The following is a 72,089-nucleotide window of genomic DNA, read 5'->3' on the forward strand; positions in this document are numbered from 1 at the left end:
CTCCTCTTTCCTCAGCGGAAAGGAGATCCGGTGGGTGAGTCCGTGCTTTCCCTCCAGGCTGAGAGCCATGGGAGTGTGGCTGACCCAGGCCTCCTGTCCTGTCCAGGCTGTTTGCCACTTTCTCATCAAGGACAGGAGGACCAAAGAAGGGTGTGGAGGACGTGCTGAGGGCATCTGGCTGCCCCAGGTGCCCACAGTGCTGAGCCCCAGGCGCCCACAGTGCTGAGCGCCTCTCTGCAGCTGGCCCTCTCATTGTTGTCCAGGGGGCACCAGAGTCCCTGCCTTGCAGGTTGGCCCTGGACCCTGACTTACCTTGTGGTGACCGGCAGTTCTCCGTGTCAGTGCTCAGCCTTCTGGCTGGGCCCTGATGCCAGCTGGGGGCAGAGAGGTGCAGCAGCGTGGTGGCCCCCACCTGACCCCACCAGAGCCAAAGCCACTGCTCTCCGGGAAGCGGGCACCTCTCATGGCCCCACCCAGGCTCCTCTGTGCCAGGAGGGGTGTGAGTGGCCTAAACCCACCCCAGCACCGGGGCGCCAGGGGACTGCTGCAGCCTTCCCCACAGGGCTGCCCTGCACCTGGTGGACACAGCCAGAGCACAGGGCTCATAGCAGCCCCTGGCATCAGGGCACAGAGGTCAGCAGCCCAGCCCACCCACACCCAGCTGGGCTCAGCCAGGGGAGCAGCCCTGGCCAGCCACTGAGGAACTGATAAACCATGCGAGGCCCACCTGCCCCTCAAAGCTAGCCATGGGAATTGGCCCAGGAGAGGGGCCGTGGCTCTTCTGGCCAAACCGGGGGCAACAGGGCAGATGCCAGTCCTGCTTCTCACCCACACCCCCAGTTCCTGTCCAGACGATCAGAGACACCTGGTCACCAGGATGCCCAAGTGAGAGGGAGGCAGAGGGGCCGTCCCCAGCAATCATGCCCAGCTGTCCATGACCTCTGTCCCTAGCCAGGACCTCCCACAGGCATGTGGGGAGGGAGGGACAGTGAGACTGCTCCTTCCTTTCCCGGCTAACCTCCCCTTTCCTGATGCCGTGAAGACTGCGGATGATGCCGATGATGCCACTGGATACAAGAGCTTCGTCTGCGCTGCCATGCAGACGGGCTTCTGAGACTGGAGCGCCCGCTACTTCGCACAGCCTGTCATGAAGGTGCGTCCCCAGCGCGGGCGGTTCCAGAGCCTGACCTCCACTCTTTCCCAGTGATCCTGGCAGACAAATCCCTGTCCTGCCCCTGGCCCCTGGCCCAGGGAGTCCCCTCTGCTGCCCCAGCCTCGCTGCTGGCCTCTGTGACTCCTTTGTGCCACATTGGTGGCCTTTGGAGGTGGTGCCCATTGCTGTCACGGTGGGTGCTTGAGCAGCAAGACAGAACAGCCCCAGGAGCAGGCTGTGCTCCCTCCTGTCCTCCCAGGGAGGAGCAGGCTGCCTTGCCACAGTCCCAGGCCACAGGTGTCACTCCATCCTCATTGGTAAGGCCACACAACTTCCAAGGGCCGTCCGTGCTTGGTGACACTCCACTCTGGGGATGCTGAGACCGCGCTAGCTGGACCAGTACCAGCACGTTCGGGCTTGTTCCTCAGGACCAGCTTTGGAGTCTGATTCAACTCCAGCCATAGCATAGATGTGTCCTGTGTTCACGGTGGCTCTGTGGCTGTTGCTTCAAGCCCCCTTCCCACGCAGGAGGAACAGGGTCTACCAACAGCATGACCTCCAGTGTGATGGTCCCCGTGAGCATAGAGCACATTCCTGGACTTCTCCCCTTCCTTCCTGTGGCCGCCTTGTTCTCTGGGCCCAGCTCCACACTGCTCCCCTCTCACCCCAGCGGACCTGACACAGGCCTAAAACACAGTCTCATGGGACTGGGTTGTGGCTTAGCAGTAGAGAGCTTGCCGAGCACACATGAGGCACCAGTTTCGATGCTCAGCACCACGTATAAAAGAAAACAAATAAATCAAAATAAAAAATATTTTTTAAAAATACAGCCTCACCATTAGCACCTGTGGTAGCAGCAAAGCCCCAGTCCCTGGAGCCCCTTGCTGAGGGAAGCAGGGTACACTATTCCATTTCTAAACGGAGAGTGTAAAATGGCCCAGTCGTTCCAAAAAGAAGCTCCACAGTCAGCATCGGAAGCCCCCGGCAGCCGTCCCCCTCAACCTGCGGCTGGTTTGCTTAGGTGCTACCTTACGAAAATAATCAGAGACGCAGAAGGTCCCTGTACCACTCAGGAATGGAACTGGGATCCACTTAATGTTCAGTAAGGTTGAATGGCTGAAAAGTACTTAATGTTTGGTGAGCTTTATAAGTAATGGCATAAGGAAATGCTCATGATAAAATTTGGGGGGAAAAAAGCAGGCTAAAACCTAGCCCTTATTGTGCGTGCGGCACCCGAGTGCGAGCTCCCAGAGGGCCGGTCGGCATGGCCTGGAGGCACTGAACTGGTTTCTGCCTCGCACATTCCTGCCTTCTGCAGTTTGTACTGAGCATGAAGCTGCCCTGTGTCCAGGGTGGTCCTAGAGAAACCCACCCTGACTGCAAGTGCAGCCTGTGCTGCAGTGACACACGGGCTGGGGCAGTCTGGCTCAGCGCCTTGGCCGTCAGCACGCGTATATGCAGCGGGGAAAGCAAGAGGCAGGACAGGAAGGAGAAAGCAGGCACTGGAACTTACAGAGTGAATATCCAAGCAAGTCTTAAGCAAGCAGGGTAGCCAGTTAGACCTGGCGTGGACAGAGAACCGTCCTTAGAGCCATGGTGGCGCTGTTCAGAAGCCAGCACGCTCACCTGTAGCAGAGGTTGGCTTCCTGAAACAGGCCTGGGGGGGTGGCGACTTCTGGAAGGTAGCTGAGGACCTGGAGGCCTGCCCTTATTACTGCATGGTGGTGGTGGCTGTGGTGGCCGTGGTGGCCGTGGTGGTGATTTCTGGAAGGCAGTGAGCAGCTCTTCAGGCAGTGCTTGGATGCTGCCTCTTCTCCATCATCGACGTAAGATGAAGGAAGAATGGTCTAGGTGCCCAGAGCATGTTTCTCTTGAACTTGGGATAAACTGACGTTTTCCGAAGGGTTGGCTTTTCTCCTGGGCACCGAGGAGTGGGAGCCGCCCCAGCATGCAGCAGCAGGACGGGCAGGTTCCCAGCAGTGAGGGCTGTAAAGCGACTGGTCCTGCCAGGAGTGCTTCCCTCAGCAGCGTTGAGCGCTGCTCCCGTGCACCTGAGGCCAGTGTCCACCCTGGGACTATCACTAGCTGCAGGAGTGTCTGAGTCCCCTCCCACGGGAGGTCGGAGGCTTGGACACTGCAGATGAGAGTAGCTGAGGGGCCCCTGCAGGATTCCTGCCCCACTCAGAGGCAGCAGGCAGTAGTTGTGGAATAAGTAAGCCGCTGTTTTCCGCTGACCCTGCCAGGTATGCGAGCACACGCTGTCAGTGGGTGCAGCTTGAAATGACCGCTGTCCAGTCCTGGTTGAGAGCACAGTCACCCTCATTGTCAGTGTGTCCATCACACCTTGGCAACCAAAGTCTTAGGGCTAGGGACCAATGTGGCTTTCCTTCACAGGGATTAGAAACCTTTCTGACTGCACAAGAGTGAGCGGGGCAGTTTTTATCTTGTGATTTTTTACAGGAACATTTTCTACTTTCTCTGAATAGCTGACTGTTAACTAGACAACTGGCTGCTCCTCCTCCTGCCTGTGATTTCCACAGCCCCATCCGAGTCCTCTTCCCAGCCCCTGTCTGTGTGGGGCCTCTCCTGGTTCTCTCAGTTCTGTCCCTGCCCTTCTCTCCTGCAGAGAACATCAAAATGAGCCCCTTCTCTCTGGACCTTGCTATTGAGACAAATTATAAGCAAGTAGAACCTCACTCCTCCCATAGCCAGTGTGTTTCTGGGTCGTCGGCTGCAGAATCTAGGTTCACAGGGAGACCTGCCTTCCAGAGCTCTCTGTCCTAGCCCATCTTTAATGTGGAGTCACAGCTGCCTGTCCTCGGGCCACAGGGCCTACAGGGTGTTGGAGGGATGTGCCAGGGAACCTTCTGGACTCACATCTTAGTGTTTTGTAAGAATTCTTACATTAAAAGTTCAAGATAAAGGGAAGATGAGTGAGAAAACTCAAGATGGTTGAGAAAACTCAACCTTGACCTCTGTAAAAGTTTTATATGGAGACTCAGTGTCCGATCTCCCCAGAGAAAACTAAACTAGACCACAGGGCTGGGGCAGGTGTCAGGGAAAGAGCAACACAACTACCGTCTCTGAAACCCTAAAGAAAGACCAGAGGCCCTCCTCTGTGTGGGGCCGGGGGTGTCCTCGCTACATTGTCCCAGTGGTTGGTTACACCCTCCCACGTACGTGAGAAGCTGTGCCACAGGACAGCAGTGGTCTCTGTGAAGACACAGGCAGAACCAGACCATCCTCCACACCCTGTCAGTCAGGGAGGGCCCCGTTCTGTTCCCAGGGTGGAGCGTGAGGCTGCCAGGGCGAGACTGTCCCACCACCTTGGCCCCGAGAGCAGTGCGATGGTCCAGCCTCGGCCTGTGAACGTTGACCTGAGCCTTTGGTCAGTGGTTACTATTCATTAACTGGAGCAACCAAGGAGGTATACAGAGCAGCAGCCCCAAGGCTGGGGCAGGTGGCCATGCAGAGGCACAAGCCAGAGGCAGAGCTCCCCAAGTCGCAGAGGTCAGTTCTGGGCTGGCCACAAAGCTGGGCGCCTAGCCACTGGCTGGCAGGCACCAAATCTACAGCTGTGCTCCAGGGCAGCGCAGGGCGAGGCTTGGCTCTCCACTACCAGGCCTGGGATGCGGGTGGCTGGTCTGACTTCCACGCTCTCTGCTCTGTCCTGCCTTGTCTCCCTGTTTTAAGGAAAGAATTAGCTCTTTGGTCAGGCTGTGTATCAGGACACACATCCAAGGCCTGTGTCCAGGATTCGTCAAGCAGGGATCGGACCTCTGCCTTCTGGGGAGTGCAGTGTCTCCCAGTCCAGTACTCAGGGTGAGCAGGGCACAAGCACACTTTGAACTGGCGCATGGTGCCCCCATGGCTCCTGCTCAGCGAGCTACACACACCTGGGCACAGCAGCCTCCCCTCCAGAATCCCTTCCTCTGCTCCACCAAGACCTCCACGCTGCAGGCTTGGCTGCCCAGGACCTAGGGCTTGCTTCCCTCTGTAGGGCAGATGGACAGACATCAGCACTGTCCTAGAGGACTTCCACATCTCTACTCAGCTGGGTCTCTCAAGTTGCAAACTGGCTGTCCAGGTGTACCTAGACGTGGGGCTCTGGCCTTGCACAAGGTGCCATCACGCCCACCTGCCCCCACCCCATGCTATGTGGTTGGTACCTTGTCACATGACTTCCACGTGGGGACAGGTATGCCCTCCCTCCAGGGACATCCAGGTCCCAGCAATGTTGTGGCTCTCCTACCTGTGTTCTCCTTTTCCACGGAGGCTATTTGAAGAAAAGAGGACAGTGGCCAGAGGGTGGGGCCCAGGCTGCACGAGGCTATGGTGCCTTGGTTGGAAGCAGGCGGTAGGAGCAGCTGGAAGGCCCAGGGCACAGGAGGATGAGGTGGTGGCACCACAGGACAGCCGGGACCCAGGCTGAGCTGCGTCCTGGGAGAAGTCTCTGGTCCAAAGAGGGTGACTCATGTGCTCTGGGTTCCTTGCTTCTCTCAGCATTCACCAGGTGCCAGTCCCCACAGACCCTCATCCTGGACCTTAGCCTGCCTGGTGCCCAGGCAGCCGACCACACCGGCCAGATTGCATGGACACTTCCTCTTCAGTTTCCCTCCCTTTTGTTATAAGGAGACCACAGCTGGAGAAAGTATGTGGTGCAGAGCACGTTGCCCCACAGCTCCCCTCCGGGGCTGCTTACTGCACGAGAGGACACACTTAGATGTGGCTTGAGATGTGGTTTCCACCAGGGAATAGCTAATATGACTGTCGGTGGAGTGCCTCACAGACGTCTGAATGGCAGCTGCCTCTCTGGACCGGGTCGGAAGACCCTCAGAGGGAAGAGCAAGTGCGGGAGGTCGGACTCCCGTGCAGCGCTGTGCTGCTCCGTTTGGAGGAGGCAGGTTTTGCAGCCCAGGGGCACGTGCACATGTGGCCACAGTGCAACTCCTGGGGCAGGCGCGCAGCTGGGCAGTCGGGTGCCACACACACGAGGCCCTGGGCCCCCCCAGCCCCACCCCCCAAAAAACAAACTGCTGGGGACTGTCAGATCTGGGTGGCGGGTTATAAGGGTTTGTTTCCACCGTGTTCCTTCGTGTATGCTCAAAACCTTTATAATTACACAGTTAAAGCCGTGTGGGGCTGGGGACGTCGGTCAGCAGTGGGGCACTCACCTGGCATGTGGAAGGCCCTGGATTCCATGCCCGGCACCACACACACAAAATATTTTTGTATTAAGTAGAAACTATGATGCGAGTGTATAACTCCCTGTCCAGTTCCAGACAGAAAAGGACACCCTCATTTCTTTCCTTCCTATTTTTAACCGGGGCCTCTCTGCGTTGCCCAGGCCAGTCTTGAACTTGGTGCTCCCACCTCAGCCTCCCAAGTGGCTGGGCCCCAGTACTCTTCCCTCTCGCAGATGCCTCAGTGTGGAGGGTTCCAGGGCAGGCTGCCACCACCGCAGCAGCCTGAGCTCGTTGCCCTGGGAGCCCCAGCCTGGGTTCAGGAGGAGGTGGGGACCTGCCCAATGGTGGGAGGGGTGGCAGTGCTCCTTGGAGCCGCTGACTGAGTGGCTGCCTGGAGTAGCCCCAGGGACTGACCCCGTGTCCCGCTTGCCTCCCCAGGAGCTGGGATGGTGGTGGACTGGGAGCAAGAAACTGGCCTCCTCATGAGCTCAGGGGATGTGCGGATTGTCCGGATCTGGGACACCGACCGTGAAATGAAGGTGCAGGTAACCATGGTGGGCCCCACAAGCACCTCTGGTCCCTGTGCAGCCCCTTCCCCCAGGCTCTCCGCTCCCCCTGCACAGAACAGACCCCTTGCTCAAATAACCCAGACCCAGATCTCCAGAGCAAGCTCGGTCTGTGCCCGTCTCAGCCTTCCAGGGAAGCAGATGGGCAAGATGGCGCCTGCTGCTGGCGAGAACAGACTCCCAGCCTCGGAGCTGATCACCACCTTGGCTGCACAGTAATCATGCACCTGACCCTGCGCTGCAGCATAATTAAGTCTAAGCTAATCCTGATCATTTTTAAATATTGTCTTATCTGGCAGATTAGGGAGTATCAGAAATCAGTGGGGTGAAATATTTTAAATTAGAAGATTAACTATTCGTGTGCTTTTCAAAGCTTTTTTTTTTTTTTTTGAGAGTGAACCCGGGGCTTCTCAAGTGCTGAGCATGCGCTCTGCCACCAAGCCACAGCCCCACCGCTTAAAGCATATTTTCTTTTTAGTTTTAATAAAGAAAGGGATCTGCACTGGTTTTGCCTAAGACACCTGTGAGAGGGCCATACAGGCCGCCTGCTAAAATCCAGCTGTGCCCACCGCTTTAGGAGCAGAGGCAAGACCACAGCTACCTCAGGGATGCACCTGAGGGCTCTAGCCCAGGACACCCTTCTCTAGAGTCCCTGGAGAGGCACAGGGCAGAGACCTCCCCACCCTCTCCTGTCCTCCCTACCGATGGAGAGACATTGGCCCCTTGGTGGCAAGAAGGCTGCTTGCTCCACATTGCTACAGAACTGAGCCAGGAAGGAGGAGTGACAGGAGCTGGACATGAGGCTGGACCTCACCACTGTTAGGCACTGTGGTGACGCCCGGGAGAGCTGCAGCCTGAGGTCACCTCCTCTCACAATTACTGTGCTCGGAGATCCCATGATGGCACCAAACAACTTTCGTTGTGCTCCTGCTGGGGAGCTTGACAGGTGCCCACTCCTCAAGGGCAAAGCATGGAGACCCTAATGCTCAGATCCGTCTCCCTGTGGAGTGTAAGGGCCTCCAGAGCCAGAGTGTCCCTGGCCACCCACCTCCTCCCCCACTCTCAGCTGCCTTCGCCCAGAGCTGTGGTCCTGGTGCCTTCCTGGGTATTTTGTTGCCTCAAGGTGCAGGGAGAAGTGGGGGGGCTCTTGCAAAGGCCTGCCCCTCACACAGAGTCCACATGTGCAGATTTCCCGCAGCGTCCCCACTGGGGTTGGAAAGCACGCGTCCCTCCCTGCCCCCACAGGCCCATCTGCTGCCTGCAGCTCCCCCTGCTGGCGTTCATCAGTCCTCCTGCTGTGTGCAGCCACCAGGGGAAGCAGGGTCCACGCTTCCGCTCTTCCCTCGACTGATCAGGAGTCCTCAGGGGTAGCTAATAGGAGTTCTCCTTGCCAAAGTGTACTTTGTCTCTCTTCAGGAAAGAGGGAGATGGTGTTGGGAAGTTTAATTGGCCAATAGCCAGGTGGCCCTGGGTGCCTCCAGGATGCTGCCGGAGCTCGGCCTGCCCTGGCCAGTGCGCAGGTGCAGGGCAGGTGTTCAGGCAGATCTGGCTGCACCGAGTCCCATGTGCCCCTGCCCTTCCCTCCCATCTGAGCTCCTCAGCCTGCGATGGCCTCTGGCAGGTGGAGGCAAAGGCCGCAGTCCCCAGGGAGGGAGGTGAGGCCCATGTGGGCTTGGGGTAGCGGTGCCCCATCTCAGCCCTCTCTGTCTGGGCCAGGACATCCCCACAGGCGCCGACAGCTGCGTGACAAGTCTGTCCTGCGACTCCCACCGCTCGCTCATTGTGGCTGGCCTTGGTGACGGTTCCATCCGTGTCTACGACAGGAGGATGGCGCTCAGCGAATGGTAACTCACCCCCACCCCGTTTTTGCAGCCCCTGCCCCTCCACACAGCAGCAGTCACCTCATTGCCCACCGAGGAGTCCCAGCTGCTCAGTGGGACATGATGCTTTCCCCAGGAGCCCACAGCAGGTTTCCAGCCAGGCATGTTCCACGCAGGCCAGTCCCCGTGGCCGTGGAAGTGGGTGGACGGCCTTGGGCATGCTGGAGGTTGTTCCTGGAGAGAACGGCAGTGGGGGGGTCCTGGAAAGGCCCCACCATCTCAGCCTCCATCTCACATGGGTTGTGGGCCGGGCGTCCCCGTGGTCCTGTTCCTGGTGTCTCTTGTACACCCACTGCTTTCTGGGAAGTAGGCTTGGTGCCAACAGGACAGTCCAGGAGTCACAGCAGTGGCCACCAGAGATGAAATATCCTCATGGCCAGGACAGTGGGACAGGATTGAGATGGGTGTTGACTCAGGCACCCAGGAGACACCAGCTCCTGGGGACAGGGGGAAGCCAGGGCACCACAGGCTCTCATGTTCCCTGGTGGGAGGTCCCTGCCAGAACGGGCAACCTGTCCCCAGAGGCACCACTGTAGGCAGCTGGTAGACTGCTCCCAGGGGTGCAGGTCAACAGCAGGAGTCCACTGGAGCCAGCTGAATCTTGCACTTCAGAGTGGATCTCATGGGACATCCATTGTCTCCAGACCTTTAGTTAAGCCATCTTTGTCCCCTCAAAAACACCCATCTGGGCAGGCAGGCATTGAACTTGGGAGTTGGCTCCACAGAGGGCCAGAGGATCCCAGGAAGCCCCCAGCCCCAGGCAGGGTCCCCCTCAGTACTCACCCAGCAAAAGGCAGCCTTGCTCCCATCAGGCCTGGTGATTGGGAGAGAAGTCAGCGCCTGTCTTCACCTCCCCCAATTCCCCGGGCATTGGCTGTGTCAGGCAGCTTCTGTGCCGACCTCGCCCTCAGAATACACCTAAGCTGGGTTCGTGGTGGTCCCTCCTCGCCCCAAGCCCAGCACCCTCTGCCCCTCAGCTGGGAGTGGGGACACAGGCTCTGGCCCTCCAGGTGTTGGCCCTACCAGTTCTGCCCTACCCAGTCCCCCAGCACCCTCCCTCCTCTCTCCCTTCCCTGCACCCGCCTCACAGCAGTGTCCCTTCCTGGCCTTACCCTGCAGCCCCTCCCGCCAGGCCCCTCGGCCCTCCCCAGGTATTTGAGAATGTTGCTATTTACATCTTGCATGGGGTCAGTCTCCCCCCAAGATGGGCAGTGGCTCCCAGGTGTAAGGATGGCTCAGAGAGCTCTCTAGACTGTGGCAGGAGGCAGCAGGAGAGCAGAGGCGTGCTACCACTTCCCAAGCTGCAGGGCAGCAGTGGGCAGCCCACAGGCCCTAGCCGCTGGTCCCCAAGCTCCAGCAGGCAGGGACACAGGGGTCTTGGAAAGCTGGGCTGAGTGGAGAACCCCAAGCAGGCCTGACCCTGCTGCTTCTGAGGCCTAGGGGTGGATTCTGAGAGTGAGTTGACATGCTTCCCCAATGGCACAAAGTCTCATGACGACCCAATGAATCAACAGACACTTGGGAAATATTAATAAACATTTTTTATGAACTATTACAACAAAGAACTTCAGCAAGAAGGAAAATGAAGTTTATGATCTTTGAGTAAACATTTTTAGCGTAACAGTCTCTGCGACCAGATATTGAAAGAGAAAAAAATCAAGCTTATAAAACACCATTTCACTGTTATCAACTGGAATACACTAAAAATAGGATAATGGAAATACATGTTCTTAAAGCATTTCCACAGGAAATGTCCATAATTATGACATTCTAAATCATTTAGCAATTGTATATGCTACATTAACTAAAACAAAGGTATTCCTTATTGCACATTTTAAAATTGGAAGGATACTCTAGCTTAAGTGGGGGATATTTAGGGGGAAAATATTTTGGCTCAAAATGTATACTGCACCAAGGCAGCTTCATTCTAAAAACATAAACCATTTAAAATAAACTTTTATATTTTGAAGCCAATAATCCTTTAACTTGATGAATAGTTTATAGTCCATTTTCTGACTAAGTGTCAGAGGTTAACTTTATGGGCCCTGTTTTAAGGCCTGTGAACAGCCCTCACTAATCTGAGAATTAGGTGTATATGGAGGTTCATCTTTAAAGCCTGAAGGCATTAAGTCTTTTGCAGCAGGTGGTGGCCCATAGTCTTGGGGACCATGAGTTGGAAGTGGTAATGGGGCACCAGGAATGAAGTACTCTCTTGGGCCAAATGAGCCTAAAGGTCTAAATGGTGCTGGTGCGGGTCCTGGAAAAAAATCACGAGGGTCAAAAGGCAAATCCCATTTTCCAGGTGGAACACATGGTGCATATTCTCTGAAGCCTATTGGTGGACGCATACCAGGACCTGGAAAATAAAAAGGAAGTCTGGTGAACATCCTGACTTGCCAGATGAGGCAAACTGAGATGGAACAAGTTTAGTTATAGCCTTTGACCAACCAGCCATGAAGCAACATATTAAGGATTTAAACATGGCTCTACCTAGCTCCAGGCTTGTCTTTTTTCTTTCCCTACTATATAATTGCAGAATTATTTCTATCTCACAAGAGCTCCATTTATATTTGGAAGTACTATATTACCATGACAAGATGATAGATTATGAAATAAGAACTTTACTACATCAAAGAAATTTTGATAAAAGGAAATTCCACTATTTATTACTGTATCCATTAAAAATTCATGAAGTATTTCAGCATGGACTTTACACATGCCATCAGAATCAAGGTGCATGCCCTCCTGGAAAAGGCCTTCCACAGCCACCTAATTAAATCAGCAATATTTATTAGGTCACTGTTAAATCCTCCTCTTTAACACTTCCCTCTGACTTTTCTCAAGATAAGGAGGGTTTGACTTTTCTATATTCTATAACCTACTGCTTATGCTTCCATTATGGGCGATTACAAACTTTATGTTATAGGATTTTCATATCTGTGACAAAATTTTAAGTTATGGCATGTGTCTCATCCACCTTTCCATCTATTGCAGTGCATATCAACAGAGTTTCAACAAACATCTGCAGAAGTAATATTTCTGGCTTTTCTGTATATAGCCCCTTATCCTTGTCTATGAGAGATAGCTATTGCCTATCTCAGTATAAGATTATGTAGTGTCCCATATGTTCCAGAAAACTGGAGGAAAAGTTAAAATGTACTCAGCTTTATCCTTTCATTGTAAAGACCTGAGATAGCAACCAACTGTTTTAGCAAGCAATAGAAATGAAAGATGAATGTGATTTATAAGTCAATCACTACTGTTCAGATCATCATACCAAATGGTGGAGGAATTGGCCGAGGCCCAAAAGGCCCACCGAGCTGAAGTGGTGGTCCATACCGAATGGGAGGTGGTGGAGGCCGTCCCATCGGGGGTCCCATGAAGGGTACCCCTGAGAAAGGAGGGGGCCCTTTCATAGCCATATGAACCTGCAATTTAAGATTTGAAAGCAGTTAAAAGTTTTAAAATTCCTATGTATTAAGACAAAGTACCAACACCGATAAAAGCTAAAACCCAAAACAGGCACCTGTCCAGAGAACACCATCAGTGCAACAAAACTACCCACCCCTCCTGTGTATTCCCACCGACAGCTTACAGAAGTTGGAAGGATGCCACAAGAGGGAGCAGTTTGTTACTGATTATATCTGCACAGGAAAGGGAAAGGCAAGAGGACTGGCAGAGGTTATTAACAGAGGTGATTTCTGACCAGTATGTCATGCTGTATTCACTACAATCTATTTCAAAGGGAGTCCCCCCCCTCCCCATCACTTCCCTTTCATCACAATAGCTCATTACTTCCATATTAAGAATGAACAGAATAAAATGAAAAATCCATTCTCTACCCATGTAATAATAGCTACTATTCAGAGTATCTTCAGTAAGTCTTTCATATATTATTCAACCTCTGAGATCTTTAAGTAGACTGTCTTATTTTAAATAAGAGGGAACAAAAGCAAATGGAATATCATAATTTGTTGAAGGCCACACTGCATATTAAAGGAACTCAATCCCAGGTTTGCCTCCAAGCCATGCTTTTCCCACCTCTACTCCTCTCTAACAATGGGTCTTTTCTCTCTTTTAAATCTTCTACTACAAAGGGATTTGGGGTCTTATCTAAGGTGCCCTTAGATTTCTCTAGAGATGTATATTCCTGGAATATATATACACTGGAACTTGAGAAGTATTTTCCATCACAGTGCTATATACACAAATTAGGAAGACAAAGCTTTAATATTTACATTCATTTACTGTACACCATTTGAGATATTGATTTATCATTTCCTATGAGTAGTGGGTTTGAAACTAAACAATTAAAAATTTATTTTATTATAGAGCTGCAGAAGACCTACCGGATATAATAGCAACACAGTTACAAGAGAATACACTTATGTGAACAAATGAGACCATTTCTTGGGACTGGCTCAAGAGGTCATTTCAGATGATCATTGTTTCACTGAAACAGTATTTCACTTTCAGAAAATCTGATACCAATCTAATTCAAATCACTCAAAATAGGGTTTGCACAAATGAAGGAATTCTTAAATAACATTCTTCCAAACAAAAATAAAAATGATGAATTATATAATTTATAATGAATTTACTTTGCCTTTACTTTTACTTTATATGGTGTTTTGTGTTGAACATTCAACACAAAACACCATATAAAGTTAGAGTGATAACTTTTCACATTCTATAGTTCATTATAGTTGTACACACTTAAGCAACATTCCCAAGTTAAGGAGAAAAGTAAGCTCAATATTGCATGCAGTTTAAAGCAAACAAGATCAGTGTCATGCTCTGAATATCCTTCCCAGAAATGCACAGAATAAAACCCAATTCAGTTCTCAACCTCTAAGTACTTACTCCAACTGGATGCTCAGTCAAAGAAGTAATTGTGGAGACTGAGGGGGTCTCAGGTTCTTGGGGAACAGTTTGCTTTTTAAGAAACAAATGGGATAGTACAAATAGAACACAAAGAAGGATAAAGCAAAGAGCAAGTACTGTAGGAAAGCTACATGTTCCTGCATGACCACATGATTCACAGTAACTACAGAACTTACCTCGCCCTCATTCGTCACCTTAGCTGGAGAAGAACTTCTGGAGCTGCTGTTCATGTGAGCTGGACCACATCCTGGGTCTGTTAGAGATCAAAGAATGGATTCAGACTTAATTCTAACATGAAAAGAATAAAAATCATCCATCCACAATTACAGATTCTTTGAAGTTACTTGGTCCCTTTACCAGAGGCAACGGGTTTCCCAGATGCCTCAGAAGACCAGTACGAGGTAAAGGTCCATCCATTGACCCTTGGGAAAGAAATACCAGAGCCCTTGTATGTATTTTTCAGAAGAAATAAATCACTGGTGGACAGGTCAGGTCAGGATTCAACAATAACTAGAAAGCAACATGAAAAATGGGTTTCCCAGGGGTTGGGGTCATAGCTCAGTTGTAGAGTGTTTGCCTAGCATGTGTGAGGCACTGGGTTTGATTCTCAGCACACATTTAAAAAATAAATAAAGATATCATGTCCATCTACAATTAAAAATATTTTTTTTAAAAAATGGGTTGCCCAATATGTAAATCACAATTTATGAAGAGACTTAAGTAAAATAAAGAACTGCCTTGGGTTGATAGAACAGCAGATTAATAAGTACTGGTCCTAAACTTTAAGCTATAGACTTGAAGTATGTGTAGGCTGGCTTTTCTTTAGTCTGTATAACCTGACTTCCAATCTTACCAAGACTACAGTCCTATTTAGAATTGGAAATAAGACTCAGTATTTCATGTTGGAAATATGTATGCTACATAAAGTTTAAGGCTACTTTTATAATATTTGGGAAAGGAACACCATAGAGATTTAATTTAAAGATAAAGGTTTACACTTCACAGTGTAAAATTTAAAAGAAAAAAACAATACAGGCACCTCCAGGAAAAAAAAAAATGTTTTCTATTCTAGAACAGATTTTACAGAAAACATTCACTAAGATAAAGTAAGAAATTATCTTCTATATATTGTACAGGCCCAAATTCTATGTTTTCATTAGAATATTCAAAAGGGAAAAAAAAACCCAAAACCTTGAAGTAGTTTACTATAAAGCAACATGTGAATGCTCACCAAATCCGTTTCTAGGCATAGCTTTTTGATTAAGAGTAGCAGAAGGAGGTCTCTCAGCTGGCTCTGCTGTCAGTGGAGGGGAACATTCTCCACCACTCACGGGGGATGGACCAAAAGAGCCATTATGGCTCAGTGGACCGAAAGACAACAATGCCATGTTACTACTTTAAGGCAGCCTTCTCGCTGACACCAAGCCTCACCTCCCGCTTTAGCAAATCATTCAGATTATTTCATAACCATTACACACAGAAGTAAAAAGTAATTTACATACATTCTGCACCAAGAAATAAAATAGCTCCTTTTACAAAGTGCCCCCTACCTCTCCGAGGAGGATTTTGTAAATTTGGTCTTCCCGGCATAGGTTTTACAATCACGGGTTCATCTTGCCACACTGCCATCTTTTGGGTCATTTCCAATAGTCTTGAATATTGAGAAAGAATGGGCTGAATTATGAAACTGCAATCTATTCCTTCATAGATAATATCTAGCATAACCTTAAAACACTATAAAACATATAGTAAGATATCAAAATCACATACTTCTGTCTCAAATTAGCAGCTTCCCTTTTCTCTTCAGCTACAGCTCTTTCTGCAGAACGAGCTTTGAGCTATTAAAGAGAAAATATTCAAATTCAGTTGCGGTAGGCTATGCACAAAATAAAGAAAAGGGGGAAAAAATCTTACCCAATTATCATGAGCTTTCTTCTCATGCATAGCAATCTGAAAAAGACAACATATTAAAAAATATGTTTTTAGGGACTCATTATAATAGCCTATAATTGTCTGTATTAGATATCAAAGAATTCTGCAACTACAGGACTGTATTAATTACTACCTGGTTTTTAAATAAGCGCTCCGCTTTCTGTAATTCTATTTCCATCTCTTCAATTCTCCGCCTAAGAATTACAACAATTGAATAACATTTGAAACATTCTGACCATTTTCCCTTTATTCCATCAGCTATACTTTTAAAGACTTTATCATACATAAGAAAAACATTTCTATAGTTATATGAATCCAGTGTGATCAAAACTAATACTACAGGCAAGGTGCAATGCCACATGCCAGTAATCCCAATGATTGGGAAGCTGAGGCAGGAGGATCATAAGTTCGAGGTCAGTCTCAGCAATTAAGTGGGAACCTATGCAACTGAGACCGTGTCTCAAAGTTAAAAAAAAAGGTCTAAGGATGTAGCTTAGTAGTAAAGCATCAAAAATAAATAAATAAATAAATAGATAGATAGATAGATAAAATAAGAACCTAATACTAATAACTTCTTTATCATTTAATTGCTAGAGATTCTGAATGATAACTTACAATTTCCTTAACTGTTCATCAGTGTGTTCTCAAGTAATTCTGTTAGAAATATCTTCCTCCTTAAAACTTTTTTTCTTTTTTTCAAATTATATCCATAGAAGATTTCCAAGGTCTATCAAATGCCACACTTTTGTGGGTCTTGATAAATCACACAGCAAACTGATTTCTTAAAGAATTACTACAACATACAAACCCCCCAGAACTGTTTGCATTGACCAAGTTCCCTATGGTCTTGCCCATTAGGTATAAGTAAATTTTTGTTAACATTTTTCATTTGTTAAGTTGAAATTTATTTTTTTCTCCTGTGTGAATTGAATTTATTCATATCCTCTCGTTATTTATACTTACATGGAATTTTCTTCTATCTACATAATGTAAAAAAAAAGATTAAAAAGAAAGCTAACACTAGTTCATTAGACATTGACACCCTCCTTTAGAAACTGAACTCACTTGTAATTTTTAACTTCCTGTACAGAGGAAACCACCTTTTCATCTGCAGCTGACAGCCGCTGCTCTTTTTCTAGTCTCTCATATTCTTCTTGGCTTAGTTTCCTAAAATAAAGCCAGTTATCAAATCAAAAGTTTCTCTTTGTGAATATCACTTCCCACAATTCTATAAAATGCTTAGGCACATAAAATAGAAATTCAAACCTGCAATTTCGTAAATCAAACTCTGGCAAATCACTTACATTTTCTAACTTCTCCTCTTAATTCTCTACTTACCAGTAAATAAAATAAATGTGAAAACAACACGTGCCCCAAGGGCAAGTCTCCTGTGTGTAAGATAATAAAAACTCACTTTACTTCAATTTGGAAGATCAGGACTGATCAACCTAACATAAAATCTTCTAGAATATGTCTTTTAGCTATGCAATTAACCACAGAACATTTTTAACACTTTAGATATCTATTTCAAAAGAATTGTAATTAAGCAAAAAGACCAATCTGAGTTTTGATAATGTCTGTCAACCAGAAAAAGAAGCCAAACTGACCCACAATCAGAGTATTATCTACTGACAAGTTTTAACTCTGATCATGAAATTCAAGATGTTCATCTACTGAGACAAAGGTAGACACATTTAATGATTTAAAAAATACTATTTTCTGCTATCCTTGTACTACCCTCTTTAGCCATAGTTCCAATTCAAAAGATAATTAACTTGAAACTTAATTTTCCATAAATCAGAAGAACTATAGTAAAAAAAGGATTATTGATACCAAATAGAAAAAGGGGATTATATATTCTTATATAGCTTCTCATTTAATTCTTCAGCAAGTATTTTATGAGTGGCTATAATATACTAGTTACCTTGTAAGATGCTAAAGAATAAAAGAGTTCACTGTTTCAGGTATAAATGATGCCTAAAGGAATAATTTTCCCCACTGGCTTAAGAAGGAATATGGAGAAAACTAAATCTTGAAGGACAGAGAGAATTTTGTTTCCAATTATCAAAGAGTTAGTCTGAGGAGCACTAAGAACAATCAAAACATCTTTATAAGAATATAAAATTGTGTTTGAAGGGATCCAAGCTAAAAAGGCAGTGGAGATATATGGATGTGGCCAAGATCCATTAGAAAAAGGAATCTCAGAATTACAAGTAAGGCTGGCACTTTAAGGTACTTTTCTCCTAGGTTTACCCACATATTGAAGATAACACAAAGATATAATGAGTCTGAACTAAGCCTTCATCCAATTCTTGGGCTTAGAGGAAAAAACAAGTGTTTGGGGCTACAAATAAAGGGACCCATAATAAAAGCCCTAGCCTTTGAGTTTAGATTAGAAAATACTGCACACTTAAGTGATGAACAGGCAAAAAATCCAAAAGGAATAATACTGAAACATTGAAAAGACAAAAGTCATTTTTGAATTATCTTAATTGTTGACTAAGTTTAAAGTGACAATCTTACTCAAGTAACCTCAACACTTTTCTATAAGAAGATAACTTCATCTTAGTCCTCAAATTTCATCTATAATTATCACAACAATGTTAGCCAATCAAAACTGACCAGGCACTCCATAAGACAAAATTCTGTGAGAAAAAATACCACAGAAAAGGAAACCACCTAATGGGGTTATCTGCACATGTTTTAAAATCACTGTGCTTTATACAGTCAAAAAAGTAAAGTCAAGATTATGAATTTCAGGGCTGGGAATATAGCTTAGTAGGTAGAGTGCTGCCTTGCATGCACAAGGCTCTGAGTTCAAACCCCACCACCACAAAAGAGGAAAAAAAAAGATTATGAATTTTGTCAAAGGATTAGAAACTATAAAACCAAGAAAAGGTTGGGTGTGGTGACCTACCTACAGTAGAAGATACTCAAGAGGCAGAGGCAGAATGATGAGATTAAAGATAGCTTGGAAAGCAGTAAGACACTAGTCCCTTATGAGAAAGAGCAAGGAGTCTGTGGAGGTAGCTCAATAGTAGAGCACATGGCTCAATGTCCTGGGTTTGAGCTGTAGTACTGAAATAGGACTGGGGTTGTGGCTCAGTGGTGAAGCATGTGCCCCACATGTGTGGGGCACTGGGATCAGTCCTCAACACCACATAAAATACATAAAATATTGTGTTGGGCTGGGGATGTGGCTCAAGCGGTAGCGCGCTCGCCTGGCATGCGTGCGGACCCGGGTTCAATCCTCAGTACCACATACAAACAAAGATGTTGTGTCCGCCAAAAACTAAAAAATAAATATTAAAATTCTCTCTTTCTCTCTTAAAAAAATCCTATAAAAATAAAATAAAATATTATGTCCCTCTACAACTAAAATAATATTTTAAACCCTGAACTTTTTAAAATCCTAAACTCAATGAATGATTTTAGCAGCAGATTTGGGAAGTAAAATAAATCCTAGCGCTTTTAAGATAGGTCAGAAGAAAATATCCAGAAGAAGTAAATCCAGAATGTAGGAGGCAGGGGAAATCAAATTCTAATATGCATTATTATAATCAGAAGAGAGGATGAGGTAAAATCAACATTTAGAAAAAGACTCCAAAATTCAAGAAATGTTTAATGGTCCCAAGCAACATAACTGCAAGAGGAAAAGTGGGTGGGGTGGGGAAAACTACACCTAGGCACTTCCCAATACAACTGTTAAAAAAACAGAGAAATGACTACAGGAACTAGGGGAGGGATAAGACCAAACAACAATGATAATGGATTCCTTAAAGAAAAAATTTAAAACAGATGGTAATTAATTGGATATTTTTAAATTGCTAAAACTAAGTAACAGTCAAAATTCAGTAGCCAAAAGAAAGATCCTTTAAAAATGGAAACTGGTTTTAACTCTAATCATGAAGTTCATGTCAACCTAATACAGATTATAAAGGTAGCAATATTTAGTGGATAAAATACTATTCTCTATTTATCCTTGTACTACTTTGATACACTAATCAAATCTATCATTAAAGGACAATGTTCAAATAGAATGAAAATAATTTCAAATAAGAAACCAACAGTGTAGAATGCAGAACTACAGAAACTTTAAATATGTGTATAAATTGAATGAATGTCTTGTGGAGTTCACAGTATATGAAGTACTAACATACAATGCCACAACAGTTATCTGATTCAGGAGCTACTTAAAGCCCATAAAAAGATAATAAACCTATTAATCTATGTCAGGTTGTTATTAAATCCAGAATATATACCATGGCCTTTAAATTATGAGAAGATGAATAAAATTATAATTATAATTATATAATTATAATTCCATTATAATTTAGGATTACATCAAGCTTATACAGGGGATGAGGAAAATAATTAAAAATATTTAAACTATTAAAAAGATACAAGGGGGGCTGGAGATGTGGCTCAGCGGTAGCGCGCTCGCCTGGCATGCGTGCGGCCCGGGTTCGATCCTCAGCACCACATACCAACAAAGATGTTGTGTCCGCCGAGAACTAAAAAATAAATATTAAAAATTCTCTCTCTCTCTCTCCTCTCTCACTCTCTCTTTAAAAAAAAAAAAAGATACAAGGAAGAAAAAAAAGAACAGGTCATCAAATAGAAAGCAAATTCTTCATAAACCACAGGCACATATTGACATGGACAGACTTATATTTTAGAAAGTCCACTCAAGCGGCTATAGAGAAAATTAATAAGAATATATTATATAAAAGAATATATATATTATATAAAGTAATATATATTATATATATTATATATTATATAAAGTAATATATATTATATATATTATATATTAATTATATATATATTATATAAAAGAATATATATATATAAATGCTGAAGAGTAAAATCAGGTGCAAATAAATAAAATCTGACACACAAACTATTTTTAGAGAATTCAAGTATTTTTGTGGATTAAAAACTTCAAATGAACTTTCAAAAAATAACTAGCTCCACACTGAGAAGATTAATATATAAATATATACTACAAACAAGTACTTCTGTAATCATAACTCCTAAGGTCCTTGCCACAGTTCAATTTTTAGTGTGAACATCTGAGATATTCAAGTCCAAAACTTGTACCATCAATAAGTAAATATTATTCCTTTTTGAAGTTTTTATTCTACTAAAACATGTCATTCCAAATCACTCAGTATTTTTAAAGGTCCAGAGTTAGAGATACAAGTTCAAAACATTAGAATTACATAACTGATCACAATGAAAGGTAATTAAAATAAGTAGTGGGATCATAGAAAGGGTCTAGATCTTTGAGAGGTATTTCCACATAAGTGACTGTTAATACCAGTTTACCACTTCCTGCCTTCATATGAATTTGACAATTGATTACGATGTCCTCACAGCCTTAGTTTATGGTTCCAACTACCTCAGGACTCTTAAGACTGACGATGGAAAGAAAAATGCAACTTATAGGAAACAAAACACAAAGGAAAAAAGACAAATCTCTACTTATTACAACTAGAAGAAATTGTAAATAATCTTAAGAAAAGATAAAATTATCTGTTAGTTCACACAGTGATAACAATAACAAACAATGAAAATCTTACTTTTGTAATGCCATCTCATTTTGCTGGTAGAGTTCATTTAAAATCTCCACTTTCTGCCTAAGAGTTTTGCATTCCTCTTCCAGTCCAACTTTAGAAGACCGTAGTGAATTGCAGTCACTTTCTAATTTCTTTATTTGGTCTGTAAAGGATAAAACAGTTTATCTCTATATGTGTACAAGGACTTAAGAACTTGTTTGAGGGAGTAGTGCCAAGAAAAGTAAGAAGCATGAAAGCAAGAAGCTTTATCTTTCCAATAAAATTTTAAGTCTTTCCAACATGGCAATTTCTTCTCAAGAAGAACCCACCTTCTAGATTACATTTTGTGGACTTCGAGGCTCTTAGCTCAAGTTGTGAAAGTTTTAGATCCTCTTCAACTACTGATATTGTAGTTTGTGTCTAAAAATTGCAGAAAAGAGAGGTATTCTTAAAAGTGAGGCACAGGAAGAATTCACAGGCACTATGGGACTCTTACAAAGAACTATACCCGAGAGACATCCATCATCTGCTTAATTTGATCTTTGATCTTCTCGTTCCGATCACCTAAAAAACAAAAGACTTTAGCTTTTTCTTTCCTTACTTTTAACTCTATATTCTCCTAACTTCCCCAAACTAAAGAATGATCGTGTTCAAACACCGGAAGAAAAAAAAATCAATTAAATAATTAAACTGATTAGACTAATGACTTTTAAGAGAATTGCAAGCTTAGATTTTAAAAAAAAGAGAGGTGAATTTCAGGTTGGGGTTGTGGCTCAGTGGTAGAGTGCTCACCTAGCATGTGTGAGGCACTGAGTTTGATCTTCAGCATAAAAATAAATAGAAGTACTATGTCTGTCTTAAAAACAAAAAAAGGTAAATTTCTAGTTTGCACAACTAAAATGTTATCTCTGCTATTCTTGTAAGATAAAAGCTTTTCTTCTCTCTCAGATCTATCTTCACCTGGGCAAGTAAGTAAGTGTCTTGTTTAGAAAGATTCAATCCTACATTTTCTCCCTGAATCTACTACCAGGTGTGGTTTGAAATACTTGCTATGTAAGCAATATCCAACTTGGGAGAAAACATTTGGAAATATTTTCCTCATCAGTAAACACTGTTACACTCCCTCTCTAGCTTTCTGATAGTCTCTAGCCTCTGTTCTCACAGCCTTAGTTTATGGTTCCAACTGCCTCCGGACTCTTAAGACTGACTGTGGACCTTAAAACCACAGAGCCATAGAGATGATGAGTATCAAAATCAAGTATCATCTGCATAAGTTAAGAAATAAATTTCTCTTACTGTACAATGTTCAATACTTAGAGGTATAGGATGTGACTATTGTAGCTGCAGTGTACTTACTAGTTTTCAATGGGATAGAAAAAGTCAGTGTTCTTCACATGCCTATTGGTACATTATACCCCAGCAACCCACCTCTGCCAATGCAACAGACATATCTATAGATCCAGTGATGTGTCTACAACCCTGAAGCTTAAGAAGAAATTCAGCCAGCTGAAAAGTGGCATCTGTATACTTAATTAAAGACAGGAAAGCAAAAAAGGATTCAACTTCCCTGAGACTGATCTCACCTGCTACCTCTCCATTGGTTAATTCATCTGACTCATCTGTACTTTGATCCTCAGATTCAGATTCACATTGTAACCGATTCAACTGTGTGATGTAATTAGTCAAAGCCTAGAAAAGAAGCAAAAGGTTGGAAGACTCTCGATTTTAATTCAGAAGATTTCAGGAGAATTCATGAGATGAAACATGTATTTGGAGTATAAACTTACTTTATTAGTATCATCTTTGTAACTAAGAGCTACTTGTAAATCTTTCTGGGACTTCTCAAATGATTTGATTTGTTCACTGAGCTCAGCATGTGATGTACTCCAGTCTTTGGCTTCTTGCTGCAACTGAAAAGTCAAAACACATGAATTCATATGGGTTAGGTAGGGGTTTCTGCACTGGACACATTAGGACTACAAGACTTAGACAAAGAAATAGAGAGCCATACTCCTCGGTGGACTCCGTCAATCGAGGGGTTTGAGACCTTGGTTAAGGAAGAGGGCAGAGTGGCCCCAACTCTCACAGCTGCAGTAAGAACATCAGAGCTATCAGGAAGTTGACCCTGTTTTATTGCATTCCCCCGAAAATTGCTGTCAATTCAAATAATTTACCTCCAGCAGGAATGGCTGGGCACATATGACTGTCTCCTAAATTTAGATTCCTTATCATGTAATCTTCCCTTGGCCGGTGAATCAGTAACTACTCAAAACAGGATCATAAAATACTTAATTTTCTGGTTTAAAAAGTTTCTTTGAGGCTATGCAAGTTAATAACTGATTGATATTTGATAAGAAAAGCAATAATCCAAAAATCCAAAACAGATGGAGAACATATATATGCACTCAATTTGGGGAGCATTGTTTAAACTTTGCATATCTAGAAAAGGTCCTACATGAATATTCCTTACCTCAGAAACAGATCCAAGAAAGATACAAGATAATGATATTCACTTCTCTAGTTTACATTATGTATGACATCAAATTTTCTTTACCTGCTCTTTCTCCTTCTTAAGCATGGTATTTTCTTTCTGAAGCTTCCTGCATTCCAACTTCACCTTCGCTTCATGAAGCTTAGTTTCAGTAAGGATAATTTGAAGCTAATGCAAAACACTACAGTTAGTGAATTAATTCCAAAGAAAAAACAAAGTTATACTTTCCCAAACCAGACATCATATAGTTCTCATTTTTTGCACATTTTAGCACACCTCAAATTTTTGGTCCGCAACAAATTAAGATGTAGTATTAATATCCGATAGCAAGAGTTGGCAGCTTTACCTCTGAAAGTTCAGAATTATTCACTGAAATGACATCTTTAAGCTTCTCTATAGATTTCTTATTTTCCATTATCTGCCAGGGGAAAACAGAACACAAAATATGCATTAGGATTTCAGTAGAAATACTGATAGATATACATATATATATATATATATATATATATATATATATATATATGTGTGTGTGTGTGTGTGTGTGTGTGTGTACACACATATATATACTAAAAAAGATAAACACAACAAAATTTTTGTCAAGCCATCCCATTACATTTCAGGTAAATGCAGGGGGATCCAGATTTGGACTAAGCAAAAAATCAAGAACTGAAAGAGATGAGGGAAAATGAAGTCATAAATATTTCATGGCATCCACAAACCTTACTGTTTGTGAGATAACCAGAAAAAAAGGTCAAAGTATAGAAAATCATAATGCAATAAGTAAATAAAATGTTTTAAAGCATAGAAAATTAACTATAATTAATTACTGTTTCAAGTAAACCAGTTCAAATTAGTAATTTTTTTTCTAGTGATAGAGAAAAAAATTTCCCAAGATCATTTTTAAAATTTTCTTATCTGAAGTAAAAAATGATAAAATTTAAGGAAGAATAGACTAATCTCACATACAGAAGAATTCCAAAAAATTTATAAAGATACTTGCTCCTTAAGGAAGTGGACATAACTCTGCAATCTTTGTTTGCAATGCCTGGGATTGAATCCTGGGCCTCATGCATGCTAGGCAAGTGCTCTACCATGAGCTGCATCCTGGGCTTGTAACTCTTCATACTTTAACTGTGGGCTGTGCATGGTAACTTCCAAAGAATACAACATGACAAGGATTGGAAAGAATTTTTACAGTGGAGAAATCTGATAAATACTACCTCAGCTGGGTGATCAAGCTTACTTGGGGGTAGGATATTTCAGAACACACTCTCTACTATCTTTTGCAACTTTTATGTAATTACAGAAACTTATAGAAATTGAAAATGAAGTATGTAAGTAAACTTTTTTTAAGTACAGAAAATTGATTAATTCATTACTCTTTCAAGTAAAAAGTAAACAAATACTGTTCAACTGGACAATAGTTTTTTACTTGTTCTGCATGTTTCCAATGGCAGAGCAAAGCAATATGAAAATTATCCAAGGTTGAGAATAAAAATATTTCCTAGGCCCATAAAAATAATTTGTTGTATCAGTACTTAAAAGTTCCACAAAATGGGCAGAAGTGGGTTTGACTTCCTTGACTCCTAATCTTACTTTAGTTAACAGCTGGACTAAGTTCAACTTAACCAATTTAACAAAATATTTCAAAAGCCAAATTGCAGTAACACTTAGCAGCGAAACTCGTACCAAGTCCTGATTCTTAGCATTCTGTTCTCTCTCAGATGCTAACGTAACAAGAAGACTTTTAGCTTTCTCATCCAGAAGTTCTTTATCTTTTTCAAGAAGCTTCACTTTATCCTGGAAAAAAAGGTGTCAATATTACTCACTCATTACATTTACTTTTGAGTTTAGAATGTAATTCCCCCCAAAGAAGGGATTTTTACCTTATATTTAGTTGCTTCATCAGAAAGAATCATATTTTTTTTCATGGTCTCTTGGACCTGTTTCTTTGATTCCTTCATCTATGTAAATAAAGCATTCAGAATTAAGATACACAAATTATAGTGCTACTATACAAGTTACTTCCAGACAAGTGACCCTTTCCAGAAGAAAGCAGTACTTAATACATATGACTGTTTAGAATTTGGATGATTTGTAGGAAATAATGAAACAAAAATTTTAAAATACGATTTTAAAATTAAAACAGGTAGAAATGATTCATGCTAGAACCAAGGGAGAAAGAAACAAAAAAAAATATTATACCTTCTGTTCATAATTTGACAATTTCTGCATTAGTTCTTCATTTTCTTTCATGAAATTGTTCATCTTTTTGGAAACTTGCTGTTCAATGACTAAAAGGGGGAAATACACAAGATTATTACAATCACTAAATGAAATTCAATTACTCAATCTACTAAAAGCAAAGACATGTTATATGGTACTATGAGGAAATACTTCTTAGCATAACTATTATGCTTTTAAAAAGCAATCTATGCTTATTAGCAATAAGAGTATAAAAATTATTAAAATTTAAGAAAAATATAAGAACAATGATATTTTGCTGGGTGCAGTGGTGCACACCTGTAATCCCAGTGGCTCAGGAGGCTGAGCTAGAAGGATCCCAAGTTCAAAGCCAGCCTCAGCAAGAGCGAGACAATAAGCAACTAAGTGAGACTTGGTCTCTAAATATAGGGGGTTGGGGATGTGGCTCAGTAGAGTGCCCCAGAGTTCAATCACAGGTACCCCTCCCATCCAAAATGATATTTCAATTTAAGCTTATTTCACAGATGGGAAATACAGTAAAGTGTTGTAGCTTGATATTCCTCCCTTCTCAAAACACTTTCTTTTCAGAAAATGGAATCATTTCATTCTTTGCAAAGAAAAACAGAAATGAAAACATACTGATTCACATTACCATTCTTTAAATTATCTACTCAATTACTTAATGCATGATTAAATAATTAGCATAGAAATACTCTTCAAATGTAATACATCTGCATTACATCAATATTCAAAGTTAATCTGCCCCAAATTAAAACTTATCATCATCTCCCTATCCACAATTTGTTCCTCCTCTTTATCTCCTATCTCAGAGTTGGAACCATCATCATCTACTCTATTATCCATGCTAGCAACCTAGGAATAGTAAAATTTTCAGGAGGTAAAAAAGATAATAGACATTAAAAGTCACTGTATCTATTTCTAACATACATAAAACACACAACAAACACCAATACAAATGGTTATTACAAGTTTAAGAAACCTAAAAATTTACCTTGATATTCTCTATATTTTACCTAGAAGAGAGAAAAAAGATTAAATTTGATGTCAAACATATGCTCAATAGAAACAGCATTCCTAAAACAACAGTCAGAATCATAACCAAGTGAGAATTTAATAACATTCTGGTTCAGGATAATAATTTATAGGATTAAAAATAAGTAAAGTTAACAAGCCTTTTAAATTTAATTGGTAGTGAGATTTCATAAATAGCCTCTGACATAAAAACACTAAGATACGTACCTTATTTCACAGTAAAGACGTGTGTGTGTGTGTGTGTGTGTGTGTGTCTTCAAAATCATTTACTTGACAATTCTAAATAACCAGGATAAAGTCTAGAAACAATGACTATTCAAAAGGAATCTGAGGAAACAATATTAAAGGCATAATCTTTGTACTAAGATATGCCACTTTCACTCACCAGAAAACATCTTAGAACTCCAATTTAAATTTGGCTATTGGCTGAATTTAGAAACTAAGAGGCTACATCATCTTATTTCTGCAAACCACTAAATATATAGCAAGAAATCTGAAAGGGAAGACTGCTAGAAGAAAATGCACAAGCAACAAGAGAAATGACAATTAACATATTCTGGAAAGGACAAAAACAATCATTTCCAAAAGACAGCAATAAACTGCCTGATAATAAAACCTAAGCAGAATTTTTTTTAAAACATCACTAAATTTCTTTGTAACTTAGCATATTACTTGTCCTTTCAAACTTATGTTATTAATGGTGATGGGATACTCAGATGTGTCCATGGATCATCCATGGGATCTTCGTAATAGGAAATTGCATTCAGAAAACTCCAACACAGAAATAAATGAACATTTCTTTAATGTCATAGCCTTGCTAACCTTTTACTCAAAATGACAACAGAGGAAAATGGGAAGTAGCATAAAAGCAGTCATCTAAGGTAGGGACTAAAGTTCCAAAGTCAAATGCTGAAACTGAGGAGCAACAAGTTAGGAACCAGATCCCACATAACCTAGTGAAAAGAGAAACAGGTACCGCAGTTCTTGAAATGAAAGAAACAAGAGAGAGAAATATAAAATGGTTTCATGTTTTTCCCTTCTCTTTATCCTTCTATTTCCTTTTTCCTTTTAGCTGAGACAAAGTTCAATGAGATTAGAAAATTCCTCACAGGTATCCAGGCAAACGATTCTTCTATTTAAGAAGGGAATACTTTTTAAGAGATTTTACTCTCAATTGTACAAGGAGAGGAAACTTATCTTAACAATGATATGTCTGAAATAATTAAGAAATCAGAAAAAGAACACTCAGATTTGAAAAGATTTGTATCCAATGCTTTTGGCCTCTTTAAATGTTAGGATTTTCATATGCAAAGTCCATTTACCTAAAATAATTTTCTTCCAATTATGTTAAATAACTATGAAACAGAATAACCTACAGTACAAACATAAGTATGTATAAGCCTATACACACACACACACACACACTTATACATATATGTACACACATACACAGACATAGACTAATTCTGCTCAGGAAAAAAAAAACTTAATGAACAAAACATTTAATGGATTTTTGGACAACACATAATCTATACTTCCAAATAAAAAGGTATTTTCTGAACATATGATCAAATCATAAAATCTGGGAAAATTTATATAAAAGACTGGAAAAATTATCTCATCTCCTTTTTCTCATTTTACTGTATTTCTTTGCAGCATTTCCCCCTGTTTATATGTGTTTATATTAACATACAGTTCATCAACATTTAAATCTTAGTTTCTGCTTTTTTCCCCACTTCACATTTAATTGTGAGCATTTTCTGTACCTCAAAGCTTTGAAATAAATAAATCTGCCTACTATTCCATTAATCAAACATACAATAACCCCTAAATAAATTATGTTTTGCTAAGTCTTCAATCTAATACACTGTTCCATTGAAAAACATTACCAAAATCTTCAAAGCATAGTTATTTCTTTAAGATAGACTACTAGACATATATGCTACATAAAAGGATATTTATCTAACCTATCCCATCTTTTATCCCACTTTTAAGACTTCTGATACATATGAAACTACTGGTTAGGATGGCTGTAAGAATTACCAGTTATACCAACTGCACCCACACTAAATTATTTTATAAGGTTAGTTTGACTTAAACCACTAATTTGTGTTTTAGCAACTGAAAAAGAAAAAAAAAAAGGGGGGGGGCAGTGACTATATAAAATAATCCTTGTGCTTATGTGCTAAGGTATAAGTAAGTCAATTTACTCACAACAAGAACAGTTCTCCAAAAGAAAATGAGAAAGGATACAATCCCAAAGAAAACAGTGAAAACTACAGGCTTCCATGGTAGTCCATAAAAATCAGGCCCAGGTTGAGTATCATCAGGCAATGTAGTAAACAGCTGAAACAGACAAATTAGAAAAAATGGGAAACCTTATATTTATAACAAAACAGTCACAAAGAATCATGGCAATTCTAAACCAACCTCCTCATCAGAAAACCACCTCCTCAATATTTTCCAATAGCTTCTTCAAGAGAGAGGATACTGGCAGTCTCATATTTTTTGTTCTCTTGCAGTGTTTTCAAGTATAATGAATCTAAATACTTTAAAAAAAATATTTATTTATGTATCTTTAGTTTTAGGGTGGACACATTGTTTTGTTTTTATATGGTGCTGAGGATCGAACCCAGTGCCTCATGTATGCTAGGCAAGCGCTCTACCACTGAACCACAACCCCAGCCCGAATCTAAATACTTTAAATTGAGCATACATTTCCAGTTTGTAACAGGCCCTATATCATCACATTGTCTAACACCTGGCTAGAATCCCTCTGGATCATTCTTTTCTCTGATAACCTGGTTTTTAGAATTTAAAAAATTCATTTAAGACAAAAACTTAAATATATGAAAGAACTAATTAATTTTATGGCAACAAATAAAAACAATGATGATATATGTATAAGATTTTAAATCTTACTTCCATTCCACTCTTATATAAACAGATAAGTGACATGTAATTTCAGACAACTCTTGAAAACTGGCTTAGATAAACTTCTCTGAATTTAACATCCTTCTATAAAATTCAAAGCCTAATTTTAAATGGTTGCTCAAAGGCAGTGTAGTAAACACCTGCCTACTCTTCCGTTTTCACCGCCCTCTACAGGTAATACCAGATAACTGTCATTTGGGCCCAATTCCCCAGCAGTCTCCCTAGGGAAAAAACCTGTAGTAACGTTAGCTGTTTGGATTGTTGGCTGCATTTCGGAACATACCATGAGGTTGTCACCTCTATTCCGTCAAAAAAAAAAAAAAGTGCAAGTGGGGAAAGCTCAAGTCCACTCTTACTGGCCTCGCTTAACAATACAGTCACGTCCTGCCTGCCTTGGGCCTGACACACTCCATTTCTCCGTCGCAGCGACAGTCAGTGCACCCACTCCGCCAGAACTCAGCCACCCGCCTGCCAGAGCTGGGGTCCCTCCCTGGGAATGGGACCATCACCTCCAGTAGCTTGGCTATGAGGGCTGCGTAGAGCATCAACAGGGGTCCCAGGAGCTCCGGGTCCCCCGGGGAAGCACAGTGGCAGGTACTGTGAGTCCATGGTGTAGGGACAGCTGAGCGGAAGTGATGCTTCCCTGCAGAACAGCACAGGACCCTGTCTTTCACTGTTTCCTACTTTGGGAGGACCCAGCACAGGGGGCGCGTACTGGGAGTGAACTTTGCCTTCCTCCACCGCAGGGGCTTTTTGCCCAAAGCATGTAAAACGCGTCATCAGAGGAAGCCACTGGGCAGACTGCAGTGAGCAGATGGAGGATGCTGAGGGGTGGGGCTGGGAGCGGAAAGAACCAACTGCGGAGCCCAGCGGGGGACAGCACAAGGAGAGCCAAGCAGAAGAGTCCAAATGAAAGGACTCCAGAAGGAAAGACGCTCACCTGTCCCCGGATTACTGCTGTACATAGGTGTAATCTTAATATAATCTTCTATTTGTTCCTTCTGTTCTTTGTTCTTTTTCTTTTCTTTCTTTCTGTCTTCTTTTGCAGAAATACCACTATCGGTATGTTTTAGTGATTTCTCTATTGGCTTATTATTCCTCTATTGGCTATAACTCTGTTTTCTAATCTTAGTGCTTCAGAGTTTAGAATATACATCTTTAATTTGTCACAATCTACCTTCAGATGATACTATATTACTTCACATATTCAATAAGAACGTTAAAATAATTACTACCCTTCTGAGATTTATAATGTTGTCATGTATTTTACTTTACATGTTTTCTAAGTCCCATACTACACTGATATTTGTCTTTAAACAGTCAATGACTTTTTAAAATGTTCAAATAAGAAAAATTATTTTAAACATTTATGCACACAGTAACCATTTTCTTACTCCTTTATTCCATTATTTCCGTCTGCTGTCTTTCAGCTTGTATGTCAGTACAAGTCTTCATTTTAGAAAGATATTTCACTGGGCACGATATTATCGGCCAACATTATTGCTCTTCAAATATATTAAAGGTATCACTCCACTATATTCTGTGTTTCATTCGGGGTACTTCTCTTGCTTTGTCTTCAAGTTCACTAACAATTTCATTGCAATGCTTATTCTGGCATTAATCTCATCCACTGTATTTATCATATATTTTCAACTCTACAAGTCTGATTTTCTTAAAATATATCTTCTATATCTCTTTTTACCTTTTTAACACACGAAATATAATAGTCATAACTTTAAAAAAATGCCATTACCTCATTCTAACATCTCCGCCAGTTCTCAGTTGGCTTTGATTGGATGATTCTTCTCCTCATCATTGTGGATTGTATTTTTCTTGCTTCTTTGCATGCCTGGTAAGCTTTGATTCGATGCCATACATTACGAATTACTTTTCTTAATATTTTGTATACAGTTAAATTACTGGAAACAATTTGAGTCTCTTGGGTCTGAATATTTGTTAGGTATGACATAAATTATAACAGTCAGTCCGAGGTAACACCCTTCTGATTATTCTACCCAACTTCCTTAGATAGTTTTTTTCAGGTGCTATTCTGGTCCCTGTGTTAGGACCTGTTCCTTCTAATCACTTAAGATTGTTTCTCTGACTTGCTAAGCAGTTTCATCACACTTATGTGCTGATCAATACCCTGCTGAACACTCAGGGAGCCTTTCACAAATTTCCAGAATTGTCTCTCAATGTAGCAACCTTCTTTTGTTACTCCACCCTGTGAATTCTAGTCACTTTGGTTTTCCTGGAATCTCAGCACCATCTCTCAATTCATGGTATCCTCTGGTTCTGCCTGACTTCCCCTTCTTTGTCATGGCTTGGGAATCTCTTAGCATAGTAAAAGCTGGGGCAACTAAAGAGCTCACAGCATTTGTTCCTTATGTTTCCAGAATCATTCTTGTTGCTTGATCTTCAATGTTACTGGATCTTCAAATTTTATCTGTTTGTGGGTTTTTTTTTTTTCATATTTATTTAGTTGTTTCAGTTGGGAAGGTGAAGCCAGTACCTATATAAAGCTATCATAGCTAGATGTAAAAATCATTTGCTTTTCTTTTTATGGTGCTGGGGATTGAACACATGGCCTCATGTATGGTAGGCAAGTGCTCTACCACTGAGCTACATATCCCTTTTTCTCATTTGCTTATTTTTTAATAGCAGAATACATAATGAAATAAATTTTAAAAGTTAACTATAAAAGAGAGTAACATCAGGGTAGACAGAACTGGGACAAAAGCTAGAGTTCTTTCAAAATCAGGCAGGAGAATCACAAGTTCAAAGCTAGCCTCAGCAACTTAGCAAGTCCCTACGCAACTTAGTGAGAACTATCTCTAAATAAAAAATAAAGAGGCAAGGTATGTGGCTCAGTGGATAGGAGCCCTGGGTTCAATCACCAGTACCAGAAAACAGAAACAACTTATTTTTACAAATTAACTTTAGCTCTTCTAAATATTTAAATAAGTGTAAAATAAACAAACAAAAAAAAATCTTTAAAAAGTAACACCTAAATATTGAAAGCAAAAATGAAACAACCTGTGATATCATGTTGGTGACAAACCACAGAAATGAATTATTTCAAATATACCTTAGTGGGATATACCTTAAAGACAAGAGAATTTCATTTCATTTCAGTAATACATTCCTGAAAGTATTTTAAATAACATAAATATAGTCGTGTGTTGCTTAATGATGGGAATAAATTCTGAGAAACACATCTTAGGCAATTTCAGTGTGTAAACATCATTAGGTATACTTATACAAACCTAGAAAATATAGCCATTTCCACACGTAGAAAATATAGCCATTTCCACACGTAGGTATTCATATATGGTATATCATCGCTTTGGGGATAAAAACCTATAAGATATTATACTGAATTATGTAGACAATTGTAACATTCGAAATGTTTATATATCTAAACATATCAAAACACAAAAAAGATATTAAAAATACTAGGTGACAAGAATTTTTTAGCTCCATTATTATGCACTAATGACCAAAATGTCATTAAGTGGCACAAGACTGTAAACAATTATATTGATGTCATTGAAAACTGGAACTCCAACATCAGAGAAAGAAAACACAAATCTAAGATAGATGAAGTGAAGTAAAATCTCTCTAGCATCCTGAATTTTCATGGGAATTATCTAAATGACATGATGAAAAATCCCCACATATTTCTGAGCTTTGTTCACTAAAAAGGCCTACAAATGACAGTCAATTTGAGCAATAAGCAATCCTAGTACTTGGAATGTAGCCTCTAAATATCATTTCCTATTGAAAGGAACCAAAGTTCTTTTAGAGAAACAGTTCCTTCAAGGTCTGGACAGGCAATGTTTAAGATGAACTTGGAACATCTCATAGTTCAAAAGCAAGGGAAATAGGTAACAATGACCACTAGGTGGTGGCAAAGGGTCCCAGGAGCCAAGATAAGGAGGCTTCTACAAGGCAAAAGGGGAAGAAATTGAGCATCAGGTAAGAACAATTACTATTCCTAACTGGATTAAACACACCAAATATTTTTAAATGTATGACATCATATTGACTCTTAAATAAAAATTAAAAAGATTTCAAAAGCCCCTTTGGGTATCATTTGATAATGCTAGAATAATACCTTACTATTCTGAAAAGTGTTTAAATGAAGAAAAGGAGTCAAATGTTTATCTCCTGCCTTAACTATACAAACCGAATATCTGTGTAAAGAATAATCAATCGTAGACAGGCGCCGTGGCACACACTTGTAATCCCAGTAGATGGGGAGGCTGAGGAGGGAAGATAGCAAGTTCAAAGTCAGCCTCAGCAAAAGCAAATTGCTAAGCAACTCAGTGAGACCCTGTATATAAATAAAATACAAAATAGGGCTGGGGATATGGCTCACTAGCCAAGTGCCCCTGAGTTTAATCCCCAGTACCAAAAAAAAAAGAAAGAATAATCAATCATAAATTTTTATTTGTATAGGCATCCCAGCCTTTAAATGAAGAAAGAAAAATCCCAGCAACTCAGACCATTGCTATTTTGCAACCTGTAATATATTAGCAAATCTCACCAAGGTCACTGTTGACTAGTAGTCAACATCAAAGGAGAGGACATGCAGATGTCAATGCAATATTTCCTATTAAGTTTTCATAAGAAACAGAATTTCCAAGAAATATAAAGCAACAGAGAGAGGCTGAGGTTGTTAGCTCAGCACTTGCCTAGAATGCATGGAGCCCGAGGTTCAATCCCCAGCACCACAAAAAAAAAAAAAAAAAAAGCAATAGAGAAAACAGGTTAAATTGTTGTACCAGGGGGATGTCATTTATTCACCCAAACTACAATATATCCTAGAAGTCCCACAAACATATTTTTTTTCAATTACTGCAAAAAGTTACAACAAAAGGAGAAATCAATAGACAGTAACTTATATGAAACTTGTTCTCCCACTGAAAGCAACCAGAAAGTCGGAATACATACATATATATATATATTTTTGGGGGGGTACCAGGGATTGAACTCAGGAGCACTTGATCACTGAGCCACATCCCCAGTCTCAGCCCCATTTTGTATTTTATTTAGAGACAGGGTCTCACTGAATTACTTAGCACCTCACTTTTGGCTTTGAACTCGTGATCCTCCTGTCTCAGCCTCCCGAGCCACTAGGATTAAGGCATATGCCATCATGCCCAGTCAAAATATATTTTTAAAGAGCTATTTTCAGATAGAAAGCCACAAGGGACATGCAACTGTCACCCCTAAGAGCAGGAGAACAAAGGTGAGCATTCTACCTGGAGGCACACTCTAGACCTCAGTTTGGGAAGGGGAACCCAAATGGGGCACAACAGTCTCACTGAGGAGAGAGAGACCATAGTTCCAGGAGATTAAGCAGCCAAAAATATGTAGAGAAAACTACCAGAAAGATGGGAGCCACAAAGAAAAAGAGTTCCAGAAATCTGCATGGAGGTGGTCTTCAGTTTGGGGCTACATTCTAAGCAGTACCTGTGGGGGCCAAGAACAACTATAAGCTAACCAATCCCACAGTTGGCACTGAGCTGGGAGAAGTCTTGATTCCAGCTAGCCAGAGAGAGTTGACATACAAAAACAGTATGGTCAACAAGCTCATGAAGAAGTATTTGATCCAGGCAGCATGGCATATGTCTGTAATCCCAGCAACTCAGAAGGTTGAGGCAGGAGGATCCCAAATTTGAGGCTGGCAACTTATCAAAGGCCTAAGCAAGTTAGTGAGACCCTATCTCAAAAGAAAAAAAAGAGTTCACTCAATATCATTAATTATCAGGAAATAAACTCACAAAGACATACCCACTAGAATGGCCCAAGTGCTAGTGAAGATGAAGTCAAGTGGAAGTCTCCTAAATTGCTGGTGGAAGTATAAAATGATTGTGGTCATTTTTCAGCATGGCTTGACAGTATCACACAAGATAAAAACATACATTAAACGTAGGAGGCAATTGCACTCCTAGATATGAGTCCACTTATAGTGGCATATATATGAAACAGTACTGTAGGAAAAATGAATCTATAGTTTAAAAAAAAAGTTATCAGTGGTTGCCTGGAACAGGTGGTGAAGGAACTCACTGGGAAGGATCCCAAGGAAACCCCTTTTCTAGTGAAAAAACTGTTCTATATCTTGATTATGGTAGTTTTTACATGGGTATCTACATTTGTTAAAACTCAGAGTGTGCTTACTTTGGCAGCACATATACTAAAATTGGAACAATACAAAAAAAATTAGCATGGTCCCTGAGCAAGGATGACACCCACATTTTTGAAGCATTCCATAGTTTTGTGGAACCAACCCTTCAGCAGATGAATGGATAAAGAAACTGTGGTACATATATGAAATGGAATATTACTTATAGCATTAAAAGAGAAAAAAAAATATGGCATCTGCGGGTGAATGGGAATATCAGGTTAAGGGAAGTAAGCCAATCCCAAAAACCAAAAGCTGTATGTTCTCTCTGAAAGTGGATGCTGACCCATAATGGGGGTGAGGTGTGTGGTAAGGGGCATGGAAGAATGGAGGAACTTTGACTGGGCAGAGGGGAGGTAGGACAGGTGAGGGGGCATAGGGATAGGAAAGATGGTGGAATGAGATGAACCTCATTACCCGAGGTACATGTAGGACTACACCTGTGTTGTGTACAACTAGGAAAAGTTTTGTTCCATTTATATACAATGAATCGAAATGCATTCTGCTATCATGTAAAACCAATTAGAACAAATTAAAAAAACTCACTGATGTTGGCTATCAAGGAATTACTGTTAAGTTGGGTGATGGCCCGTGGGTTCATTATACTATTCTCTATGCTTTTCTTTAAAGCTTTTCTAATTAAATTTATTTTTTAACTAGTACATAGAAACAAATATTATAATTATTGAAGTAGGTAACATGACATTTTGATGCATGTATACACTATGTAACGTGTAAATCAGTTAAATATATCTACCTCCTCAAACACCATTTCTCTATGGTAAAACTTTTACCATCTTTTCTTCTAGTATTCTAAAATATACAGTATGTTATGGTTACCTATAGTCCCCTACTATTCTCTCTGCTCTTATTTGAAAGTTTCCATGATAAAAATACTAAAAATAATTTTTAAATTAAGATATAACTTCAAATATTTAAAGGATTTCTATGTAGAAAAGAATTCAATTTTATAGAGGAAATCATGTGAAGGAAAATTTGGAGTCAATACAAGGATGAACTAGACAACAGAAGATCATATAGCCTTGTAAGAGAGTGACTCATGCTAGGAAATACTGGTGTACAGCCTTATAACTACTCGTCAGGGCCACAGTAAAGAAAATTACAGCAATGAGTGAGAAACTAGACTAGCAGCCTTCCAAGGTTTCTTATAATACTAAGATTCCGTTGATCAATGAATCTGATTGGTGCACATCTCCCAAACACATCAGAGCTTATTACTCTCCAGTCCTATCAGATATCATACTACTTGTTTAAGATTTTACATTGACTTGTTCATAATTTTTGCATATATTTGTTAAGTCCTTTTCTTAAGGCTTTCAAAAATCACAATCATGCCTTACACCTGTTAAGACTCTTTTAGTCCTCGCACAATGTCCTGTACATACTGGGCCATCAAAATGCCTTTTTGAAATCTCCTTTCAAATCAGTCTCCTAACATTGTGCCTCTTCTTTGCCACTCACATCTATGTCTTACCTATCAACGTACAATCACTGACCATACCTGTACCACATTCGTGTCCCCTGACCTAGACCTAGAGGAGGGCTCTGGGCATACCTAAAAATATGAATAAAGAAATCCTTCCCATATCGTGAGGCTGTTAACTTTCCAAGTGATGCTGATTCATTCTGATAATCAAATTATGACTGTGGAAGACTGCTTTAATCACTGGAAATATCATTATTCTAACTGCCTGGCTTGTACATACCCCTTACCCAGGTGGCTGCCACCATCATGAACAAACATGGAGCCAACTGAAAAATGATTTGTTTCTCCTCACCACAACTTTTCCACCCTGGTGGTCTTTCCTCCCCAGGTATTCATTGTCTTTATACCACCTTCTGACTGCCTACATGAGAATTAGGGGGTGCGTGGGGGTAAAACCCTTCAAAGTGCCAGACACCTCACCAGACATTTTACCTTGTCAAATCATTTAATTCTTATGATTGGAGTAAGCATTATCTACATTTTTCAGATGAGGAGAACTTTTTTCAAAAGTTTAGTTATTTGCCCAAACTTCTAAATGATAACCTTGGGATTTGAAATCAGATCTACCTGGCTTCAAAATCTATACATTTTACAAGGAAAACAACAACATCATATTTATTACACAAGCCTTGAAATAACACACCCTACAGGAAACAACTTCAGTTGAGGAGGATTACTGTCACAATGGCCCTCCAACCTCTAAAAGCTTTCTCATTCCTATAATTCCTATAATTAAATTCTCCAACCTCTAAAAGCTTTCTCATTCCTATAATTCCTATAATTAAATTCTCCAACCTCTAAAAGCTTTCTCATTCCTATAATTAAATTCTAAAAGTCCAATATCAACAAATACCAATGGGGGGGAGGTAAGTCCTAAAATGCTTAGATAAGCTTCTAGACAGATTAAATGTCTTGTTTGGATCATGATTTTCTTTAGAAAGATCAGCCTTAAGTGACTCTTTCTAAGAAACAGATCTAACCTAATTCCTTTCATTCTTAAAACTTTCTAAGGATCCCCACTATTAATGGTCTAATGCTACTTTGGCTCATGACTTCCTTTAAGATTTGCTGGCCTCTCCAACAGGCCCATCCCCCTCCAACTTCACACTTTACAACACCAACTATTCATATTCTCCTGCCCTCTGAGAATATCCTTTTCTTCATGTGTCCATTTCTCTGAACACATTTCTTCTGACTGCCAGCTTCCCCCACCGTCCTCCACCCCAGCCTGTCTAATCAACAACAAACCACATGTCAGACTCCTGTTTGCCCTTTGCCTGTGCTTCAAACACATCTCAACTACTTTCTGACCTTATTGATCACCCTTCCAACCATAATAAATGCATTTATGGACAATAATGTTCTACCATCAAATAAATACCTCTCTTTCTGCCATTATCTTAGTGTGTTTCAAGTGAATGCTGTTATCTCCCTGCCAGAATGAAAGGTTCTGAGGGGAAGAACCAAGTTTTTACAGGTGGGCAAATGTCCAGCCTTGGTAGACAGCAAATCTTCCTCATGTGCTAAACCAAGTAGCCATTAAAGCCACACCCCTATGGCTTTTGTTCCAGGAGCTATCTACTCAAAGAGTCAGGAGTCATTTTCATAAAGACATTTTAAGTTCTTCACTTCATGACCAGAAGCCACTTAAAAACTAATAAATAATCAACATTCTAATTGAAGAAACTATGTCAAACTTACCATCTTAGACAAATAAAGCAAGAATGAATGTAACAAGAAAAGTATGCTGTCCAAAAGGGTGGCATCTTCTGGCTCTTCCACATTTATCTCTAGTTGGTTTTCTGTATCAGCAGCATCAACAGGAGTACCTTCTGTTATAAGTAGCTCTAAAATTGAAAGGGGAAATGGCTATTTGATTTTATGCTATAGAATAAGAATTGTCTGTCTTCAGTTTCAATATTCATTGAGTATTTCACTAAATATGAGTCACAGTGCCTGGAATATGTGGCTCTCCTAAAGACAATTAACACAGAGAAGAAAACTTCAAAATCCTAATTAGAGCTGTCAGACCCTTCAATTATAAAATGAACAATCTCCAGTCTACTCTCCACTACTTCCATGGCCATACAACTGCTACCAGAACAATATTTACTCAAGGAAAATTTTTAAACCAGAGATATATAGACAGGGTCACATTCAAAAAACATGGATTTAGTGCTGGTGAAACTTGTGTTTAAAATTTAAGATTTTACCTATTAAAGGTCATTGACATCATTTTGTGGTGGAACCTAAAAGGCCAGGGAAATAATTCATTCTTAATTTTGTAAGCCAAGTTATCCCTAATCTTGAAAGTTTTGGAGCATGAAAATAACAAATCTTAATGGTGCGTGATTCATTTTCAGAACCTTATGGAGTTAAAGACAGTTCAGAAGTCAGTAGTGTTCATATATGGATGCAATGTCTTCTGGAAAATGGGAGAACTGATATGTTATTCCTTCTCACATTAACTGAATAACCCCCCCTACTATGAGTTCTCCTACACTCTGTGTGTGCAAATGGTGGGGGGGTTCATATCAGTGCTGCCAAGCCCTGCACTGGTGCAGGATAATGCTTATAGCTATGCTTACAGACCAGAACCTTTAAAAACACAAAATACAGTAATTACGGCTTCATAGCACCATACTGGATGGATAAAATAAAACAATTAGTCATCATCTAATTTACTGATAAAATGAGAGTGAGCAACACAAAAGTAGAATTCTGTTGATGCCATTATTGGGGATTTTTTTGAAAAATTGTTTCTCATCTCCCACTGGATACTGTGCACTATGATGAAGTATTCATAAGTGTAAATCTAAAATGGATTGCAGTTCTGTACTGTTTCCTGTAAGTATATAGTATAAAGATCTGGACCATTGATTGCATTTGAAAAAGTTTGTAATTACCATGTCCAGGAAGCAAGTCAAAACAGGACTTGAGCTATATTACATTCCATTTAGAAGAAAAGGGAAAAAACACAGAATTTATGAGACTATGAACAGTGATTATTCAAGCTAACTTGTACCAGGCCAGACTTTCCTGGAAGGCCTGCTAAACACAGATTGTGGGTCCCACCCCTAGAGTTTCTGGTGCTGTTGGTCTGGTTGAAACTACAGTTTTAGAGCATAAGGCCTTTGAAGAATAATATTTTAGTTGTAAATGGTTTACGCAAGCTAGTCATAGCTAAACATTTGCTTTTAGGTGAGTTACAGTCTCTGGCCTATTTTTGACTTCTAGTCATATTTATTCTTGCTTTTCTCTCACTTAAGAGATTTTTTTAACTCACATGTACCTATATCACTCTCTGCTCTATTTCGTACCTTTGGCAACAAATATCCTTGAAAGCCTTCATTATGATAATGCCTCTACTTTGTAGAGAAAAATTGGCAAGCTTTACCTGGGTCTACTTTCTCAGTATTTGGGATCTGAGACATTTCTGAGATACCCATGTCCTCAGTCACAGGTTGACTCAAGGGGCTGGGCTCTTCAGGATGGTTCACATTAAAATGATTCAGGAAGTGAGGCTCTTCATGAAGATTTCTATTAAGACGATTTGTGTTCTCTTTAGGAAAATCATCTTCATGGGGTGGCTGCATCTCTACAAGGGAGAAGAATGCATTGAGCCAGATGGATGACACTATCTACCCCCACTTAAGCCCAATGATCAGCACTCCCCCTCAGCATACAGCTCCAGATACCTCAACACTGCCCTCCATGTCCTGGCATGTGCCCATGAGAACAACTGGGCAAGGATACGGGAGGGTTAATTGTTTTCATCCCATTTAAAGGATGACTGAACTATACAGTCAAATTTATAAAGAAGCCTTTAATCCAAAGTATTTCATAAACAAATACATTTATGATAGAGGCTTCAATAACTTACCTTCCCTTGGCAAACCAACATACACCCACATGAATAAATGTGCAGAAGAGAATCCTGGTCCAGAACAAAAATGTGAAATGTCTATTCTGCTCAGAAATAACAGGAACTCTTTCATCTACAAGTGTGCTGGTCTCAACAAGCCAGTATAGAGAAGGGAATTCCATAACTCTAGCTTGCTTAATGTGCCTTTCAAATATGTTCAAAGTAACCTAGGAGCCAAATGGTGAACCTATCTCCTTCCTGAGCTCAGGACATAGACCAATAGGATCCAGAGCAAAGATTATCTCTTTACAGCTTCATATTCTTCACATTCACTTGCACTTTGCATTCTTATCCAAAATATATCTGTTTTGATTAAATGTACAACTGTTTTCTTCCCCCAATTATCAGGTAAAATTAGCACTCTTGGGAAGTAAATTTTCCAATGGCTTTATGTCCTTCTGGAATTCTTATCATATACTCTCAGTTGAAATATTTCATTTTGAAAAACAATGGATAGAGATGATCAAATATGAAACCAGGAAACAGAAAGCTTTTATCAGGATATTGGCTCATTGTCAGTTTGACAAATATTTAATTGAAAGGCTTCTATGTGTCAAGCACTACATTACAAGGCTTGTCATCCTGGTTCCATCCTTGATTAATATGAATGCAAGGACCTTAGAAGCCAGTGGAGTAAAACCAGAATAAGTGACCTCTCCCCCAAGAGACTGGAAATAGCATGGTATCCACAGAAGACAAATGCTGGGGAGGGGAATTCAGGCAAGCTATCCATTAAAAGTTATTCTAGGGCTAGGGTTGAGTGGTAGAGCACTTGCCTAGTGCAGGTGAGGCACTGGGTTCGATCCTCAGCACCACATAAAAAGAGATTAAATTAAAAAAAAAAAAGTTCATGCTAGTCACTCCACACCCACATGATCTAGTACAGGTATTTTATGATTAAGAAATTATGTTTAATAAAGCCCTTTTATAATTTTATCATAAAATGTGTACTGTTAACAGGTCTACTTTTGTGCATTAGTTTCTCATTCATATCTTTCTCTTTAGCTTTTTATAAAATTTCTTTTTGAACATGCTAACCAATCCCAACTGTCCTAAAGGAAAAAAAGGAATAAGCAATGTCCTTTCATGCTCTAGCCCAAAGAATGAATAAAGGAACATATGGGGCTCCTGATTCAGCCTTCTGTCTCCTTTAGGCACATGGAAACTGAACAGAACTTTACAATAATACACGAAAACATCTGGAAGAACAACTCCTTTTCTCCAGCCCAAGCCGCAGGCAGGTATTTACCTTCAGCTTTAGCCCAGATTTCCTCTAGAGGAGGCGCTCTTATCAATGGAGCAGTCTCCTCCACTGTGGAGTGCTTGTACCTCACAAAATAGATCAAGTCTTGGATATCATCAAGCACTGCAGCCTCTTCAAATATGTTACTCTCCTTTATTCCTATGTCTGTATTATCATTCACACGATTATCAAGCATTTGCTCTGCTACGCTCAAAATGTGTGACTCAGAGGCACGGAAGACCTTATCTAGAACTTTTTCCACATTATAGGGCAGGCTCTCCTGCTGTGCTGACTTCAGCTTTAAAGACATTTCTTGCAACATGGCTTCCAGTTCTTGGACATCAAAGTACTTCAGGAAGCGTTGCAAGGACTTTTGTTCTATAAAGAAGCCGCGGATTATGGGCAAGTCTTCCTCCTGATCGCTAAGCTCTGGCTTTAGGGCTATATGTGGACTCTGTGGGAATATATCATCTTCAAGGTCTGCAGAAGCAGGACCCTGGCTTTTTGCGTCTGTGATATGCCCTATGTCCTCAAGGTCCTCTTTTGAGATTTCTTTTCCAGTAGCATTTTGTGTAGACCCTAAAGTGTTCAGATGTGCTTTGGCAGCACATATTCTAAAATTGGAACAATACAGAAAAAATTAGCATGGTCCCTGAGCAAGGATGACACCCACATTTGTGAAGCATTCCATAGTTTTGTGGAACCAACCCTTCAACAGATGAATGGATAAAGAAACTGTGGTACATATATGAAATGGAATATTACTTATAGCATTAAAACAGAAAAAATTATGGCATCTGTGGGTGAATGGGAATATCAGGTTAAGGGAAGTAAGCCAATCCCAAAAACCAAAAGCTGTATGTTCTCTCTGAAAGTGGATGCTGAACCATAATGGGGGTGAGGTGGGTGGCAAGGGGCATGGAAGAATGGAGGAACTTTGACTGGGCAGAGGGGAGGTAGGACAGGTGAGGGGGCATAGGGATAGGAAAGATGGTGGAATGAGATGAACCTGATTACCCAAGGTACATGTAGGACTACACATGTGTTGTGTACAACTAGGAAAAGATTTGTTCCATTTATATACAATGAATTGAAATGCATTCTGCTACCATGTATAACCAATTAGAACAAATTAAAAAAAAAAACCTCACTGATATTGGCTATCAAGGAATTACTGTTAAGTTGGGTGATGGCCCGTGGGTTCATTATACTATTCTCTATGCTTTTCTTTAAAGCTTTTCTAATTAAATTTATTCTTTAACTAGTACATAGAAACAAACACTGCAATTATTGAAGTAGGTAACATGACATTTTGATGCATGTATACACTATGTAATGTTTAATTCAGGTTAAATATATCTACCTCCTCAAACACCATTTCTCTATGGTAAAACTTTCACAATCTTTTCTTCTAGTATTCTGAAATGTACAGTATGTTATGGTTACCTATAGTCCCCTACTATTCTCTCTGCTCTTATTTGAAAGTTTCCATGATAAAAATACTAAAAATAATTTTTAAATTAAGATATAACTTCAAATATTTAAAGGATTTCTATGTAGAAAAGAATTCAATTTTATAGAGGAAATCATGTGAAGGAAAATTTGGAGTCAATACAAGGATGAACTAGACAACAGAAGATCATATAGCCTTGTAAGAGAGTGACTCATGCTAGGAAATACTGGTGTACAGGCCTCATAACTACTCGTCAGGGCCACAGTAAAGAAAATTACAGCAATGAATGAGAAACTAGACTAGCAGCCTTCCAAGGTTTCTTCTAACACTAAGATTCTACTAAGATTCCATTGATCAATGAATCTGATTGGTGCACATCTCCCAAACACATCAGAGCCTATTACTCTCCAGTCCTATCAGATATCATACTACTTGATTAAGATTTTACATTGACTTGTTCATAATTTTTGCATATATTTGTTAAGTCCTTTTCTTAAGGCTTTCAACAATCACAATCACGCCTTACACCTGTTAGACTCTTTTAGTCCTCACACAATGTCCTGTACATACTGGGCCATCAAAATGCCTTTTTGAAATCTCCTTTCAAATCAGTCTCCTAACATTGTGCCTCTTCTTTACCACTCACGTCTATGTCTTACCTATCACCGTACAATCACTGACCATACCTGTACCACATTCGTGTCCCCTGACCTAGACCTAGAGGAGGGCTCTGTGCATACCTAAAAATATGAATAAAGTAATCCTTCCCATATCGAGAGGCTGTTAACTTTCCAAGTGATGCTGATTCATTCTGATAATCAAATTATGACTGTGGAAGACTGCTTTAATCACTGGAAATATCATTATTCTAACTGCCTGGCTTGTATATACCTCTTACTCAGGTGGCTGCCACCATCATGAACAAACATGGAGCCAACTCAAAAATGATTTGTTTCTCCCCACTACATCTATTCCACCCTGGTGGTCTTTCCTCCCCAGGTATATTCATTGTCTTTATATCACCTTCTGACTGCCTACATGAGAATTAGGGGGTGCGTGGGGGTAAAACCCTTCAAAATGCCAGACACCTCACCAGACACTTTACCTTGTCAAATCATTAAGAAACAGATCTAACCTAATTCCTTTCATTCTTAAAACTTTCTAAGGATCCCCACTATTAATGGTCTAATGATACTTTGGCTCATGACTTCCTTTAAGATTTGCTGGCCTCTCCAACAGACCATCCCCTTCCAACTTCACACTTTACAACACCAATTATTCACATTCTCCTGCCCTCCCCAAATATCCTTTTCTTCATGTTTCCATTTCTCTGAACACATTTCTTCTGACTACCAGCTTCCCCCTCCGTCTTCCACCCCAGCCTGTCTAATCAACAACAAACCACATGTCAGACTCCTGTTTGCCCTTTGCCAGTGCTTCAAACACATCTCAACTACTTTATGACCCTATTGATCACCCTTCCAACCATAATAAATGCATTTATGGACAATAATGTTCTACCATCAAATAAATACCTCTCTTTCTGCCATTATCTTACTGTGTTTCAAGTGAATGCTGTTATCTCCCTGCCAGAAATAAAGGTTCTGAGGGGAAGAACCAAGTTTTTACAGGTGTGCAAATGACCAGAACAATATTTACTCAAGGAAAAATTTTAAAACCAGAGATATATAGACAGGGTCACATTCAACAAACATGGATTTAGTGCTGGTGTTTAGAATTTTAGGAAAGCTGAAAGAGAGGGAGTCTTGGTTTGCAGATTTGCAGGTGGAATGAGCCAAGGCTTAACACAGCATCTGGCACCTGGCAGAGATACTCAACAATTATTTATTGAATGGACAGATGACAGCCATTTAAAAAGAACACAGTAATATCAAGAGAGACTAAAGGGAATTGGGTACAGACCTGCATTGAGGCTCTGTGAATGAGGCAGAATTCCAGTTAGAACTGAGAGCTTGTAGGGGTGGAATTTCAGTATGAGTTACATGAGCCTGGGGTACGTTTGATTAAACAGCAGGAGTCCAACATGCAGTTATTAAGAAGTTGGACCAATTGCTTCTAAGGTCTTTCTCAACCCTGAGATTCCATTCACTACTATTCTTTTAAGCTTTTGCCTAATTTTTTTTTTTTTTTTTTTTTTTAGTTTTTGATGGACCTTTATTTTATTTATTTGTATGCAGTGCTGAGAATCAAACCCAGTGCCTCACATGTTAGACAAGTGCTCTACCACTGAGCTATAACCCCAGGCCCTCCATTCACTATTGGTCTATGAATTTGACTGCTGGTGAAGTCTGCCCCATTGGCTCAGCATCTCAGCACCTGAGACACATTAAATGACATTTGGGAAGATTTTACCTATAAAGGTCATTGACATCATTTTGTGGTGGAACCTAAAAGGCCAGGGAAATAATTAATTCTTAATTTTGTAAGCCAAGTTTTCCCTAATCTTGAAAGTTTTGGAGCATGAAAATAACAAATCTTAATGGTGCGTGATTCATTTTCAGAACCTTATGGAGTTAAGGACAGTTCAGAAGTCAGTAGTGCTCATATATGGATGCAATGTCTTCTGGAAAATGGGAGAACTGATGTTATTCCTTCTCAAATTAACTGAATCCCCCCTTGCTATGAGTTCTCCTACACTCTGTGTGTGCAGATGGTGGGGGGGGTTCAGATCAGTGCTGCCAAGCCCTGCACTGGTGCAGGATAATGCTTATAGCTATGCTTACAGACCAGAACCTTTAAAAACACAAAATACAATAATTACGGCTTCATAGCACCATACTGGATGGATAAAATAAAACAATTAGTCATCATCTAATTTACTGATAAAATGAGAGTGAGCAACACAAAAGTAGAATGCTGTTGATGCCATTATTGGGGATTTTTTTGAAAAATTGTTTCTCATCTCCCACTGGATACTGTGCACTATGATGAAGTATTCATAAGTGTCAGTCTAAAATGGATTACAGTTCTGTACTGTTTCCTGTAAGTATATAGTATAAAGATCTGGACCATTGATTGCATTTGAAAAAGTTTGTAATTACCATGTCCAGGAAGCAAGTCAAAACAGGACTTGAGCTATATTACATTCCATTTAGAAGAAAAGGGAAAAAACACAGAATTTATGAGACTATGAACAGTGATTATTCAAGCTAACTTGTACCAGGCCAGACTTTCCTGGAAGGCCTGCTAAACATGGGGCTAGGGACCGGGGGATCGGAGCCCCCGTGGAGACCCGGGCGGGCCCGCCCGCCTGCGCACTCACTGCTGCATTCCTCATCTGCACAGAGTTTGTGCTTCCACAAGCGCTGGCCGGTGATCAGGTCCCGTTGGCCCGGCACTCGCCAGGCCGGCCACAGCACGAACAGACAGAAGAGCAGCAGTGGCGCCACAACCATGTTGTGGTCACCTCGGGGAGCCGGTGACCCGGTGGAGTAGGCTGCAGCAGGCGGCGCCTGAGGCCGGCGTCAGGGGGCGGGTGGGTAGCAAAGCACGGAGGGGTGGTGCCCAGGAAGGCTTAAGCCTTTCCCGGGTGACCCGTCAGCAGGGATATCTGGGGGTTGATCCACAGACTCTACTGGAGAACTGCACGGAGCTGGAGCTCCGTCCTTCTCTAGTGGAGACCTTCTCCTCAACTGAAGACCTTCTCCTCTAGTCGCTGCCTTGGCAACTAGGACTCTCCTTCTCGTCCAATCACCTGCCTTTGCTTCTGTGCCCTCACAAGAGACCCTCCGCATGATTCTAGTCATCACCCACCCATCCCCCCCCCCTCCGCCAACTGGCCCTTTCTGGCTTTCCTCAATGTCTCATTTCTGGTCCATCCTGAACTAGCCCACTCCACCATCACTCCCATCCCTCATTCCTGGTCTGGTACCTCCTTTTCTGAACTACCAAATCCCACCCCTGACTTGTCACAGCTAATCTATGGTTCCAGGCTCCCTCCCCTTCAAACTCCTAGAGGTTCCTTGAAGCCCCACCCCAAGATCCCTCTGATTAGGAAAGGGGAAGGTGAATGGAACTGTGAGTGAGGGTGTAAACTATAGAGACAGTGGCCTGCTTTATTTTTTAAGGCAGGGACAGATGGGGGCAGAGAGATGGACATTAGTCTTTGGGCTAAGATCTTAAGATTCTTATCTTTATCCATAAGGGAAGAAATCATTTAATTCAACAGCATATTTTTAACTTTCATTTTGTGCTACCATTCATGCCAGACGCTGGACAAAGTCCTAGCATGGTGTGGGAGTGGATGAAAATCAAAAGACAAGATATCTGGTCCTGGTCGGAAAAAGTCCACAACTTAGTGGGAACCAACTGACAAAACCGATTGTCAGAGAAGAAAGCTACTAGCTAACGTTTCTTGAACGCTTTATGTCCAGTTGTTATTCTGAAGGTTTTATATATATCAATTCATTTAATCTTCATAACAATAGTACCTTACAGTAGTAGTAGGTCCTATTCAAATCCTTATTTTAGAGTAAATTGAGGCAGTCACACATCCAGTGAGTAATGAAGCTAAGTTTCAAGCCAAAGGAGTAGACTCCTTTTCATCACAACCTATCAACTAACAAGCAATTGTTGTACTTTCTGACAAGAGGAGCAAAATCTGATTTAAATCATAATATAGCTGAATTACTGATATGTACAGTTAACAGGGGGAAGGCACAAGCTAGCCAGCCCAAGGAAGAGTGTCTGCAATGCTCCCGTCCTTGGTGGAGCCATTCTCGTTTGTCTGTGACCAAGGGCTTGTTACTATAGTCTCTGCTAAGGTTATTCATCAACCTCCAACAATGAACCCATCAGTTGTTTCCCCAAATTAACTGAATCTTTAAAACTTAGAGAAAAGAATGTAGTCCACCATGCTCATAATGTTAAATAAAGAAAACGATGGAAAAAAGGTGTGCACAAACATTTGTCTACTGGGGCCATGAGAGGTCCCGGTTGGTACAGTGTACTTCTGCGCTTTCTGGAGAACCAGTGGATCATAGAGAGAAACTGTCTATCTGAGTCATTCTTCATTTCTTTTCTACCATGTATTTATTATAAAATGTATCTAGTAGGCATCTCTAACAACATGTTGAAGAAACTGAACTCATTTTTCTCTCAAAATCTGCTCCTTTCAGTCTTCCCTATCTCAGAAATAAGAATGACAATTTAATTCCCATTTTCCAGGTGCTCAAAGCCCAAAACTTACAAACCATCTTTGATCTCTTTTCTCTCACATTCCAACTCCAGTCCATTAGACAATATTATGTCTTTATTTTTATAATTTTATTGAGATATGGTTGACCTACAATAAATTGCACGTTTAAGGTGTACGATTTGATAAGTTTTGACTATCACCAAAATCAAAAGAGTCTTTCATCGTTCTTTGTAATCCCTCCCCTCTCCTTTTCTGGGCTGTCTCCAAACATCTCCTGTCATTATAGATTGTTTTGCATTTTCTAGAATTTGATATAAATTATACAGCATTTTATTTATTTATTTTTCTGACTTCCTTCTTTCCAAATAAGCATTTGAAACATGCCCCCAATCTGACCACTCCTCTGCATCTGCTAAGCCAATATACAGGCCAAACCCACATCATAAGTCACCTGAATGATTCCCTTAGCCTTCTTCTGTCCTTGCTTCTGCCCTCATTTCCCCCAATATCTATTGTACTGATGGCAACTAGAGTGATATTCTTAAATATAAATTTGATTGTGTCTCTCTGCTCAAAATCTTCCTATAGCTTCCCATTTCCAAATAAAAAGCAATGACTTTAGCCAGGCCTGGTTGTATTCATCTGTAATCCCAGCAGCTCAGGAGGCTGTCAGGAGGATCCTGAGTTCAAAGCCAGCCTCAGAAATGCAGTGAGTCCCTAAGCAACTCAGTGAGAGTTATCTCTAAATAAAGTATTTTAAAAAGGACTGTGGGTGTTGCTCAGTGTTTAAGTGCCCCTGGGGGTTCAATCTCTGGTATCAGGAAAAAAAGCCATGACTTTATTATGGACTGCCCTGGCTTATTATGGACTGCTCTTATTCAATGTGACTCCCCTCATCCTTTTCTCCCCATTTCCTAACATTCTTCTCTTGTCTGTTAGTTCCATTTAAATACACCAAGCCCACCCCTGCTTCAGAGCATTTACACTTGTAACTTTGCCTCAACCTTAACTCCCCAAATCATCTGACTAGCTAACTACCCCTTCACTTTATCATGTCTCTGTAACAGTGGCATTTCATGTGATAAAGGCCTTCCCTGGCCATCCTACACAAAATAGAGCCTCTTGCCATGACTATCAAGCCCATTACCCTGCCTTTCTTTCTCTTCAGACTTGCCTTTCCACTTTCGACTTCTCTTACCACTTTCCTTACATTTGTTTATCTACTTCACTGCTCTGAGCCAACCTCAAACACAATTTCCAACAGGAGCAGGAAATTAGTTGTTTTGTTCACTACTGTTACATCAGTGACTAGGGAAATGCCTAGAATGTATGAGAGAGTTAACAAATGATTTGTTGGGTAAACTCATGGTTCCAATGATATTATAAATATACTACACTATTAACCTAAACACCTATATTAACTATTAAGCCCCCATATATAAATAGTACTGAGAGGAAATAAGCTATGAGAACAAGGCATTTAAGGTCTACCTCTCAGCAGCATGCATCCTCAGCTCCAGGAATGTACCCCTGAATGTGTTTGTTGTTGAATGAAAACATACTTGTGTGGAGAGTAGTTGTTTGGTTACATGATACTGGAATATTTAAGTAGATCTTTTAAAACTAGCTTTAATTTTTTCTTATTTTTCTTATTATAGAATATGGTATGTTGTAGAATTTTTCTTATTGTAGAATAGAAATTAATGATAATTCATTGGTGGAAAAATCAGAATAGCAAAATGATCTAATTGCATATTATCTTCTTGATATTTACCTTGACTCATAATCAGATATACTTTTATATGCATAGTCAGTGCTTCCAGTTACTTCTTATTTTGTAGAGTTTTCAATACTTTGATTTATCAGTATTATTTTTAAACTTATTGCCTTAAAGACATATTAACTAGTCTGGTGGATAATGAGAAGAAAATTTCTCAACTGGCCACAATAAGGTAGTGGTAGTTCTTTCTATCAGGATACATACAATTAGTGGATGAATCAGCATTCACTTTTACTCATGGCATTTAAATTTGTGGCATTGATGTTTAACATGATGTTTAATATAAGGTTATATTAAAAACCTTCAGAAAAGGAACAGGATAGAATGTGGTGGTGATTGTTGGCATGGAGATAAATAATCTCAAGTGCATTATTCTTTAATACCTCAAAGGGAAATCTTACGGGGTAAGGGATGAGTAATGGTTAAAGGTAAATGTGACCAGTTTGGGTGGAGGGGACATAAAATTCTAAGATATGAAGGGTTCCTAATGTCAGAGTACAATCTAAATGAGACAAGAAAAACATATCTGAAACAAATAATTGGCAGCATAATAACATATACCATTGGAAACTTGTGAAGGCACTTGCCTAGGAGCATTCAGTAGGCCTAACGCTGCTGTTACCAGGAAGAACCTCATCTATTGTAAATGATGAGTCAGAAAATAGTGTTAAACATTTATGGAAGACTAAATCTCTCCAAGAGGGGCAACAGATTTACCCTCACATATAAAACATTGGAAAAAAGTGGACAAAATACAAACAACAGTTCTCAGATATTAGATAATAAGCAGCGTAAGAGTGACCTCTAAGATAAAGTTAAGCATGAGAGATGAGTGCTAGGATTATCCCAATTTACTCCCTGGAAAGAATTTTTTCAGGCCACATCCAGAGAAGGGAAACTCAAATAGAAAATCTCCTGAGTTGAAGAGATGGATTTTAAAGTCTGAAGAGACAGATGCAGCTAGAAGTCCCAGAGCAGAATAAAGGGGAGAGTAGGGAATTGCAGAGGGAGGGAGAGTGTGTACATGCACTAGCTCTCTAGACATCTATGGACGGTTCCCCTGAAGTCTGTGGCTATGTAACAATGGGCACACATGTAAGGCCAGAGAAAGAACCTTCAGAAAAGAACAGAATGGAAGGTGGTGGTGATTGTTGGCATGGAGATCAATTTTTGTAATCACCAGCTAGAATGGAAAATCTATAATAAAAGGGCATCAAGTAACATAGTCAGTAAAAGGGAAAAATTAGCCCAAGATTGAAGGTAACTCCAGTCTAGCAGAATCTTAAAAAGATAAAAATGCTTCCAAGATAGTTTAGAAAAAAAAGCTATACACAGCTCAAGAATATTTAAACGAATACAAAATATCCAGTACTCAACAAGGTAAATTCACAATGTTTGGAATCCAATAAAAATGTATGAGGCATGCAAAGAGGTAGGAAAATATAACCCATGTTGAAAAGAAAATTAATAGAAATGATCATTAATTACACTGTGATAGAGTTATTATACAAGGACATTAATACAGTTGTATACCATATGTTCAAGATGCTATGGAAAAGAATAAGCATGTAAAGGAGAAAAAGAAGATATAAAAATGTCTGAATTAGATAAAACAGATAAAATTAGATAAAATCAGATAAAACAATGGCTAAGGTGAAAATTACACTGAATGAGATTAACAGCAAATTCGACATTGAAGAAGTCAATATCAGCAAACTGAATATGCAGTGATAAAGACTCCAAAATCAAACATGGAGAAAGAGACTGAACTGAACAGAGCATCAGTATGCACAGCTTCAACCAGTCCAACATATATATATGTATGTTATGGTAGTTCCTAAAAGAGGTGAGAAAAACACATTTGAATAAATAATAAATAAAAATGTTCTATATCTGATGAACACTCAGATTCAAAAAGCTCAATGAATAAGAAAAATGATAAAGATGACACAAATATACACTAAATGCTTAAAACCAGTGCTAAGAAAAAAATTGAAAAGCATCTACAGAAAACAGACACCATTATGTACAAAGGAGTGAAAGTAAAATGTCAAAATTCATTCAAGAACCATGCAGAAAACAGTACATCAACATTTTCAAGTTCTGAAAGAAAAAAACACTGACATCCTAGAATTGCATTCCAAATGAAAATATATTTCAAAATGATGTAGTCTTTAATGCAAAAGAATTAAGTTAAACCCTACCCCACATAAAAATTACCTGAAAATGGACCACAGACATAAATGTAAGAACTCAAAATGGACCCCCCCCCCCACACACACACACACACACATATATATATATATATATATATATATATATATATATATATATAAACCAAAACTAAATGTAAGAAAGCATAGGTAAATCTTGGAGTAGACAATGACTTTGTAGTTAAGACACCAAAGGCCCAAGCACCAAAAGAAAAAAATAATAAAGTAATGAACTTCATCAAATTTAAAACTTTTAAAGGCTACCATCGAAGAAAGTGAAAACACAATCATAGAAGAAAATATTTACAATTCATGTAGTTAGAATATAACTACCTAGAATATACAAGCAATTCTTATTGTTCAATATGAAAAAAAATGGCAAGAAATTAGAATAGACATTTTTCCAAAGAAAATATGCAAAAGCAAATAAGCAAATGAAAGGATACCCAGCACCATTAGGGAAATGTACAACCTCAGTGAGATACTACTTCACATCTATTAAGATGGTTATAATCAAGAAGATAATAATAAGTTGGCAAGGATGTGGATCAATAGGAGCCCTCACACACTACTGGTAGGAATAGACTACAGACCTAAATGTAACAGCTAAACCTATACAACTTCTGGAAGAAAATATAAAAAGCTGCTTGGCAGTGACTTTTAAAATTAACTAGCTCTCTCTGCCTCATGCTCTCTTTTTTCTCTCTCCTCTCAGAAATAAATCAGACTTAAAAACTTTGTCTCATGCTGGGCGTGGTGGTACATACCTGTAATACCAGTTGCTCAAGAGGCTGAGACAGGGGGATTGCAAGTTCAAAGCCAGCCTCAGCAAAAGTGAGGCACTAAGCAACTCAGTGAGACCCTGTCTCTAAATAAAATACTAAATAGGACTGGGGATGTGGCTCAGTGGTGGTATGCCCCTGAGTTCAATCCCCAGTACCAAAAACAACAACAACAAACTTTGTCTATTCTATATTCATTGTTATGGAAATGGAAAGGTAAGCTGACAGACTAGGACACAGTATTGGCAAAACATATCTCTCTCAAGGGAATGATATCTAGGATATACAAATGATTCTTACAACTTATTAATAAGAAAAATCACCCAATTTGAAAAGATGGGCAGAAGATTTTTTTTCTTCACCAAAGTAGATACAAATATGGTGAATGTGCACATGAAAGGATATCCAACGTAAGTTGAAATGTAAATCAAAACTGCAATGTTATTACACATACAGTAGGATGGACAAAATTTAAGACTGATCATAACAAATGTTGACAAAGATGAAGACTATGGTATCTCTCTTAGAACTGCAGACTATAACATGTAGTACAAACAATGGCACAAACTGTTAGAAAACTGTTTGGCAGTTGCTTTAAAAGTTAAATCACATCTGTCGAGATATTTACTCCAGAGAAATAAAAGCATACATCCACACTGAGACTTGTGCACAACTATTCATGGTGGTTTTATTTGTAATAGTCAAAAAATCCCCAATGTTGGACTGTGGGAACATGTCTGTCTTACATGCCTCAGAACCCTTATACTCATATTAACCATATAGTAGGCATTTGATTACTAACTTTTACATGAATGTAGAGACTGATTTTTTTTACTGTTAATAGAGCTTCTCTTTTATTAAATATAACAGACAAAAGAAAATCACGTATAGCACAATGAATTATCACAAAGTAAACATATCCACTGAACCCTAACCCAGGTCAAGAAACTGGACATCAAATGCACCTTCATGAGCCCTTTCTTATTGCTCCCCTAATTATTCCCTCCACTCCCCCAGAGTTAGGCACTATTTTAACTTCTAATAACAAGGATTAGTTTTGCCTGTTTTGTTACTTTATACAGTGTAATCATACACATGTGATCTTTGGTATGTGGCTTTTTTTAGCTCCATATGTATTTTTATAAGATTTATCCAAGTTGTTGAATGTGAATGTACTTCTTATTTTCATTGCTTAATAATTTTCCACTGTATAAATATAACCTGGTTTACTTAAAAAAAATCCCCAATGTATATCAATAGGAAAATAGATAATAAATTTTGGAAACATACTTAGCAAGAATAAAGAACTATTGATAATAGCAAAAACAGGGAGATTCTGAATGAAATAAACTAGACAAAAAGTAATATGCATTGAAAATTCTTTTTTTTTTTTTTGTACTCCCTAGTACAAATATCCAGGGGTGCTCTACTGCTGAGCTACTCCCCAGCCCATTTTATTTATTCATTTATTATTAATTTTTTTTTTTTTGCTATCAGAGATGGAACTCTTGGGAACTCAACCACTGAGCCACATCCCCAGCCCTCTTTTGTATTTTATTTAGAGATAGGTCCCACTGAGTTACTCAGGGCCTCGTTAAGTTGCTAAGGTTGGCTTTGAAATCCCAATTCTCCTGTTTCACCATTCTGAGCTGATGGGATTACAGGTGTGTGCCACCAGTTTAGTTTTTATTTTGAAACAGAGTCTGGCTCAGTTCCCCACATTTACCTCAAACTTGTGATCCTCCAGCCTCAGCCTCCTGAATATCTGGGATTACAGACTCTGCCACCACCTTCCAGCAGATTCAGTTATATTTAAAGGTAGAAAGTTATAAACCAGGTGAATCCTAGTAAAGGTCTTAGTAAAAAAAAATAATAAAAATAAAAGCACTATGCTTGGTCACAATATGGTAAGTCAGAAAATGACAACAAATACCCATTTTCTGTCAGGTTGACCAGAACAGTATCATTTCTCAATGGATTTCAAAGGGTCTCCCTCCCTCCCTCCCTTCCTTCCTTCGAGTTTTGGCGCGTGTGTGTATGTGTGTGTGTGTGTGTACATCATCTTCTGTGCCAGTGTAAGAGGTTTAGGCAATGGATCAACCTTTACACCTGTGCCGAAGGACCCCAATCTGGGATCTATCTCCAAGGGTGGAGGTGACTCTAGATCCTCATTATAATCCCGAGAGTGGGAACTCCTAAAAAAATAAACAGGTCTTTCTTGGTAACACCAGTTTCCTCCTTGGTAAAAGTTAGTGTAGTGGGGGGGTGGAAAGGGCACTACCCTGCCACAAAATAAATGCTAAAATGTATTTTGGTACAAATTGTAAACACTAAAGAGTTAAAAGTAAGAGATGAGTCTTGGGATTTGAGCTAGACCTGGATAAGTACATAGGATTCAGATTCTAAAAAGAGAATAAAAGGCAAGTGAATTAAACAGCATAAGAAAGACTCAGCAGAAAGAAGTATGTTTAAAGGACAGTAAGGACACCTCATTTTGCTAAGAGGAAAGGATTCTATAAAGGATGACATATTTGTGTGCTTAGGTCAGATTATGAAATTCCTTGAAAATCAAGCATAAGGATTTAGACTTAATAGAATAAAAAATGCAGAAAATATTAGACTTTAAGTAAAGGGATCATATAACTTAAGTGGAATTTAAACAAGTATCTTGCCCTTAAATCCAGGGAAGATGGAGGTTTAGGCTGGGCATGACCAGTAGGGCTGAGGCACTCCCCACAATTAAAAAGTCATGTTGAAGTGTACTGTACTAATGGAAGTGAGTCATATACAAGGCAAGGTCTTCTGCCAGCATCTACTGTTTGTCTAGCCCTGAAATATTATTCCACTTTCAACTGTACAAAGAAAGAAACTCAAACATCTGAAATTGCCACTAATATATGGCATATATATGAGTTCCTGTTTCTGGTTCTGCCTAATTTACCTTGGCATTCTTTTCACGGAGGTCAAATATTTGGTGTGTTGAAATAAATGCAGAACAGATGTTGGGGACTTGTGGCCTGCACATCTCAATTTCCACAGTGCACTGTTGGGCTTTATACATTTAGTTTTCAGAAATATAAATTACTTCCTTACTAGAACAGCAGCAGAAGTAAGGAATATAGCCAAAAAGATTGTAGTAAGAGTCAGAAGTCTAATTGTGTGACTATAGGGAAATCATTAACTTTTCTGAGTCTCAGATATTTCATCTATACAAATATGGGGTCAAAGTTAAAATTTTATAATTCACTTTTTAAGAAGAAAATGAGATAATATATGAAAGATTGCCCATTTATGTGGTTTAAATAATTAAACAGCAAAATCCTGGCGGTTACAGCCAATATAGACAATTGACAAAGCAACAAAAGTCTTGGCAATAAATGCTTTCATCACTAAGAAGACATTTTTAAATAGTTCATACTCTGGAAACTGTTCTCTTCTCACTGAAACAAAGTAAGGCTGATAACATCCTCCAAAAGTGTGCTTGGAAGATCACAAGCACCTCTTGGAGGAGACAGGGAGAGTGGAGGAGAAAATATGTTCTTCGGGATAACATATAGTCTACCAGAGCATACACTGAAGCAAAGCAAACCCTCCTGAATCTTCAGCATTTTAACTGATGCATGCAGTATAAAATTAGAAACAGGACCATAAACACTATTATGAAGACTATACTCAGTGGGGGACACTGAACAAATATATATGGGAAAGTAAGTTCTCTGTGATTAGCATGAAAGCTCAGTCTTACCCAAATCCAAATGAAATTTGAAATGGTTTGGAATACATAAGGAGGATCAGTGAATGACATCAAACGCAAATGATGAAATAGAGAATCTGAACATGATCTTTCTCTTATTTCTCACTGATCCCTTAGAACCACCAATAGAAATATAATATTAACTCTACATGTAAATTAAATTTTCTAGAAGTCATATTTTAAAAAGTAAGACAGATGAGCTTCATTTAATAATACATTTTACATAATTCAATATATTCAAAATGACATCCTTTTAACTTGTAATCATAATAAAAATATAACTGTTATTTTACATTCTTCATAATAAGTCTTTGATATCTGACTTATGGCACATCTCAGTTCAAACTGGGCACATTTAAAGACAGTCAAAGCATAAGAAAGTAGGGATTGTAAATTAACACTAGGCCATATCATATACTTGCACTTATTTTAAAGAAAAGCCAAGTTTAATAGTATGTTTTAGGTTTTAAAATATTTTTGGCCAACCTCTCTTGGTACTTACTCAGAAGTGAGAAAAGATGATTGAAGGTATCTCAACATCCCTCTTTTTTTTCACTCAGAGGTTAGGATTTCTGTTGCAGTAGCTAGGGATTGCATTGTCATTTCAGATGAATGTCAAGTCTGTAATCAAAAAGTGTAAGTCATCATTAGGTTCCTACACTTGTCATTCTTTTATTATTTTTCATTGTTATCTTAAATATATTTACTTCTTGACAAACATAAAGAAATAAAGAATTATATTTAAATGGATAATAAAAAAATTTGACTGCATAAAATCCCTTTTCGTTTTAGGTAGACCTACTGGTACAAACAAATCACTTGGGTGGTCTATTTTTCTTTGGTAACAGGGATTGAACTCAAGGGCTCTAGACCACTGAATCACATCTCCAGCCCTATTTTGTATTTTATTTAGAGATAAGGTCTCACTGAATTGTTTAGGGCCTTACTTTTGCTGAGGCTGGCTTTGAACTCACGATCCTCCTGCCTCAGCCTCCAGAGCCACTGGGATTACAGGCATGAAGCACTGTACCCGGCACCTGCTCTGTTCTCTTACTTAACTGCAACTGTGTTTTCCTTGGTAGATTACTTCTTTGCACCAGGGTTTCTTGATAGAACTCTATTGGTACTTTGGTTTGGACTATTCCTACTAGCTGAAGGTTATATACTATCTATGGGCCTGGCCAAAAAATGTTAGTAGTTTCCTCAGTCATGGTGAAACAACAACAAAATGCCCCCAGGCATTTCTAAACTTCTCTTGAAAAGACTAGTATCACTCTCCCAGTTTGAGAGTCACTGCTTGAAATGTTAGTTAAACTCTGATCATTTAACAAAGCACCTTTAGTTGTAAGTATCCTATATTTTGTAGTTTGCAAGTATTCTGTATTTTGTAATTTCTCTTATCAGCTAAAAAGAAAGGATTATAAAATCAACATTTAAGGCTGGGCTTCATGATGCACACTGTAATCCCACACTTTTTTCTCTGTTGATAGGATTGTAAATGAATATAACCACTATTGAAATCAGTATGGAGGTTCCTCAAATGACTAGGCAGGAAACCACCATATAACCCAGGTATACAACTACTCAATGTTTATCCTAAAGAATTAAAGTCATAATACTAGAGTAGTATATGCATACCCATGTTTATAGCAGCACAATTCACAGTTGCCAAACTTTGGAACCAAACTAGGTGCTTATCAAGGATGAATAAATAAAGAAAATGTGGCATATACACACAATGGAGCTTTATTCAGCCATAAATGTGAATTATGTCATTTGCTGGAAAACGGATGAAACTTTAGAACATTCTGTTACACAAAATAAGCTAAACTCATAAAATCAAGGGAGCATATGTTTTCTCTCGGATGTGGAAGCAAGAGAGGAAAAAGGGAAAGAAAAGTGAAAATCAAAAGGAGATCAGTAGAGTGTAGGAAAGGGACCAGGAGAGGGAGGAGTGAATGGAAAATACTGGGGAATGATATTGGCCAAACTATAGTGTTATATTGTGCATGTGGAAATATGTTACGACAAATACTGCCATGATTTACAACTATAATGTATCAACAAAAAAATGGAAAAAATAAAAGAAAGCAAACAAAAGAACAAAATTGCTTTCATGTATATATGTATGTATGTATGTATACAGCCTAGCCAAACATCTATTGTGAGCATAAACATTAATACTCTGGAACAGTGATGAGCAAATCATACCTGTCAGCCTGACACTGTTTTTTTTTAAATTGTTCTCTTTATTCCTTTTTTCTCTTTCTTTCTTTCTTTCATTCTTTCCCCACACCTTCTCTCTCCCTCCCTTCCTCCCTCCCTTCTTTCTTTCTTTCACGGTGTCCAACAATAACACTTGCGTTTGTAAACAAAGTTTTATTAGAATACAGAAGCTTATATTATTTACCCACAGTCTAGGCTGTTTTTGTGCTACATTGGCACTTGAGTGGCAATGAAGACTTGCCTACAAAGTCTAATATATTTATTATCAGTCTCTTTTCAGGAAAAGTTTGTTGATCCCTGATTAGATTATAGATTAAAGTCAGCAGAATAAATACATAAACATTTCTTTTCTTACGACTAAAATTGGCTGTATGAAATGAGATAAATGATCTATTAATTGCCAAGATAAATGTCCCTTCCCTATAGAAAGTGTGTATTCAGGACTAGAAATCTTGGCACTGTGTCATGTCAAATGTAGGAAAAAAACCTGGCAGTTCATTTTGATGAGACTTAAGAAATTTCTTTTCCAGGGCATTTTGAGGTGTATCTAAACTTTGTAGATAATACAGGGAAGAATATTGTAATCTGCAAATAGATTATGTTCATTATTAGTTTGTAATCATTTCACAACTATCATATAATATTAAAGCATCATAAGAGACTGCCTATCATAATAGAAACTTTTATGACTCTAGCCATTAACTTGTATTTTTCTAGTTATTGTAGACCCATACTTTTAAGCTAGTGCTATTGGTAAAATATATGATTATTTAAGTCTGATTGGCTTACTAATTTTGACCAGTTTATTTTTCAGATATCCATTTTGGGGTTTACTCTTTCAATTAATTTTGGGTTCCATGGGCAATGAAATTGTTGTTGAGTATGTAAGATGTTGCAGTTTCTATGTAAGTTCACCTAAGTGCCTCTACCACTATTGATGGGCAAGGATATAAGTAATTTAGTACTTTTACTTGAAACTGTTATAGATCTACTGTACTGGATTTGTTTTCCTGACACAAAAGTGTATAAAACTAGGAAAACTAAACATTTTCAGGTATTAATTTCAGACATGACTGTAGGCCTGGTGCACAAAACACAATTGGGGAGATGAAGCTCAAGTAAGATGGAGGTCATACTGAGTTAAGGAGAAAATTATCAAAGTGCAAGATTATCATAGTGGTTGGAATTTTGTGGACAAGAATGTCTGAGCTATTTATGGTGGGTGCAATGTGATTATGTGTGTGTGTTAGAGAGAGAATACTAAAAGCCTGGAGGAAATTCATTTTTCATATGAATGTACCAGATGAGACTCTTTAAGGCTTAGCAGAGTTTGACTGCTATAAAGGAGACTGAAGATGATGCTAAATGGCAATGTTGGAAGAAATTAGGTTTCCAGCAGAGTCAGGTTGCAGCAGCTTCACTAATATATCAGGTACTTAATTAAGAGTTCAGAAATAAGCCTTAGCAAAAAGAACCACACACAAAAGAGTAAAGGGAAAAAGGTAGACCTAAATTTGAAACCAAAATTGATTCATGCTGAAAATGTATGTGGCAGCCAGAAAGGAAAAAGAAAAAGAAAGGTGTGTGTGTGTGAAAGGAATCTGACGACAATCAAAGGGAGATCAGTAGAGGAAAGGGATCAGGGGAGAGAGGAAAGCAGGTAAAAGAGAAATACTCGAGAACGATATTGGCCAAGTTTTATCACTGTATTGTACATATGCATGCAAACATAACAACAAATCCCACCATTATGTACAAGTATAATGCACCATGAAATATGGAAATAAAGAAAAATACCAAACCTAGTGAGGCGCGGTGGAATATGCCTATAATCCCAGTGACTCAGGTGCATGAAGCAAGAGGATCACGAGCTCAAAGCCAGCCTTAGTAAATCGAGGTGCTAAAGCAGCTCAGCAAGACCCTGTCTCTCAATAAAATACAAAATAGGTCTGGGGATGTGGCTCAGTAATTGAGTACCCTGAGTTCAATCTCTGGAACCAAATAATAATAATAATAGTAATACCAAATCTAATATGATCAAAACAATTCACCAGTAATTAGCCTGCATGACAAATAAAACAGAATATCCTTTATAGGAAGACAACATAATCCAGACTTCCTATGATGTATCATCTATAAATGACCAGAATATAATTAAAAAAATTTTTTTTGGTACCAGGGATTGAACCCAGGGGTGCTTAACCATTGAGCCACAACCTCAGCACTTTTTTGCATTTTATTTAGATACAGGGTCTCACTGAGTTGCTAAGTGCATCCCTTAGTTGCAGAGGCTAGCTTTGATCCTCCCGCCTTAGCCTCCTGAGTCGCTGGGATTATAGGCATGTAGAATATCATTAAATTTTGCCAGAATGCAAAGAAGATAGAAAAATGAGAACCACAAGAGAAAATATCACATATAAAAAAAGTTCCATGAGCTGACCCAGATGTTAGGATTAGCCGAAAAAAAATTTAAATAGTTTTAATAACTAATTTCAAGGAGTTAAAGAAAAGCTTAATCATAATGAATAAGTAGATATGGGTGTCAACATATAAATGAAAAAATTCTTTTAAAAGAAATAAAAAGTATAGTATTTGAAATGAAAAATTCATGAAACAAATCTATCATCAGATTGTATAGTGCAAAAACAGCAAAAAGTTAACTTGGAGATAGACCAATAAAAATTATCTGTTCTAAAAATCAGAAAGAAAAAAATAGAGACTTGGTTACTATCAGTACAAAGTGACCTAACATACATATAATTAGATTTCTAGAAGAATAGACGCATAAATTGTACAGAAAAAAATATTTAAGACAACGATGGCTAAAATTATCCCAAATTAACAAAAAAGATGTTAACAGATTTAGGAAACTCAGTGAATACTAAGGTTAGTTACAAAGCAAATCACACCTAGATGCATCAGAGTCAACTGTAAATAATCAATTAGGAGGAAAAAGGTCTTGAAGGCAATTAGAAAAAAGTGGTGTGTTTTACATTGGTAAAAATGACTAAAATGATAGCTGACTTCTTATCAGAAATGAGAGGTTAAAGTTAATGGAAAGGTTTAAGGTGCTAGAAGACAAAAACTGCTAATCCAGGATAAATACTCTTCAAAACTGAAAGCAGAATAGACTTTTTCAAATAAATAAAAAGAAAATTCAATACCAATAGATCTCTACTATTAATGCTAAAAGAACCTCTTCAGGATAAAAGGAGATGATCCATCAGGTAGAAACAGATGCACTGTGTGCTTTAGTTCACTGTGTAATAAACTTAATGGTTTAATATAAAAATTCTTTGTTATTTCTCCTTATTCTATGATTTGGCTTTACATAACCTGATGGGTCCTTTGCTCTAGGTATTTATTACTGCTTACGTGGTTTCCTTTAGCAGGAATTGTTTAACCAAAGGTAGAACTGACAAAATAGCTTCGTTTACATGTCTGCTAGCTCAACTGGTTGGGTCAGGCTTATCTCTTCAAATGCTTTTAGTCATTCAGTCATTCTAAAATTTTTTATTTGTTGATTAGATTTCTAGAGGATAATAGTAGAATGTATACACCTTCCCAGGGTGTTATGTCTAGGATTGGCATGGAATCACTTTTACCAAAAATATATTTTGTTCATTAAAACAAGACAAAAGACCAGCCCAGACTCAGTGGGTGGGAAAATAGATATTACTTCATAATGAGAGAAGCAACATGATACAGGAATGTGGAGAATTTGGGGTAGATATTTTTAAAGACAATGCACCATAAACAGAAATGAAAAGTACTAGAAATAGTAAAATGTAGGTAAATATAAAAGGCAATATGTATACATATTTATTCTTTTAATTTCTTGGAAACATGACTAAGGTAAAAAACATAGGGTATACAGCTGTAATATGTATGACGACAAAGCACAAAAGACTTGGGGAAATGTGAGAAAGTATCACAATTTAAACTATGAAAACTGTGATAAATTAAAGAATGCATTTCATAATTCCTGGAAACATTGCTAAAACAATAATGTAAAGCAATACAGCTAAAAGCTAGTGGATAAATTAAATAAAATTTAATTTTTATTTAATGTAATTTTATTTAATTACATTAAATAAAAATACATCATTAATAGTAAGCCAAGAAGAATGCAGAGGCTATACTAACATCAGATGAATTTAAATTCAAGATAAAGAGTTTTATAAGAGATAAGAAAGACATTTCATAATACCATAATGTGTTTTTTAAGAACACAGAAACATGACACCATACAACCAAACATTTATATGCCCCAAATATATGAAAGCTGACAAAACTGAAGAGATAAATCCATACTTTGAATTTTTAACAGCCTTTTAACAACTGATAGTAACAGTATAAAAAATCACTAATGATACACAAGAGTCTGAACAAAACTATCAACCACCTTAACCTTATTGACATTGACTGACAATGCCCAACAACTCCAGAATATATATTCTTTTCTAGTCCTCATGAAAATTTGCAAGATAGGTTATATTCTTGGCAAACTAATCAGTTTCAAAAAATTTTAAATATTGAATATCAGTTTGTTTGCTGATCACAGTAGAAATAAATGGGGTATTCTTTAATAAAACTGGTCATTAAATAAAAGCCCTGCAAATCATCAATAAACAGTGTTTTAGTTATCTATTGCTATATTTTTTAAAATTCCAAAATTTAGTGGCTTTAAAAAATAACCATTTGCCAGGAGTGGTGGTGCACACCTGTAATTCCAGTGGCTCAGGAGGCTGAGGTAGGAGGATCGAGAGTTCAAAGCCAGCCTCAGTAATGGCGAGGCACTAAGCAACTCAGTGACACCCTGTCTCTAAATAAAACACAAAATAGGGCTCGGGATGTGGCTCAGTGGCCGAGAGCCTCTGAATTCAATCCCCACTACCAAACAAACAACCATTTTATTTCTCATAATTTTGTAAGTCAAGACTTTAACCAAGGTTCTGCTCCAGTGTCACCTAGGCTCACCCATACAGCAAACGCCTGATTTAGACTACAAGGTCTGAGATGGCTTTGTATGTCTGGAACTAAGGTGCTGACTGTTGGCTTTATGTAGTCTCCCTTTCCATGTGGTCTTTCAAATGTCAGGGGCTTTCTTCAAATGGACTCTCCCTCTAGCAAGATAGCCTGGGCTTCTTTACAGTGTGGCACAGGGTACCAAAGAGAAGAAAAAACGAGTTTGTGCCTTTAAAGGATACAGTCAGTCCTTCCTCAAGTCTCAATCTTGGGTAGGATCTTGGTCCATGCATTTTGAGGGAATTTATAGTTGGATGACATTTTAATCTACATTACTATGTGAAATGTCTTTGTTTTTATGATTTCATTTTTGCTACATTGTTTCTTTTCCATACAATTAACTACAATATAGGATAATCTATTAACGATAATGTCTCTTCAATTGGTTGTGTGAAGCTTGCTCTATAATAATTTATATAGAAAGGACTCATGGGAATAATATTCTCTAAATGACAATTTCCTGATTTAAAAACATATAATTTGTAGCCAGTACAATAGTGCATGCCTATAATCCTAGCTACTCAGGAGGTTGACAAGTAGGAGAATGGTAAGTTTGAGGAGAGCCTGGGCAACTTGGTGAGACTCTGTCTCAAGGAAAACAAAAACAAAACAAACATTAAATGACTGCAGATGTAGCTCAGTGGTAGAGCACTCCTCAGTTCAATCCTCAGTGCTGGGGGGGAAAAAGGTCATTCATCACCATACTAAGATACTCCTTAGAGAAAAGTAATTGCAAGAACATTGTTCTCCTCCCTTGGGATATGTTTGTTTTTTTTCTAGATTGGAATCTAGAAAGCCTTTTGTGTGCTTTGTGCTCTCATTATGGTTATGTGGCTTTTTAAATCTTGTTCATGCCATTGGATATAATATCAGATTTTTTTTCTGGTGGTGCTGGGGATTGAACCCAGAGCCTTGTGCGTGTGAGGCAAGTACTCTTCCAACTAAGCTATATCCCCAGCCCCAGTGGATTTGTTTTTTTGGAGGGGAATCTCTTCTCAACACATTTTGTGCCAGATTGTACTTGAGAAAGGGAAGTGATATGTACAGCATGGAACGATATTACTTTCTGATTTTCCCACTTTTTTTATCTTTTTAAAAAATTTATTTATTTTTAATCCTAACTTGTTATATATGACAGGATAATGCATTATAATTCATATTACACATATGGTACACAATTTTTCATATCTCTGGTTGTACACATAGTCACATCAGTTGTGTCTTTTTTTTAAGAGAGAGAGAGAGAGAGAGAGAGAGAGGGAGGGAGGGAGAGGAGAGAGGAGAGAGATTTTTAAATATTTATTTTTTAGTACTGGGAATTGAACTCAGAGGCATGAACCACTGAGCCACCTCAGCCCTATTTTGTATTTAATAGAGACAGGTTCTCACTGAGTGCCTCACTTTTGCTGAGGCTGGCTTTGAACTCATGATCCTCAGCTTCTGGAGTCACCAGGATTACAGGTGTGCACCACTGTGCCAGGCTAGAAAGAACTCTTGAATTAAGAAGCTCAGTAAGGGTGAAAGATCTATATAATGAAAATTACAGAACCTTAAAGAAAGAAATCAAAAAAAGACCTTAGAAGATAGAAAGATTTACCTTGCTCTTGGATAGGCAGAATTAATATTATCAAAATGACCACACTTCTAAAAGCGCTATACAGATTTAATGCAATTCCAATCAAAATCCCAATGACATTCCTCATATAAATAGAAAAACAATCATGAAATTCATCTGGAAAAATAAGAGACCCAGAATAGCTAAAGCAATCCTTATCAGGAAGAGTGAAGCAGGTGGCATCACTATACCAGACCTTAAACTATACTACAGAGCAACAGTAACAAAAACAGCATGGTATTGGCACCAAAACAGACTGGTAGACCAATGGTACAGAACAGAGAGAGGATACAGAGACTAACCCACAAAACTACAATTATCTTATGTTAGACAAAGGTACCAAAAACATGCACTAGAGAAAAGATAGCATCTTCAACAAATGGTGCTGGGAGAACTGGAAATCCATATGCAACAAAATGAAATTAAATCCCTATCTCTCACCATGCACAAAAGTCAACTCAAAATGGATCAAGGACCTGGGAATAAAACCAGAGACTCTGCGTTTAATAGAAGAAAAAGTAGACCCTAATCTCCATCATGTGGGATTAGGCTCCAACTTCCTTAATAAGACTCTTTTGGTGCCAGAATTAAAATCAAGAATCAATAAATGGGATGGACTCAAACTAAAAAGTTTCTTTCTTCTCTGCAAAAGAAGCAAATCTGTGAGGTGAATAGCAAGCCTACATCTTGGGAGCAAATCTTTACCCCTCACACATCAGATATAGCACTAATCTCTAGTATATAAAGAACCTCAAAAGCTAAACACCAAAAAAAAAAAAAAACAAATAACCCAATCAATAAATAGGCCAAGGACCTGAACAGACACTTCTCAGAAAATAATATACAATCAGTCAACAAATACATGAAAAAATGTTCATCATTACTAGCAATTAGAGAAATGCAAATCAAAACCACTCTAAGATTTCATCTCACTCATCAGAATGGCAGCTATTATGGATACAAACCACAATAAGTGTTGGCGAGGATGTGGGAGAAAAAGGCACACTCATACACTGCTGATAGGACTGCAAATTGGTGCAGCCAATATGGAAAGCAGTATGGAGATTACTTGGAAAATTGGGAGTGGAACCACCATCTGACCCAGCTGTCCCTCTCCTCAATCTATACCCAAAGGACTTAAAAACAGCATACTACAGGACACAGCTGCATCAATGTTTACAGCAGCACAATTCACAATAGCTAAACTGTGGGACCAACCTAGATGCCCTTCAATAGATGAATGGATTAAAAACTGTGGTGTGTGTGTGTGTACACACACACATACAATGGAATATTATTCAGCAATAAAAGAAAATAAAATCATAGCATTTGTAGGTAAATGGATGGAATTAGAAAAGATAATGCTAAGTTAGCCAATCCCAAAAAACCAAATGCTGAATGTTTTCTTTGATATAAGGAGGCTGATTCATAGTGGGATAAAGAGTGGGAGATGGGAGGAACAACAAGCTCTAGATAGGGCAGAGGGGTTGGAGGGGAAGGGAGGAGGCATGAGGTTATTAATGATGGTGGAATGTGATAATTATTATCCAAAGTACAGGTATGAATACAGGAACTGGGTGTGAATATACTGTGTATACAATCAGAGATATGAAAAATTGTGCTCTATATGTATAATAAGAATTACAATGCATTCTGCTGTCATATATGAATAAAAAATTCTAAAAAAGGTCAGTAAAACCCTCTCACACCAGCCCAGATTGACTCCCTATTGCTGATACAGGAAAACAGTCATTTTAAAAATAATCATGAGGAAAAAAACAAAACAAAACAAAACCCCTTTCAAGTCTGAAATTCAAATATTTCAGAACAGAAAACGGACAAAAAGATAAATAGTGGGGCTAGGGCTGTAGTTCAGTGGCAGAGTGCTTGCTCAGCATGTGTGAGGCACTGGGCTCGATCCTTAGCCACCACATTAAAAAAATAAAATAAGGGCATGCTGTCTATCTACAACTAAAAAAAAAAATATATATATATAAATATATATATATATATATATATATATATATATATATATATATATATATATAAAGAGAGAGAGAGAGAGAGAGAGAGAGAGAGAGAGAGAGAGAGAGAGAGACAGACACCAAATCTGGGAAAAAAGAAAAAGGAAGACAAAATGATCTCCTACACCTCATGGGTCTTTTTTTTTAATATGTATTTTTTTAGTTGAAGTTGGACACAATGCCTTCATTTTTACTTCTGTTTTTATGTGGTGCTGAGGATTGAACCCAGGCCCTTGCACGTGTGAGGTGAGTGCTCTACCGCTGACCCACCACCCCAGCCCCCCACCTCATGGGTCTTAAAAGACCTAAAGCACATGACATAGTCAGCACTGTTGATGAACACAATAAATGTCCATAAATATCATTTGCAATTTAAAAAACATTCTACTATTGAGAAGAGGTATCACTGTGCAAAGCACCATCATAAAGATAGCAGGTTTACCAAATAAACTCCAGAGAAGAAGTCTGTGTCAAGAGAGAAAAGGTTCAAATTTAATCCTTGAGACTGACAGGACCATAAACATTAATATCATCACTTGGATTCAAAGTCCAGCTTCAAGGGAACAAGGATTACTCTGGCAGTTCTTGGACCAGGAAGCCTTAAGAATGTCAACAGATGACTATAGGGCTGGGTAGGAAAGAGAGGTGCCAGAGCAGGACACAGGACTACCCGTGGGGACGCATCTCACTCACACCCTAGCTTGAGGTGATGGAGTCACTGGCTCACCTAACCCCAACTCACTTCCTTCCTCCCGCTCTCTGATCCCTCCTCCAGCTGCAGGCAGGGCATCAGAGGCCCACTGGCTGTTCTCTGTCTCTCCCAGGATGGACTCCAGGTCTACGTCCTCCAGGATGCTCCCCTCAGAAGACAGCAGTTTATCCAAGCCAAATTTCAGTATGTCACTCAACTTGAATGAAGAAAATGAGAGATCCAGTTAGTTCTCATGAAAACACAGATGAGGATGTGTGACTTGCTAAGTGTCTAAATGACACCAGGTAATTCTTTCCCTGATGGACTTTCTTCTCTTCCATCACAAATGACACCTGCCAGGCTGTTTTGGAGTTGGATGAGGAATAAGCAGAGAGGTGATAAATGATGATCAGAGATGTTGACTTTGACAATTATTTACAATACCAAAAAAATTTTTTGGCCTCCAATTTTTTTGAGGAGTGGGGGCAGATAAAATGATTCCCAGCATCTTCTATAGCACTTCTCACCAGCAATTTTTACAGGCACTTCCAGCAGTCCCCAGAGAAGTCAGAGACCCTGTTGGCTACCTTCTTACCTCTCCCACTGCCAAACTCTTATAAAGAAAAGGTGCCACTGAATACCTCATCTCACCATGAGCTGCCACCTGTCCTTGCCAAGCCGCTTTGCTACTACAGTGCTTTATGGGACCCACTTTGGCAAAACCATAACCACCCTGATCACCAGACCCAAAAGCCCTTTCTCAATTTCAATCTCCCTGGATAGTCCTGCGGCACTCCCCATCCTGCCCTCTTGCTCCACCTAGGGGATATACTCAGCCTATTTCCTACGGCTATTGGAACCAGAATCTTAGATAGTGTTACCTGGCTTTAATTTGCTACTTGCAACTCTCCACCTCCCTAAGTACTATCTCTTAGGAATTCTGAACCAATTGGGATCCACATCATGGGACTTCATTTTCATTTTGCCCTTTTAGATTTGGTTAGTTATCTCTATATTGCCTATTCTGTAACTTGGAAACTTTAGCTTGAAAATATCCAAGATAAAAACTATGACAAAAACTAAGCAAAACCATAACTGTTATATTTATATTTAACCTTGGTGTACATATATATATATATATATGTATGTGTATATATATATAAAACCAAGCCAAATGGCTTTGGCATTTAGTACCCAAAACAGAAGAAAGCCAAGTATTTATGATGAGGCTCAGTCCATACTGGGACCCTTCACTCGTCCACTCCTTGGACTATGTCTCCTGGCTTCCCTCGCTACTGCTCACTCACAACGTGTCTTTAAGGAACTACCCATTTTTTAAATGAAAACCACTTTATTATAGTAACTAAGAGCATGTAGTTGGAAGTTAAAGAGTGCTCGGATTAGAGTCATGAATCTGATGTTTGGAAAATTTCTTAAGATGGAGGTAAAGACAACGTCTATCTCATTTTTTTGTTATTCTTCTTCTGAAACAACTGGAAAAAGTGCACGTCACACAATGCTTAGCACACAGTAAGCATTCAATAAGTGTTCACCGCATCTTTATCTGTTCTCTGTTTCTGTTGTGTTCTCCTTCTAAGACAAGGAACCTGCTCTCCTTTTTCAGGACTTCCCTGCTCTATACTGCTTAGATTTATCAAACCAGAACCACGTCTTTTACTATTAGATTCTTTTAATAACTTAAAAAAAATGTCCTGCTGTATTTTGAGACAAGGCAGTGAGTTATCACCCTTGTTCCTGGCAACCATAAATAACTCACAGTCTGGTGGGGAGGAAAGAATCAAGACAGAACCAGAGTGTGATTTCTTGCCATGGCTTGTGCAGGAAGTCCCACCGAGGTCCTCTCCACCAGCCCATAGTTTGTACTGGCCCCAAGATCTGGTCCCATGGCAGAGTTTGTGCCTGTGCATTTCACAATGATGTGCTAGCAGCCAATGTCATAGAGAAACCCCTGACTGAATGCCTGGAGCTCCCTCCACTGGGGAAGCATCAAGCATCTGAGAATTTGTCTCCTCTAACTCCTGACACCTGTGCCTTCACAACAGCCCATGATGAGCTCCTCTCCCAAGATCCTGTGAAGAAGTGTATTTAGACACCTACAGTGTACATGCACCTCTCTCTCAAACTTTCACCTTCCATTTGAAATTGCCTCTTCAATAGTGTGAAAATAAAATGCACAGCCTGCCCAGCCACCATGACAGATGAGCATGCAGAAGACTCAAAACACAAAAGGCCAAAGACTCCAGTTACTCTCTAAGATATACAAACGTCAAGCAAACAAACAAAACCTAGAGTTCTTCTTTCAGGTTCTAGTACCCCCAAATCTGTGAACCTTTCCTGCAGGTCAGTGACTCCCTAACAAAAACAGCACCTTCCCTGTCTGCAATGCTGATGTGTAAAGATACAGATGTGAGAAAACTGCCATTTTTAAACTCATGCTTGGGCTAGTTGTAAATTTGATGATTCTGCTTGTAATACTGTGTAATTTTTTCCCTTTCACATACCTCTTAAATTTTTTGTTTGATAAGCTGATCCTTTTAAAGCCTGGTTTTTCTTGCAAACTTTTCTAATTCCTTTCTTTTCTGAGTCTCCTTCTAACAATAATGTATATTGATTTTTACTACAAACTCTGTTGAC

At 39.5% G+C, this 72,089-nt stretch overlaps 2 non-coding genes and 1 pseudogene across 2 annotated transcripts; 2 read left to right on the forward strand and 1 right to left on the reverse strand.

Annotated features, from left to right (window-relative positions):
* Positions 1-10,321: 10,321 nt before the first annotated feature.
* LOC144252543 (transport and Golgi organization protein 1 homolog) lies at positions 10,322-47,579 on the reverse strand (annotated as a pseudogene).
* On the forward strand, positions 36,024-36,130 carry LOC144252552 (U6 spliceosomal RNA). The gene has a single exon (XR_013343021.1). It is a non-coding gene; the product is annotated as a U6 spliceosomal RNA (small nuclear RNA).
* On the forward strand, positions 43,305-43,407 carry LOC144252551 (U6 spliceosomal RNA). Its single transcript, XR_013343020.1, has one exon. It is a non-coding gene; the product is annotated as a U6 spliceosomal RNA (small nuclear RNA).
* Positions 47,580-72,089: the final 24,510 nt, after the last annotated feature.

This window comes from Urocitellus parryii, unplaced genomic scaffold (genome assembly GCF_045843805.1).
Source record: "Urocitellus parryii isolate mUroPar1 unplaced genomic scaffold, mUroPar1.hap1 Scaffold_45, whole genome shotgun sequence".
Lineage (NCBI taxonomy): Eukaryota > Metazoa > Chordata > Mammalia > Rodentia > Sciuridae > Urocitellus > Urocitellus parryii.